The sequence below is a fragment of the Nelumbo lutea genome, chromosome 6 (assembly GCF_056320005.1).
Source record: "Nelumbo lutea isolate HS-2025 chromosome 6, American lotus-T2T, whole genome shotgun sequence".
In the NCBI taxonomy this organism is placed as follows: domain Eukaryota; kingdom Viridiplantae; phylum Streptophyta; class Magnoliopsida; order Proteales; family Nelumbonaceae; genus Nelumbo; species Nelumbo lutea.
The window spans coordinates 61,068,119-61,140,207 of NC_142689.1; the positions used below are offsets into that span (position 1 = coordinate 61,068,119).

The 72,089-nt window shown below is 39.2% G+C and overlaps 2 protein-coding genes across 4 annotated transcripts; both read left to right on the plus strand.

Moving 5' to 3' along the window:
- Positions 1–324: 324 nt before the first annotated feature.
- Positions 325–7,339, plus strand: LOC148849152 (protein SHORT INTERNODES-like). 2 transcript variants are annotated; one of them, XM_088948442.1, is made up of 3 exons: positions 325–1,565; positions 1,983–2,333; positions 7,040–7,339. In XM_088948442.1, exons 1-3 carry the CDS (start codon positions 1,007–1,009, stop codon positions 7,078–7,080), a joined length of 951 nt encoding a protein of 316 aa, XP_088804568.1. In that variant the 5' UTR covers positions 325–1,006; the 3' UTR covers positions 7,081–7,339. The 2 variants fall into 2 exon arrangements, with proteins under 2 accessions (XP_088804568.1, XP_088804569.1); XM_088948443.1 differs by lacking the exon at positions 7,040–7,339 and adding an exon at positions 6,203–6,251 and having other exon boundaries at positions 326–1,565.
- Positions 7,340–37,211: 29,872 nt separating this feature from the next.
- Positions 37,212–45,267, plus strand: PDE338 (Nucleic acid-binding proteins superfamily). 2 transcript variants are annotated; one of them, XM_088952087.1, is made up of 8 exons: positions 37,212–38,292; positions 38,546–38,620; positions 38,703–38,774; positions 39,971–40,051; positions 40,176–40,273; positions 41,464–41,589; positions 44,631–44,679; positions 44,794–45,267. In XM_088952087.1, the coding sequence occupies exons 1-8, from the start codon at positions 37,369–37,371 to the stop codon at positions 44,956–44,958; spliced, it is 1,590 nt and encodes a 529-aa protein (XP_088808213.1). In that variant the 5' UTR covers positions 37,212–37,368; the 3' UTR covers positions 44,959–45,267. The 2 variants fall into 2 exon arrangements, with proteins under 2 accessions (XP_088808213.1, XP_088808212.1); XM_088952086.1 differs by lacking the exon at positions 41,464–41,589 and having other exon boundaries at positions 37,240–38,292.
- Positions 45,268–72,089: the final 26,822 nt, after the last annotated feature.

Here is a 72,089-nt window from a genome sequence, read left to right on the forward strand (position 1 = left end):
CATGAATCCCCCGCCATTAGATACTCATACCAGCTACCGCGCGTGGCTTCACTCAAGTTGTCACGTGTTAGACAACTATTGAAAAGGACCGTCCAGAAGAAGAGTGTTTTTTTTTTTCTAATTTTTGAGAGAATAATTGGCAAATTAATTAATTTCGAGTAAGAAAAATAAATAAAAAAAAACAAGGGTTTATTGAAAGAGGGGCACAAAAAAGTAGCGGGTTTTCCGCTGCAAGGACAAACGAGTAAGAGCCAGAGCTTTTGACACGTGGGTTTACAGTGACCGTGAGATGCGCATGATACAGGCGAGATGTAAATTTGGGAACCAGAATAGCAGAAGAGGTAGGAAGTGAGAGATTGATTTCCACATAAACACAACCCACAGAGAACCGGGTCCTCCATCGTCGTCAGAAACTATCAACCAGAGAGAGAGAGAGAGGGAAAATAGACTAGAGAGAGAGAAATAAGGGGAGGGAGTGTGGTTGAGTTTTTCTCAGTTTGTCTTAAATTGAGGTTGCAGAAGGAGTCTGTTGCCATGGCGGCGTTGCAGAGCTGTAATTCCGTGTCTTTAATGCTTCCAACACAGAAAAGGAATTGAAGGAGCGATCAGCGCTGCCAAAAAATCCGACGTGTGTCCGGAAAAGCTGCACCGCCCAACGACAACAACTCTGAGAAAAATTCAGAAAAAAAGGAAAGGAAGAGAAAAAAAAGGAAAAATCAAGGAACACTCCCAAACGCAAGCAAAAACCCCACCTTCGTCCCCAAAACAAAAATCAAATCAAACCCATAAACCCTTTTTTTTTTTTTTTTTTTTTTTTGTCTCGCCCTCATCTTCTCTCCTCTCTAGCTTGTTCGCTTTCTCGCGGGAGAGGAGGCACTATCGTCTTCACTGGCTCTCGCAATTTCCTCCGAACGCCTGTTTTTCCATTCCCATCAACCCCGACTTAGCTATCTGCTATGGATTTTCTCTCCCAATTGAGGTTTGGGTCAGCTTTTAGGTCCAAACAATGGCTGGGTTCTCACTGAGTGGAGGAGGAGGAGGAGGAGCAGCAGCAAATCAGCGGCAGCACCACCACCAGAATAACGAATTTCCTCCAGAGAGTCTATTCCTATATAGAAACGAAGAGATCTCGTACAACAAGGGTTTCGAGCTATGGCAACAACATCTCCACCAACGGCAAACGCATCAGGAAATCTATCCCTCCTCCTTGGCGGTGGGTCCTAGTCGGGAAACTAACATCGCCGATGAGTTGTCGTCGAGAGCAGCAATTGTGACGATGAGGCAAGGAGGAAGCGGAGGCATGAGTTGCCAAGATTGTGGCAACCAAGCAAAGAAGGACTGTTCTCATATGCGGTGCAGAACTTGCTGTAAGAGCCGAGGGTTTCAGTGCCCAACCCATGTTAAGAGCACTTGGGTCCCTGCTTCTAGAAGGCGGGAGAGGCAGCAACAGCTCGCCGCTCTTCAACAACAGCAGCAGCAGCTCCGAGGAGAGAATCCCAAAAGGCAGAGAGAGAATCCCAGTGCTCCCTCTCTCGCCTGCACTCGTTTACCCACCACCACGTCAGGTACAGTTGCTGTTCTTCAATAATACAAACACACAGAACACACAAACGCACACGCTTATCACTGCTCACACTCACTCTTTAAGTTTCATAGATTGGATATAAATCCATATAGATATATTCCCACAAACAATTATATTGATTATTCCATTCTTTAAGGGATGATTGATTTGGATAAACAAAACCATACCGTTTGCTTGCAACGAGGTCGACCTCCATGACCATCTGGTTTTTGCTTTCTTTTTCTTCTCTTTTTATACTGTTAGCAGGCACTATTGACGAGAATACATTTGATATGGATTTACGGAGTCCATCTTTTTCTATGCATTTCTGTCGGGGTTGCTGGTTTTTATTGTGTTCTTGTTATTCTGCATTTAAATTCCGCTCATGTAATTGTTGCTTGTTGGAGTTGTATATTAGGGTTGGAAGTAGGCAACTTTCCCGCCGAGGTGAATTCTCCGGCGGTCTTTCGTTGCGTTCGTGTGAGCGCCTTCGACGAAGCAGACGATCAGTATGCTTATCAGACGGCTGTGAACATCGGAGGCCACGTCTTTAAGGGCATTCTCTATGATCAAGGTCCCGAAGGTCATTACGTTCCCGGTGAAAGCTCCTCCGGTGGTGGAGGAGTTCCCCTTAATCTCATCACCGCTGGTACCGCCACCACCACAACCACAACCAATGTTACTACTACTACCGCAGCTGCCTCGGCCGCTGCCGCGTTGCTTGATCCTACCTCTCTATACCCGACTCCCATCAACGCTTTCATGGCGGGTACGCAATTCTTCCCACACCCAAGATCTTAAAACATCAGTCGTTTGTTTTTCCTTTTTCTTTTTTTATCCTTCCAATCTTTCTCCTGCCTCTCTAACCAACCTTCTCTTTTATCTTCTTCATTGTTGTTCATCATGTCGTTGTTGTTCTTGGTATTTTAACACTTATTGATCTCGACGAAGAGAAAAGAAAAGACCTATTAGAGAGTAGTGAGAAATGCGGATGTCTGTTCGAATTTCAACCTAGATCTTCATAGTTCCATTATCTTGTCTGCATTATTCTTCATTTATTTGTTTGTTTCTTGTTAGCATTGTGTGTGGCGTACCGAATGGGTTACTGGGTTAGAGCTCTCTCTCTCTCTCTCTCTCTCTCTCTCTCTCTCTCACGCACACATCTGTTTTGTTTCTTATGATCACTTCCGGACTTACCTAACAGTTCTTCTATTATGTGATGAATTTGAGTTTGATTTCTTGCTGATTTAAACTTTGAAGCTGCTTTCTTTCCCGTTTACCCGTTTGTTTGCCGGTTTGAACCAATGATGAAATCGATTTCGTGTGTGATTGGATAAAATGGATTAAAATCCTTTTCTTTTAACTTTGTCAACCCTATTTTTAGTTACTATTGTTATTCCTTTTTCTTTTAATATTGGGATGAGATGGAGAGGAGTTGGATTATGAGCAGTCCAGCGCTACCTGCAGATTATTTCATGCATGGACATCAAGTCTAAAAAGTGAAAGAATTAGAAAACATCACGCCACCCCTCCAGCTTTTACACACATTATTTAATTATTCATTTATTGTGGAAGCTCCTCCTTTAAATACGAATTTATAACTTTATCCACGTACATGGATAAAAAAGAAAGCTTATTCTTCGTAATCAGCTTCCAGAAAAGAGATGCATAACATCTTAGTTTTTCTTATTTGAATCAAGCTTTATTTTTAAGTTGTGGAAATGATGCTTTACTCTTGTTTAGTCCACTTGTTATTATTGCTGTTATAATGGTAAAAAGTCTTTTCATGCATGCCACAGAAAGATTGAGAATGTTTCTCTAATTTGCAAACAGGCTGATCCATGGCATGTTCATCTTCTCTTTGGTTCAGTAAGACACTAGCTATCACCCTTAAGAGAACCCAGAACTATCGTTCATTATTTACTGTGCTCTCTTTGTTCTTCTTATCTGTTTGGCATGTTTAGATAGAGCTCCATTCATTTCTTTGTCAATGCTAACCCATCATGATATAAGAGAGGAAAATGCATAACAACAGCCTCTACGACATTTTATAGTACGGAGTGTTCATCTGCAACTGGGTTCTCTCTAATTTTTGTTTCTTGCACTGCTGAAAAGAACAACTTAATTTTTTAACATTTTAAGCCAGAGCCAAAACTGAGTAGACGGGAATCAGTCATGTATGATATGGAGTAAAAGCTACTCTTCCAAGAAGAATATTTAATGAGACAGAAAGAAAAGGTTAGGTGGGCATTTAATGGGTATGTAGGAGATTTAGAGGTCTTTAGTGATAGATCCCCATATACGCCCCTTGTTTACTTGCTTTTGCAAAAGTGACATTTACACTAAGCAAAGAAAAGGATCTATATGTTACCTCAGTGTCATGTGTCAGGACACTGATATATTTCCTTTAGGAAGAAAGAAAACAAACTAGAGCAAAAGAATAGCAAAACTCAAAGGCATCCAAATGATGCGTTCAAGAAATGGACCCAAGATATTACTTAAACTGGTGTAGATCCTAGTTTTCTGAACAGTTCCAAAAGAGAATTACATGAATCATAACTCGATGACAATTCTAAAATGCTAGTTATCATAGTATCAATCTCAAGTTCCTAGCAAACAAGAACTTGATTAGAATAAATATTGCACACAACAATACAAGGAAAAGGATTATGGTATTGAGTCCATTGCTCATTAGCATTTAGGCAATATTGCCATCCAAAGAAACCTAGGGGTAGCTCCAGTTGGTGATAGAATGAGAGAAAGTATTAAGATGGTTTGGTCAAATAATGAAGGCGACCATCCGCGGCGCCTATGAGATGGATCTGTTACAACTTACAAGTCGAAGGGATTAGAAGGGTTAGGTAAAGATCAAAAAGGACATGGATTGAAGTAGTAAGAAATTATTTAAGCACTGATAATTTAATTGTAGATGTTGCACTGAACGGCGAAACTGGATCCAATATAGTTGAGATAAAGACATTTAGATGATGATGACGAAGAATTAGGAAGTCCCATTTGCACCATGTTCAATATGACTCAATATCAACATGCAGGTGTACCATAATTTTAGTAAACACTGTTAAATCAACCAGAATGTTAAAAGGCACACTCACAGGCGGGGCTCATTTAGTGAGATGCATCTTACTTTTACTTATCTTCTTTCTCTCTTCTCAAGGCTGCTTTGTTTAAGGTTTTTTTTGTTTGTTCTTTTTTTTTTACTAGGAAATTTATTTTAATCTATATAAATATAAATAAGAAGGATTTCAATTGAACTTATCTGGTAAATTATGAGGCTTTTGACAATAGCATATATATATATATATATAAGCACAATATATTTTCTACAGATATTTGAAGTATAATGTAAGCGATATGATTAAATTTATTTTATCTATAAAAGTAAAAAAAAAAGGGTTTCAATTGAGTTTGTCTGGCAAGTTGTTTGAGGCTTTTATTGACAATAAACATATGTAAAAACAATATATATATGTATGTATATATCCTCTATAAATGTTTTCCACTGATAAATGCAGTCATATATTATGGTACCAGGTAATATCAAGAAAAGGTGAATTTATAAAACATCAAGACAATGGTGATCTGCAAATGTTGAAATTACACAATTTGTCATCCAGTTTATTTTGACGAATACAAACATGTACAGTGCAAATACATACAAAATAAGGTTTTGCACTGTACATATTTGTATTTGTACTCCTTCCAAATTGAGCATAAGCTACATTAATTTCCACCCCTTCCATGACGGAAACATTTTTTTCCTAACCATTTATATCAAAGCAAATTGGAAGGGGTGGAACATAAAGTGTTTTGGTGTGAAAGGGACAAATATAGTAGTTGAAAGATTTCTAGATTTTATTTGTTGTTTTGATTTGAAGGGTTGTGTCAACCCCGATCTTGTGTAGCATTTTTTCCTGGAATTATCAAAAAAAAAAAGGAAAAGAACGATTTCAATTTGAAAAAATTTACGTGCATTTTATAGGGAGGGTGTCTGGAAGTTCAATAATGTATCCAATTTATAGATAGAGAGGCCTGTGGGGGAAGGCTGTGTTTGGTTTGAAGGAAAAGGTAGGGAAAGGAAGGGAAAGGCAGGGAAACTTCTACAAGGTTTGTACATGTTTTTCTTCCTTTCCTTTCCTTTCTCTACCTTTTCCTTCAAACTAAACGTATCCCAAATAACGCTGAATAGTTGCCAAATATACACGATTTGTCGTGGACCATAAAATATTGTTTGATGACAACTTTTCCAGTTACAACTTAATGTGACCAAATAATGATTTACTTAAGTCATCAAGTATCATGCATGTTAGGAGCTTGGAAAGAGTTCAAAGAGAAAGTAAAAAAGAAAACCTTTTAGGCAGAGAAACAATGTAATAACATTTTCTGCAATTGTTATAACAAACATGAACTAATCATCGCTCATGGTTGCCTCGGCACAACAATGAAATTACATGTTTAAACATTATCATGTGAGTATTGAGGGTAATCATCTTTGTTTTCTTTTAATATAGCCATGAATTTACCCTTTTGGATAATTCCAATAGTGAAGCAAATTAGTAATAATTATATATCATCTTGATATTATGTCATGGAAGCATCAATTTTTTGTGTCTGTTGCAGTTGCATATTTTTGGTGAATATTAGAAGGATGAGATGAGGTAAAAGAAATACAATCCATACATTCTGATCTTTGTTTTTAAAGGCTTTTGAATTCATTTAGGCTGCTTTTGGTATGAAATTAAGAAAATATAAAAAAAAGGAAAGGAAAAGTAGGAAAACCTATACAAGTTTTATTTGGGTTTTCTTACCTTTTCTTTCAAATCAAACACTTCTTTATGGGTTTTTAATCATGAAGGCAAATTAAATAAAACTATTTTATTACATTGGGTTTTGTTTGAGGCTTGATATTGACACTTGCTGAAATTGGCTACTTCAAGCTCTTTGAAATGATATCCGATGTTAAAAGTTAGACTATTTACAAAGTGGGAAAGGCTTTGAGAATTAATAGAATTCCAGAAAAAACTTCAACTCCGTTTTGAGAGTATAGCAAAGGCTCCTTTAGGTTGTGGATTGAAGGGATCAAGGCAATCTTATCCCTTCCTTCCCCATGATAATAGGGATGACATAGCTTTGGGTTCCCTCGTTAAAGCAGCCTCTGCTCCTTCGGAACCCAAGGATATGCAATTGCACAACCAAGAATATTTGTCATTTTATGGAAGGGTTTCATCCTGATTATGCCGAATTCGACCTGTGTAGTTGGGAGAAGGTGTTGTTTGGTTGGGTTGTACCCACGATTCCTATAATCTGTTTAATGCAAACATATTTATTTACCGGCACTGCCATACATTTCATTTTGGAATAACTAGTAACTTCGATTTATTTTCTTTCTGCTGCTAAATTCCCTAAAATAGCTCAAACCACCCAAATCTCATTATTTATGTCCCATTTTGTTTGCAGGAATAAGGGTCCAGAATCGGAATTGGAATGGGTTATTCTGATTCTAACTGTTTGGTTGGGCGGAATCAAACAGACTACGGAAATGGCCATTCCTTGCTCCTTGTTGATTTCCATTCTCATTGCCATTCCTGTCTGAATCAAACAGACTATGGGAATAGATCATTCCCATTCCGATTCTAAAGGATATTGAGTTGGATTCCAACTGCGAACCAAAAGGGCTTTTAGTGTTTTGATCATCCATAGATACGATATGTATCAGCCAATATGTGACGCTTAAATTCATCCAACCCTTCTTTTTCCTGTACTGATATAGGAATTCAGTCAGTGCCTTTGGCCTTGTCTATTCAAGTAAGAGATAAATCGTATCTAGTCCTCTATTGCTCTAAACATAAACACTGCTTTCACGATTGAGATGAAAATGTGGATGTCATCAAAACTCTTTTTAAGTCATAATAGTCATGAATAAGTACGTATGCAATGGGAAAGGGATCGGTTCATGGAGATTTGCAGCCATATTTCTAGGTTTGGAGGGCAAAATCCTGGAATATGGGGATTCGAGTATCTAAAGTTGTGTTCAGTTGCCACATTTCTAGGGTTGGAGCTGTGGTTTGGGCCCATAGGGCTATTTGAGTTGTACGTAGAATAAGCCCACCGTCTTTTTTGTTACGTGTGTTTTTCTGTGTTTGTCGAGTATATTGCTGAGGTAGCTGCTCATAGCCACCAGCTGCATGCATTTAAGGTTATGTTTGGGAGTGCTTAAAAATAAGTATTTATTTGAAATAAGTGTTTATTTGAGCAATTAAGGACTTATTGATATTTGGGAAATAAGCTCAGAATAGGCACATATTTTAAAATAATCCTTAATTGAATTTTAAAGTGCCACTTATAAAATTATCCTAGTTGAATTTTATATATAAAATTACTTTCATGAAATATGCTTTCATAAAATTATTTTTATATAAGTACTTTCATAAAAGTGCTTTAATTAAAGTACTTTCATAAAAGTACTTTTATGTTTTATGAAAGTATTTTTATAAAAGTGATTTTATAAAAGTACTTTTGCAAAAGTGCTTCCATAAAAGTATTTTTTATAAAAGTGGGTTCATATAAGTACTTTCGTAAAACTATTTTCACAAAAGTGTTTTTATAAAAGTAATTTAATAAAGGTACTTTCATAAGGGTATATTTTGAAAAATCGAAAGAAAATGAAGGATAGAATAGTCGTAAATGCTTATTTAAGTGCCTATCAGAGAAAAAGACTACTAAATGCCCAATATGAAATAAGTGCTTATTTTTTATTTGAAAAAGTTGGGTGCCAAATGCAATTAATTGCTTATTCGAATAAGCACTTGTGTTTAAGCACTTATTTTTAACTTAAGCACTCCCAAACATGGCCTAAATGCTGCATAAAAGCTCCTGTATTGGCTAAATGATCACATCTCACAAGCCTATGCAGCCAGGGCGTGATTGCCTTAGATCACCTTCTTCACTTGGATGAACATGAATCATATGTTTAAGCTTGGTGTGCTTGTGGGATATATAATGTCCCAGGTGCACTTGTGCACTTAATTGGGAGGGATAGTCCAGTTGGTGCGTTGGATGAATTGTTCAGGCAGTGGTATGGATTCGAATCATGCTATTATCAAAGAAAAGAGCTGTTGATTTGATGTTGTAATGTTCACTTAAAAGAGTAAGGAGTATCATGCAGTGATTAATATAAAAAAACAAAAGATTTGTTTGTGCGCTCCAGCTTTTATCATGTTTTTTTTTCAAGGCTCAAATTGGAAAGAGTGCAAATACTATATATATATATATATATATATATATGTATTTGTGATGAAATAGCATCTTCTTTATCCAGAAAGCCAATGAAGATAACTCTTAATTTGTTAATTAGCCTCTTCCCTAATTATGATATAGAATTATCAAGGTTTTAAAACTGAACTAGACAACAAACCATTCAGGGTCTGGTTCCTGGGTCGAACAGCTTAACTATTCGAACCAAATGGATGATCCATTTTGACAAAAATAAATAAAAAACAGCCAAAAACTATTGGACGATTTGAATCATTCGACTACCCGGGTCAACGGTTTGCTGACCAAATCAATGATTTTTGGTCAAAAGATGATTCCCGGTAAAATGGAACTGATCAGGTGACTGATTCCCGGTTTTTCTGGTCCAGTCCAGTTTTTAAAACTATGGTAATTATAAATTCTTAGGTTCCATTAGCAAACTGTGACTAATTGAACCTAGAACTTAACTATGATATATCAAATGAATCGATTTGTTTTTCAGCAAGGATGGATTTGCGTTTGGGTTTGGTTTGTAAGGCGAGTGTAAATGCAAATTTGTTCAATACACCAAAGCAGATGATAGATGTTAACTATATTGAACAGTGATTCTTCTTGTGGGTGCATTTGTACGGGACCGGGTTTAGTAAACACAATATAGTAAGCACCTTCAATAAGCACTTGATAAACATTTTGACATATATCGAAAGTGGTTTTTAATCTTTTTTAAGGATAGGCTGGGGACTGGGGTAATTCAAGGGATAGATGTCATAAAAGTTTTTAAGTGCTCATTTAATGTGCTAACAATATTGTACTTGCCTAATTCGAACTGCATTTGTACTGAACAAATTTGTGCTTGCATTTTTGCCAAACACAGCTTAAAGCGCGTGCCGTGTGTTGAAAAAGGGAAAACAAGAAAGAATGTTAATTGGATGTGAATAATTCTCCATTTGTTTCTAGCCTCAGGACATATCTATTATCGGACCTGCCTCTTCAATGAGTAGCTCTAATTGTGTTTTCTCATAAGAGCTGTCGTAGGAGCTTGATTACCTTTGGCAAAACCACTAACAACCTAGCTCTGGAGTTGATACCGTAGATTAACAAAGCATTTTTGCTAAAACCATGGAATCAAAAGCTTTCAATGTAATGTTGCGACCCTACTTTAGGGGTGTTCCTAGAACCGTAATCTATTTTTTAAATTCAGTTCTTTGATTTTTGGACGTGACGGACTGATGGGGTCACAGCATTCAGCAATACAACGGAAAGAAGCATGTTTACATAATTGCTTCTAGAGTTCCAAATGCCATACAACCGAAAGAAGCTACCTTTGCCCAAGTGCAATTAATGAGAGCAGGTTGTTTATCCTATTTACTATATATATATATATGTGAAAGATTTTGACAGCATTGTTCAATGAGGAAGCCCTAACTTTGTTTCATACGTAGACATGGATATTATTGAGAGGGCCCATCACCATGTGGACATGTCTGTAGGTAAAAAATCTTGTACCTCAAGATCATATTGTGAGAAATAGTAATATAGATTCTAATTATATGTAGCTTGTGTGATTAGACTTTGTTGATAGTGGAGGCAGATTATTAAGGTACTGTTTGGCAAGTTTTTTTTGAAAGATCTTTCGGTGGATTTGACATTTGACAGTTTTTGCATTAAGATCTTAGCGGCCTAAAGACTGTTTGGTTGAGACACATATTTCCTTGCAAAGATGTGATGAAAAAGGTCAAAAGTTCTATTTGGAGCTTTCCGAAAATTGCCCAAAATAGGCATTGCACGTCTTTACAAAGTGGCATATTTTGGTTGTTAAATCTTTTACTAACCAAACGGGAAAAAATCAAAACATGGGCTGTCAGGATTCTAAACAACTGACAGTCCACGTGGAAAGACACACCAAATGAGGCCTAAATCTACACCCCTTTGTATATAATCCTTATTTAAGGTAATTAGAAAAAAAACATTAAAAAGAAAAGAGGCCCTATTGATATGGACCAATGACCATATCTCTAGAAGTAGAAAAAGAAATATAAAAAGAAATAAGAGAGGGTTTTTTTTATTATTATTTTGTCTTATAATTGATTAATTGTAATATTTGTTGTTTGATAGGTATTTGATAGTATTAAAATGAGAAAATGCCATTCCACTAAGAATAAAAATGAGATTTCCATTTCATCCAACCAAACACACACAGTACTCTGTTGGTATGTAGAAGCATGAGTGCATCAACAGGACGCCATATTTGTCATACTGGGCTCTCTACTGCAAGACCAGGATAATTTACTCTGATATATGGTTGAGTTTCAGTCCTTGACCATATATGTACTTTGGAGTTTCAAAAATAACACCATTAATTAAAGTAGAAAAAACAAAAACAAGAAAACAAACAAAAGTTAGTTTGCTATGTTGCGTAATGTTAGGTAGGGTCAATCATCTTTATTTCTTATTTCATCAACATGACGCTACCAACACGTAGTACCCCAGCTACAATCAGACATATAGACACTGGGCTCCCACAATTGCTATGCTCTTCTGCACGAGAGAGATTGTGATAGGACCAATGCTGCAACCCTACTCATATAATAATTAAGGTAAATTCATTTTTGGCTAGTACATGCACCTAAATCGCTGTGTTTGGTTTGAAGGAAAAAATAAGAAAAGAAATAAAAACTTTTACAAACCTTCTGCAGGTTTCTCTTTCTTTTCCTTTCTTTCTCTATAATGGACCAAGTTTGGATTATAATTGATATAAATTAAAATCAATTTGGTTCATACATTAAATTAGGTCGGTTTAAAATCATCAAAATATGAATTGACCTCACCCATTTGTAATATATTCATATTGGGTCAGATTGAATTGAACCAAATCCAGTCCAATTGATACCATCCTAACAGCTCCTGCATTATGTCATTACGTCATGATCATCACCAATTTGTAGAGTAATAGTGTTCAACTGTGTGGCATAGGTACCTAGAATGAGGGGTGGGACCCATGTGCGTGGCGACACCATGTCTCTGACGTGTAAGACCTATGCTAACACGTGTGCTTGTTTTCATGTCAGAGAGAGGGAGAGAAGGTTTCTTACTTTTTCATGGGAAAAAAGGGGTTGGGACATAACGACCACCCCCTCGTGACTGTTTTTAAAACTGGACTGGACTGGATGGTCGGACCGGAAAAATTGGGAATCGGTTATCTGAATGGTTTCGCTTTTCTCCAAAACCACTTTTTTCCCCCAAAATTATTGATTTTGGTCAGCAAACCATTGAACTGATCGCTTAATCATTCGAACAGTTTTGACCATTTTTCAAATTTTTATTATTTTTTTTAATTTTTTATTTTTTCATCAGAACGGATCGACCATTTAAATTGAATAATCAAACCGTTCAAACCAATAACCGAACCCCTAACCAATTCAGTCACCGGTTCGTTTTTAAAAACCATGCTCGTGACCTCGTCTTTGTCCATCTCGTAGAGACATCGACGATTTTCTCAATCGCAGCAACCCCATACCATCCCTACCATGAATTATGAATTGATTGATTAAGGGACCGTTTGATAAATTATGATGTCTTTAATTTACTAAGTAGCAAGTCATTAAATAGATTATGAGCTCAAAAAGTAGTCTCCTGGCTGAATCGCTACTCGCTACTGTATAAACTTTTGAATCTCTTATTACATTGTTATTTCTCCACTAAAAGACCGTAAAGAAAAATATGGCCCCGATTTGTGCGTTTTTCTGTGCGGTCTTTTCGGCTTTTTACAAGATTGACAAACTATTTTGTGTCTTTCTCATTTTATTTTCATGTGAAAAGATATGGATAGACGAGCCAAATTAGCTTTGGGCTGTTCAGATCTTCATGTAAAAGCTCAATGTGTCTTTTGATTGTAAGAGCTACTAGAAAATCTTTCCTTTGCAATACAAAAGCCTTAGGCTCAGTTTGGAAGAAATTCAAATATGTAGAGCGCAAAACCTTGTATTTTATACCATTTTATATCAATTAGTACTATACATATTTGTATTTGTACTCTTTCCAAACTGAGCCTTAGGCTGTGTTTGGTTGTAGTGCAATTTTATTTGCATTAGTACAAATGCATAGGAGTGAAAATGTAAAAAATGTAAAAATTCATGTTTAATTTTGTTTTGGATTTTACTTTATTCTACTTCATGTCTTAATTTATTTCATTTGCACTGCAATCAAATAAAATAAGTTAAAAATTGAAACAAAAATACATCAGAAATTACACTCAAATCATTTGCATTGCCATGATTTTGCAATAGTACAAATTTATTTGCATTGCAACCAAACACAACCTTACGTTCAAGACATGACAATTTAGGAGAGGAGATGGGAAAAAGAGCAGCCATGCTTTATAATGATGATAAGAATGGTAATTTTTCTTATTTCTCTCATTCCCACAAAGATCCGCCTAAAACAGGGTGGGGATGGGGATAATATTCCTAGTGTGGATAGGGATAGGGGAATTTTAATTCTCATTGGTGAAAATGGGAAGGGGAAGAGCCAATGGGGAGAGCACTTCCCATTTGTGGTGATCTTGTTGTATATATAATTTCAAACTGTAGATATTTAGGCTTTCAATAAATGGATTTAAGGCCTTAGGTCCAATACTTGGGATTTATGATTTATATTTATGCTTTTCATTTATGAATTAACTATTTAATTTATACTGATTTTTTTTAAATATGGTTGAATGTTTGAATATACTTAGATCAGTTTTGATAGGATTATAAATAGTAATTATTTTATTTTTAAAAATTTAAAAATCTATACTCTATACTATATTATATAGCAACATAGGCCACGTCAATAGCCCTCTCCTTGCTCCATTACCCCAATCCTAGCTTCTCCTTAACTCTCTGTCCTTCTTCCTTTATCCTTTCCATGTAGCCATGTGTTAGCCCTATCCTCTTCACCAAAGTCCCAATCCAACTCCCTCTCTCTCATGTCTTTGATCAATTAGCCAATCCCCCTCCTAAAATTTCTCCTAAACTATCTCTCGCACCTAAAATTCATCTAAAAATACCTCTTAATCTATCTTACATGCCCAATCTAGCTAGTGGCATCACTATCCTCTATTTTTCTCCTAGATTATCTCTGATTATCTCTAATTCCTATTTATCCTCTCCCCCACTTTCATCTATATCTATCTAAAGAAAGTTTGAATTAAAAGTTTTAATAATATAAAAAATTATGTAATAACTTTAAAATATTTATTAAAAACACAAAAACTAATTATAATAGGTTTAAAAATGCTCACATTATTAATAATTTTATATTTTTAAGAAATTCATGATGAAATTATGTAACAATAATATAAATTATAATTTTATGGATTAAAAATTTCAATAATAAAATTATTTAAATTTTAATTAAATAATAAAAAAAATAAATTATTATTTAAATATTTCAATAACTAAATATTTTAAATAGCAAAATGTTAAGAGCAGCTAAATAATTATATAATACAATATTTAATATTATGTAATAACTAAATAATATTTTAAAATTTTCAATAACATAATTATTTAAATTTGATTTAAATAAAAACATTTAAAGTATTATTTGAATATTTTAATAACTATATATTTTAATTAAAATATTAAAAATAGATTAATAATTATATAACAAAATATTTAATATTATGTAATAACTTTCAAATAAATAAAATTTAAATATTTTATTGTATTTACTTTCTAATTATTGTATTTTTATTAATTATTTATTATATTTTTGTTATAAATTTATTTTTAATAATTGTGTATTTTTTCTATAAATTATCAATAACTATTGGAGATTAAACTATTACCATTTATTGAAGATTAAACTATTAATTTAGCTAAAATTAGGAGTGTCCATGGGTTGGTTTGGTTCGGTTGCAGATCGTTTGGCCAACCAAACCAATCTGGTTCAATTGGAGAGTTGGTCACCCAAAGTTGACTGACCATTAGTGAAAAGTTGTCAACTTGGGTTGTATCGGTTTGGGTCAGTTTTTAATTTGGTCGATCAGTTCAAAAGATTTAAAACTAAAAAGTAAATTTAAAAAATTACAATGGTATTATTAAAAAATAAATTAAAATTTTAGATTTATAATATAAAATATTTTATACTAAAAAATATAGGAATTTCTCACATTCCTATATTAAAAAATTGTATTTAATATATATATATATATATAATGTATAGGAGACATATGCTTGGAGGAATGCCTCTAGGTGAGACACAATCAAAACGTACGCCCTGAGGTGTATGCCAGAAGCGTTGATGCCTCTAGGCGAGACACTATCAAAACGAACGCCCTGAGGTGTATGCCAGAAGCGTTGATGCCTCTAGGCGAGACACTATCAAAACGAACGCCCTGAGGTGTATGCCAGAAGCGTTGATGCCTCATGCACACCTCATATAAATTAAAAAGATAGAAAAAAAGAAAGGAAATTAAATGAAAGGAAAAGAAAAAGAAAGAAAGAGAAAAAAAAGAAAGAAATGAAAAGAAAAAAAAAAGGAAAGATCCCCCTTTCATGTTTTGCATTTTCAATCTTCTTAATATAAAAGATTTTTATTAAAAAAATGAGATCTTTCTTTTTCCTCTTCTTCATCTCCCTCATCTTTTATATTCTAAACCACACCTCATGCCTCTATGTGGGTGGCAATTTTTCACCCAACCCGCTCATTTACTTGGCGGGTTGTGTGATCAACCCATCACCCAACCCACCCATTTGGGTTGGGTTGTGGATAACCATTGGGTTAACCATTATAGACATAAGTATTAATTCCTTAGCCTTTTTTTTAAATTTCTTCATTTGAATTAAATAATTTATAATCAATGTATTAATTTTCTATTAATTATTAACTAAATTTAGTTTTGTGTTGAATCAACACACTTCACCCAACATAAATCCAAATCAATTTGACCCGAGTTCAGACCAGTTCAATGCGGTCTGACTCGATCCAACATATACCAATCCGGGTCGGCCTGAATCTGTAATAGACCTCGAGCAGGATGGTTCGGAAGTGCTTGCTCTGCACGGTTTGGGTCATCCGGTCCAACCAATATTCACACAACCCGACCCGACCTAGTATAAGCCGATCTAGGTCGGCCCAAATCTGAAATAGTTTTCGGGCAGGATGATTCGGTGTCAGCGTGCTTTGCATGGTCTGGACCGTTAGTCCAACCAATATCCACGCAACTTGACCCAATTCACTTACACTGACCCACTTCGGGTCAGTCGGTTTGGTCCCAAACCTGTGCACAAGCCTGATATGATCCGGTCCAAGTCAATCCACCATTGATTAAACGGTTCTACCACCCTTGATGTGATTAGCTCGAAGATAATCCAATTAGATAATTCAAGTTGGTCTGATCGGTTTGAACCTAAGTGGTTCGTGTTAAACCCAAAATCCGAACATAATCAAATGGCTTCACTGCTTGTGTAAAAAAAATATGCATATAATGTGATGTGAACCTTCACCAATTGAATAAATAATAACTACAATTACCACAAATCTATGACCAATTTATTTGTTAAGAGAGAGTTAATTTGTTTTATAAGTCCATAAATATAAGATTGATGGGTTTGGGCAGGTTGAATTGCCACGGCTACTTCTAGGCAGTAAAACGCTTTACATAATGAGTCCATATTTTAAAACATTGTTCCTCTATATATTTTTCACACGGAAGATGTTGTTGGATGTATACGTTACAGAATGCCCAGATTTCTTTAAAGACATGTTGATTTTCACTAAAACCTTTCTATCTATGTATCTTCCTCCTTTCCCGAGGAAACTAGATCATGAAATCTCTGTAAAACCCATGTTCCCCAATCCCCATGAGTTTTTGAGTATAGAGAACCCTACGTCCCTACCAATTCCATTACCCTTGACAGCTTTGTTAACCGTGTCGAAGACTTAGTTGGAAGTCCATATTCTGCAGGTGATCACAGAAGTATTTACAAATCTATGAATCAAAACCAAAGACCCTAACTTTTGGAAATTAAATTGGAAGAACAATCCCACCATACTCATCAAGGATGTTTCGATTTATAAAATAAACAAAAATAAATAAATAAATAAAAGCAACGTGGCCAAATCAACCCCACCATGTGTTGTTGGTTTCAAAATGGGAAAGTGGACATACTTCCTCACATAGGTGTGACCAGTCACATTTATGACTTAACTACTCGACCTAGGAACACGAGGAATGGAATGGAGAAGTCGACTTGATATGATATTTGCTGTTTTTATGCTTTTGAAGGGGAGATTTCTCTAGGAATAAGAATTATGGAGAATGATTGATCAGTTCAGATCAGAATTTTTTAGCCCCACCTTACGTATACGGGATGAATCTTAATTGTGAATTGATGCCATAGACTATAATTCGGAATTCTTATGCTCAGTTTATATTAATTTCGCTTGTGGATCAGAGAGGATTGTGATCAATTTCCGTTTCATTCTCTTTCCATTTTCCCCAATTTTGATTTGTGTTAATTACATGACTATTAAAGCATATTTTATCATCTAATGTCATATGACAAGTAAAAAGAAAAATACCCTTAATAATAGAAAATGATTTATATTATACCAAATTATTTAGAATTGGAAAAGAATATCCAATTTTGTATTAAACTAGAATTTTAGAAGATCATAGTTTTTTTTTTTTTTTTTTCTACTTCATGGCTTCATTCCCATATATGCATTTGTTTCATAATAAATTATGGGGGCCACATTCTCTGTTCAGACAAGACAACTCGGATGAGATTGAACGAAACAAGTGTAGCAAGAATAGGTAAAGCGTGAACATTTATTTTTCCAAGTCATCACTTTTAGTTGTGACAAGTCTAATCAAACAATTTATGCTAGGGTTGCAAATGGCATCATCCATTGTCTGAATTCAAAATTCGATCCTATCAAAAGGTGAACCAAGTTCATCCATATTTATTTTACGTAAAATTGATTTGAATGTTGTGTTTGTTTTCAAATTTTCGTATGTTCAAGTTTCAAAATGAGTAATTTCAATTAATTTTGTTCATGAAGTATAATATCAAGTCATTACTTTTTAATTCATTTTATTAATAATATATAATACTTTGATCATTTGGAGTTTAATTTATTTATACTATTCAATATTCTATTGAATGGATAAGATCTTGTGTGAATTCAAATATAAGCGAATCAAGTTCAGATCTATCTATATCCATGTACCTATATCCCATCTGAGTCAATTTGTTTGCAGCCCTAATTTAAGCTTGTATACTGAATAACATAAAAAAGAAAAATAAGTGTGTTTGGAAACGATGTAAATATTAAGTGTAAAGCAGTTTATATAAATTATAAAATTGGATTAGTTTTGCACTGATAAATTTATCTTCTTATCATACAGACTTTTAGCTGTAATGGATGCAGACATGAATTTCAATAAGGCATATGCTTTTTTTTTTTTTTTTTTCTATCAAACGGTTTTGGTGATGAAAGTTTTTTAATAGCTGCAGCTAAATCTTATAATTTTTTTTCACCTGTTCCAAATAACCTAAAATATAGAGCCAAATTTAGGATCCCTAGAACCAACTATGTAAATTAACCAAAAGCTTTGAATATACAATTTGAAACTAGTTTTCTACCCTCATTCAAAAGGGTTCGGTAATACGCCCACCTTAAAACAGAAAATGTTTAAAATGGGTAACCAAATGCTTCTAAATGAGCATAGCAGCCAATCGAGAACTAATCACAAAAGCCATATAAAGGATGCAAATAAAATATTAAATGCAAAGGGAAGACAATGATCATAATTTCTCTCATAATACTAAAAAATAATAATGTCATTGCAACTTGCTGCAGTCAATACATGCTGAACTCCAACAATCTACACTGCTGGAATTTCTCCTACTCTCTCTCTCCACAATGAATTTATAAACACAACCAAGCCCATTTCTAAAAATGATTAAATCTGCTTTCAATGGTGGATTTGAAAAAGATATCCATCCTACCACCCATTGAGGTGGTGGATTATGTTCAGCCTTCTCCTTCTGTAATTCATCATGCCCCAGAGCAATAACCATAACCTGATTAAACACAACAAAAGTGGCATAATGTTAAGTGAACGAGGCCAGAAGAGAGAAAATCTACTGTGTCACGGTCCGAAAACAAGAAGTTTAATTTATTTATAGAAAACAAGAAGTCCAAGGACAGATGGATTAGGTAACAAACTCGATTTTGTTATGCTGACTCTCCAAACATTAACACTTAAATATCATGGTCCCAACCCAACTTGCACAAAAAATTAACAAATCTGATCTACTTGTGTCACGGTCCGAAAGATACCTTTGTTACATTAAGAGCATCTTTTGTTCCCAATTTTTTCTCCTTGGGTCCTGTTTCTATTTGTGCTCCAACCTATCCATGTTCATCACAAACATTAATAAACACAGATATTTAAATTTTCACATGACCAACAAAATGCTCAATAGTCTTTGACCTAGGTCTGGTGCTTCAGGTGTTCCATGCTCTTTGCTTCGGTAAGGCATCTTCCTCCCCGTTCTCATCTTCCTTTTTTTTTTCCCGTTCTATTAGTTCCACTAAGATTAGTGAGTCCAAGCTGAGGTCTCAACTAGAGGTTCCTGGGGTCGTTGTCCCGGAGACTGATGCCAATGTGGCCAAGGTTGAGGAGTCCGAAGGTGGAGGAGAGGCCAAGGGCCCCAAGGTGGCCAAAGTCAGGGATACGAGGCCAAGGTAGAAATCATGTCCAAGGAGGAGTTGAATGCTCCTTTGAGGTTTGGGGGGACTGCTTCACCACTGCTTCATGTAAATTGACAATTGGAGATATGTCGCAGATCAGGGAAGCATATGGCATCCCCCGAGGATTTTGAGTTGAGGTGTCCCAAGATCGGTGAGAAGACGATCTCTTCAGTCTAGTAAGCTCTACGTTTACAAGCATAGCCTTATTGCTGGTTTGAGGTTCTCATTAGATTGAGATATTGTGACCATGCGAAGGTAGCACTTGTCCAGCCTGTCCAGCTGATGCCAAACTCCTTTTTGTTTCTGGTTAGGCTCCTTTGCTACTGCAATATTCATGGCATAGACATCACCATTCCCATGTTTAAGCATATCCTCTGCTTGAAGAAGCACCACCAGGGCTATTACTATTTCTCAGCTTGGCTGAATGCCAAGGTGGTTTTCGTAGCCCCATCTTTGGTTAAGCAGTGGAAGGATGGCTTCTCTGGAGCCATTGGTTGTTCCCTTCTGAGTGGTTTGTCCTAAAGACTAAGGAAAAGGAGCCAACTGAGGTCAAGTTGTCCAAAGAAGAGGTGGAAGCCTTGAGGCAGGTTGTAAGGGTGGACATGCAGTAGTGCACCTCGCCCGGGATGTTGATCCAAGCTGGGTTGATGCAACCCCTAACTAGTCTGTTTTGACTTAGAGTAAGCATCATTTTTTTCTTAAGCTTCTGGCTATTGATTTCTTCATATGTTTGTGCAAATATAGAGATGGTTGGTGCTGAGGCAGAGAGAATGAGGCATTTGTAGAGAAGAAGAGTGTGACTCAGTCCTCTAGTGTGCCCCCCTACAGTGACGCTTCACAAAGACTACTCCTTGACTGTTGAAGAGGTCAAGGTCCTCAGAGGGTGAGGTAGTGGAGATTGACTCAAAGGAGGCACCTTCACAGCATAGTCTCCTGTAGCTAATTCCTTGGAGGAGTCTCAAGGGCCAATTCTAGTTGTCAAGGTGGGAGAAGAGGCCATGGTCTATCAACTAAATTGGAACATCCACCCCGAGAACACTTTGGAGAAGAGGGCATGGCTGAGTAACTGACTCGGGGTATTTTGCTACTAGAGATCTAAAGGGAGGCTTTCAGTTACACAAGTGATGTTCTAGAGAGCTTGGCTTTCCAAGAGATTGTGGTAGTAAGGCTTTTCATTTTATTTTTTTGGGTGACTTCTTGCTTGTCATGCATGCTATCTACGATGTCATGATCTTGGTCGACTGCATGCACAAACTAGGCAAGATGGTTGAGGCAAGGGAGATAGAGAACACACAGTTGAAGGCTGAGCTTGCCAAGGTGAAGAAGGCTATGATGGATAAGAATGATGGCTTGAAGAAGTTGAAGAGCTACTTGCATGATGTAAAGGAGGCTAGGGACAAGGGGAAGAAGTTGAAGACCTAACGGGTTGAGGTCTAGGACTTAACTTATGCTTGATTGATTAGGAACCAACTACGGTCTTCAAGTGGCCAAAGCTTTGGACTTCAGTACTGCTCGACTAATTGGGAATCGGCTTCGTCATTGGTCAGCTTTGATTTGTTTGGATCGACAAAGTGGTCTCAACATTCTACTAGCCAAGGACTTGGACTTGATGGCTAGGTGGCTGAGGTCTAGGACTTGGTGGCTCAGGCAACCCCCAAGCCTAGCTAGCCGAGGCACTTCTAAGCTCTTAGGTTGCTTAGGGAGCTCGATGGTGCATGGTCATCTTGAAGCTAGTCAGCTCCTTAACGGGTTAGTCGTGGTGTTCCGCTAACCCTTTCCTCAATGTAACTAGGCCAAGGGACTATCCATGGGCCCTTGTCTCCTTAAGGCCGTTATGACACCATGGAGCTGTTTTTTCTACTCATCCTCAGGCCATGAGTGGCAGGGATGCCATTCCCGCTTCATCTAGTCTAAGCTAGGAAACTTAAGTGTTTGTGCTTGTCTATTAGGGTTTGGTCAGGTCACCGTGGAGAGTGATTGGTTTGTGTAGTATGATGAACACATTTTAGTATGGTAGACACATATCGTCAAGGGTAATTTTTATTGCTTGAATATCAGTTACAAGGATTTCAACTAGTTTTGGCAGTAGTTGCTCTGCCCGAGATGGAAACGATGACTCTAACTGAAGGTAGGCCCTAATCATCAATGCGTCAGTGCAGCTTGAGTTGTCTCTATTGGGAGCTCAATGGTCATCCATGAAGCACCTGAGGTACCCCCTTCGGATGAGGTCCTCTTATGTGGTTGTGAAGGTCCCAGTAGCCTTCGTTGTCATGGCCATGGTATCGATGAAACTCATAGTACTTGTCCCTGGTCCTCCTATTGCTTTGAGACTTCAACTTACCTAACCATCATACGAACTGATGGTCATGAATTTGCATAAGCAATTCGGTCCGCGTCGTGTTAAGGGGTGTGAAATTCCTAAAGGTTGGGTGTGGAGTCCTCGGCCTATGGTCTCTACGGTGGTCCAATCTCTTCTGGTTGTGATTGGCCCTGCCATCATTTTTGTTCCTATGTTTTCGATCAGTCCGGAGGGGGCTTCTTCTATAGCAAAAAGTTGAACTTGGATGTCCACAACCCATTCATTAGGGTAGCCACGACCATGAACTAGTTCAAAATTTGAACTTGGATGGACTCAGTGTTGAATCTTGCCAAGTATTTCTATAAGAACTCATCTTCCATTTGTTAAATCTGCAGGAGGTTGGCTGAGGTCTTCTAGTGCTGACGACTGCTTGTGAACTACACTAGAAATTTCTCCTCGAATTGGTCCCAAGTGGGTATTGACCGCAACTGGAATGCAGTGTACCATTTTTGAGTCACACCCTAGAGAGTGGATGTGAAAGGTGAAAGCCTTGCACATCAATGCTTCAAAAGTGCAATGGAGGAGCATGATGGCTTGAACCCTTCAGGTGATTGGCGGGGTCTAATGTTCTATCATACTTTTTGAACTGAGGGGGCTGCCATCCTATAGGGGTAGTTTGTCCATGATTTCTCGTGTAAAGACCAACGTGTTCGAAGGATGTGGTTCTTTTGAATGATGAGCACCCATGGTGGGTGCATTTCAGTCAATATGGCTTCACTCCAACTAGTTTAGTCGTTCTTTCATATCCCTGATCTCAGTGCCAAGGTCCGCATGTTTGGTCATCTTTAGTGGTCCACATCGGTCTTTGACAGAGTTGGACTCGGCATGGGAAAGTTATGGCTATTGGTGTTGTACTTATGGGTCGAAGTATTCTTTGATGGGGGCACGGGAACTAGAATGGGGGACCAAGAGTGACGAGCTCCCATGGTGGGTGCACTTTAGTCAATATGACTTCACTCCAACATGTTTAGTCATTCTTTCATATCCCTGATCTCAGTGCCAAGGTCCGCATGTTTAGTCATCTTTAGTGGTGCATGCCGGTCTTTGACAGAGTTGGACTCGACATGGGAAAGTTATGGTTGTTGGTGTTGTACTTATGGGTCGAAGTGTTCTTTGATGGGGGCACAGGAACTAGAATAGGGGACCAAGAGTGAGCATCATAGGCTTGGATCTGAGCTTAGGAGTTGGATTTCTGAGATGACTGAGGTCGCTCACTCGGCTTTAATCTTCAGAGGATCCGCTGGATTCATTTTAGGGTCCTTTGTATGAAGATTGGCCATAGTAGGCACCTGAAGGGGCTGGTTGTACTATTGTTTTGGTGCACCCTTGCTGCCCCAACGCTTTCATCATTACGTTGAGGTGGTTAGTCTTCTTTTGTAAGGTGTTGAACTCTCCAAGGTTCACTTGGTTCTGCGGTCGAGCCTCACAAGGGGGAAAGATGCATCAAGAATGAGATCCTTGAGATAGGGATTGAGTGCTAGAGCGGTCAAAGTTGTTTTTGGGATACATCATTTTTTTTAGTGCACGAGGAGTGAGAAGATAGGAAACTGAAAGCTTTTTGTGTCGGTTCCCATAGACAATGCCAATCTGATGTTATCTGATCCAAGGAGAACAATAAGAGAGTAAGAGGGCTAGAGAGTCTAGAGAGTTGAAGATCGTATACCGTAAGGGCATATGCCTTTGTTAGACAGTTTTGTATGCCCTTAGCTCCAATCAGAATGATGTACATTATGAATTTATTGTAAGTGAAAAGTACATATTTTATTCATGTTCCTGTGGTGTGTTTCTGTGTAATACCCTTAAACTGGACACTTATAAGACTTGTGTTGGTTTAGAACGTTCATAGCCAGTGGGTCAGTCTGGGGAGACTTATCCTAATAAGGCTAACACTGATGTGCCGCCAAGTCAGTTGGAGTGGCCTGTCTTTGCCACCAGGGTGAGACCCGAGGTACATGTAGTGTAGGATTAATTGAATCTTTGAATTGGACTAGATTTTCAGTATTGCCCTGGACCTTGGAGATTGATGGGCAAAGCTGGAAAGTTACACCTGACCCCTAGACTCGATTATGATACTGCACTAGGTGTCAGATTGCGCTATCTTTGATATGTCAATCAGTGAGATCCTTAGCTGGGGTCAATACCTGGGTATGTTGGGATAGTCTAAGAATTTATCTGAGTGGGTGATCATAGTGACAGGATTAGCCATTTTGTTGTACAAAGGTAATGATCGGGAATGCACTCTCTCTGATGGAAACCAAGATTGCCGGAAGCCAATTTCAATCATTGAGATTTGTTTTGCAAAATATATTTTATATGAGATATAAAAGTATATATATTACGGTTTCTAAACATTTATAAAAGGTTTTAATTCCCGAGATCCATGTGAGTAGAGAGTGCAACACTGTTCCTTGTAGCCGAGGGAGAGGTCCTCTCTTGTCGGGTAGTGTTTGATCATTATAGTCTGAGAGGTTAAGTGTAAGGCCATTGAGGGTAATACCTGATGGGCTAATCTTGCATCTGCCCACAGTCCCTAGGTGTTACAAGGTAGCTTAGCCCAATGACCACTTAGGGTAAATGTTGGGCCCATAGAGTCCATGTGATGGATTTCAAGGGGTGCACTGTCCATAATAGTGTATTCGGCCAGGCCTTGTAACAAAAGCTAGACTGAACCCATGTGGCTGATGTGTAGATCAATGTTTGGGTCCCACGCCATACAAGGAAACCCAATTGGGCAGCAGTTTGAAAGGCTAAGTGAGCACATAACCTTATTGGGCTTAAAGCCCATTTCGAACTGGGCTGATTTGATCAGTTAAATAAGGGACGGATTCTGAGATTAGATTAGTAGATAGGATTGGGTCTTAACCCTATCCACTTAGAGAGTCCAGATCTGAATGTGATTCAGATCTGGAAACCTCCTAATAGGATTAGGAGGGAGTTGATCTAATCTATAGATAAGATAAGGGTTTACCCTTATCACATAAAGGGAATTCTGATCCAAATATGATTTGGATCATCAACTCCTAATGGGATTAGGAGCTGATCCCTTTAAGCTTATAAAAGGAGGGGGGCGGCAACCTTAAGAAGATATTCATATTCACATCCTCTTTAGAGTTGAAATCATAGAAGAGAGAATTCAGCATCACTGTGCTAAATTCTTTCTTGCCACCTCCTTCTTGTCGCCACCATATCTACCAGTTCGATCTCCTATTCTTAGTGGGTGTGATCAAGATTGAATCTTGATATTAGTCCTTTGTGAAAGGACTGATTGGAAGTAGTGCTCACATGTCGTCCAGCTGATTCTTGCGAATGATCTGGTTCTTTTGAAGAACGTTGCTGATTCTGCTCCATCCTGCACTACGCAATTTTCAATGGGAGCAGTTTTTGGTTCCTTCCCTGGGCATGAACACCTCCATTGGGAGATACTATTTCTCCATATTAGGTATATCCCTCTCCTACTGCTTTTGTTCAGATCTGGTTCGGTTCTTGGTTCAAGATTGATCCTTGAAAAATATGATTTTACTAAAATAGGGAATACGATCCCCAATAGGATGGAGAGAATTTTTTTGAAATTCGCCTATTCTATTCCGCAAGATTCAGGCGTCCATACGATGGATATCTCATCCCTTCAGCCTTTAAATAGGTGAGTGTCTGTGTTGTAATATCAAATACAGGATTAACGAGAATAAACCACCTGTCAAGTTTTCAGGAGGCTCCGCCTTCCCCGGCGAAGGTGCTTATCTTTAGGGAGGTGGTTCTTATCCTTGTCCATGCGAGACTCTGCTTCTCTATGAGGTCTTCAGTGACTTAGTTATCCACACTTGTAGGTGAGCAACATGCTGACATGGTCCGAATGCATAGGCCACAGAGGCACCCACATGGCAGCTTCGGCCAGCTAGGGCATCACCCAAATAGGTTGGTAAGTTTACACAAAGGTATTAAGGTTCATTGAAATGGTGAAGGATGAATACGCTAACCATTTCTTTTTAGTGCAACTTGATATTTGTGATTCATTATCCATTTCCTAAACTGAACTCCTTAATAACAATTAAAACATCACCAGCAAGTTCTCTATTTTGGAGTTCAGTTGTTCATCCAAATATTAATGACTATCTTGACCAAAACGGACAAGGGTTATTCTTGATGATGATTTGTTGTGGTTCATTTCAAGAAGAAGGCTTAAGCTTGGTCCTACATATCGTGGGCCATCAAAGAGTTCCTACATTTCTATTAAAACAATGAGAGGTTAGTATTATATATCCTTCAAAATGTGTATTTGGGTCCATATTTTGGATGTTGTTGTGGAGAGAAGAATAGGGTTTGGGGTTGCATATTTGCTAGGGAAATAGGAGCATTGGTGGAAGGTAGCTCAAAGTTCAAATGACGTTGCCTCTAGTTCAATTATTAGGAGGAAGAAGGCTAATTATACTTTTCCCATATTCTTGAGCTCTAACTCTAACAGAGGATATTTATAGGGATAGTATGGTAAATTTGATATTACCATTTATTTTTTAATGATAAATCATGGATAGGGGCTTTCTGGAGATTTTGAAAAGTCATAATGGGTTTAAGAGAAATGCAAAAAACTTAGGGAGAATGACGATTCAGCCTAGGGTCAGAATTTGTAGGTTCAAAGTACATTTGGGGTAGGTGCCAGCTCGAAATTGATGCCAATTCACAGGCGGGTATGGGTGCATAGAGTGTGGGTTTTTGACATTTTGAATGTTTATAGATTTGTAGTAGAATTCAGAAATCTGCATTAGGCTTGTCCGTACTTTTCCGAAAAGCTTATGGTTGAGTTTTAGATAATATCTCCCAAGTTTTTAAATTGAGTGTGCAATTCCTCTTATTGGAACTGGCTAGTTAGTAAGGGTTCTCAACTCGGGAGACGAGAGAGCAGTTGCTTGCTTGAGAAAGCATTAGTGAGTCTCTAAGAGAGTGTTTTCTTGCTCGAGAGAGGGTCAGAAGATTTATCTAGAGGGGAGATCTCTTCTCGCATGACAAAAAGGTTTGCGTGAAATTGGAGCGACGGGAGACTAACGATCAGGAAGAGAGTAGGATGGAGAAGCGACTAAAAGCACTCCAGAGCAAATGTAGGAAAGTTTTGTATGGAAAAGTGGTGGCAGATAGAAGGATGGGTGCACATGGAATCATTCAGAAAGTTAGGAATTTCTGGTCAAATGGTAGGTACGAGGTGAAATGGTTGGAGGGAGAGCTACTATTGATATGCTTCAAAAAGGAAAGGGAGATGAAGAGATTCCTACTCTAGGAACCATGGCTCATAGATGGTTTTCCACTCTTATTGAGACAATGGAGTCCAAATGTTCTGTTGGACCAAGTAAGCTTCACAGAACTGTGTATCACAGTTCAAATGTTGAAGGCTCCAGTGGACAAGAGGTGCTGGGAATGGGTGGTGATGATGGTTTCAGTAATTGGGGAACCATTGAAGGAGGAGGATGGAAATGAAATCTCAGAGGATGAAATCTTAGACAGTGTTGAGCCATTGTGGGATAGGTTTCTGAGAATCCGAGTTAAGATAGATGTTAATAAACTATTAGTGACGAGGAACTTTGATGAGGATGAGGATGGGAATAAGAAGTGGTATAGTTTCCAATATGAGAAATTGCCAAAGTTTTGCTACCGATGCGGGATTATTGGCCATGACGAATAGAGCTATTCAAATATGTCCAACGTGTAGATGATGGAGGAACTGGCAGAAAGATTAGCAGAGCAAAACCTGAGTAATCAAAGAATCCCTGTAGGGTATGGGCCATCGCTCCGAGCATTGCTAGAAAAGAAAGAATTCAAGTTTATAAACCAAGTAAACAAACTATCGGAACAAGGCAATGCGGGCATGTTGGTTGAAGGTCCATTTTCTGGTGGACAAATGCATTTCTAATGAGTAGAAATAGATAGGGTTTGGTCAAACCTGGGAATCACTGTGGTTGGGGAAGCTTCTCTCAAACATGTTAAAAAACCATAGTGAAAGATCCAATGTGAGCGAGTCTTATCAGAAGAGTCTATTCTAGGAGGAAGCTGGTACCAAGCCAAGGAGCTATAACATCTTCCCGACGGAGAGAATCATTACTGTAATTGTTTCTCTAGGGAAGCCTCACTGGCAACTGGCGACGGAGAAGAGAGAAGGCAATGATGAAGATGGGATAGCTGACAGGGGGAGCTCGAGAGGCGGAGTACTGCAGATTGGGACGCATCATTCACAGAACAAATGGCTCCGAGCCCACAGCGAACAAGAAAGGAGAGATGATGTGGCAAATTTCTTTGATGAAAAAGAATTGTGGCAAGAATGAATCAAATGGGACAAGTAAGGGAAGGGTAAAGAAATGAAAAGGAAAGGCCTTAATGAGGACCCCAGAAAACAAAAGGGTGTTTATCTACTCGAGGAAAAGAGTATCGGAAGAAGTGGTGACCAGAGAGATAGAAGACTCCAGTTCTGGTTTGGACCTACAACCATCAAGAGTAATGAAGAAATTGAAGCTCTCTAGAAAAGGAGATTGGGACAGGATGGTGCAGAATGGGGAAGTCAACATGTTTCTAAGGAATGGGAGGAAGAAGGCAACTGCATTTTGATGATTTATTGGTTGATAATATAGAGGAGCAAGGATATAAAGAAGAGAAACAATGCGAGAAGGAGCTGCAACAACAAATACAGACTTGGATGCTATGAGCTACGCCAAAAGGAGAATGGGATAGGGAGATATGCAGGGTGAAGTGGTAAGTCCTAGTTCCCTCAAATTTTCTGTTGTACAAGATGATATGCTTGCAGTAGTTCCTTCTGAATACATAATTAAATTAGGATTGAATTTCTATCAAAATTTTGTAATTGAAAAGGTCAGGGAAATCTGGGGTAGATTAAAGAACAGTAAAATTAAAAATATGATTATGGCCTCTAATAACAGGAGAAGATTAAGAACAGTTTGAGAAAGTTTAGAGGCAAGCTAATAGGTACTAGTGACAGATGGGTATTAGCAGACACTCTTAGGGTGAGAGAGTCTAACATCAAAAAATGTAGAACTCATATCTTGAACAGGAAAAATTAGAGAACAACATTAGAGCTTAGGGAACACAAGATTAAACTGGAAATAAAAAACTGGGTTCACTAGATCCTTAATTCAAGGGGGGAGCCCATAATGGTCTAACAGCAGGAGTGATGACAAAAAAATATAATAAGTGGGCTTGTGGACCTATCCTACAGTAGGCCCCAAGTGGAAAATGAAAAATTTAAGTTGGAATTGTTAGGGCGTGGGGTCGGCCCTGACAATTCGAGCTCTTAAAGAGATATGCAAAAATTATGGAGTAGATGTGATTTTCTTAATGGAAAGAAAAAATACTTATCTTAATTGTAAAAACTCAATTAAATGGGTAAAAAATTGGAGTGGTTGGGGGTGGACTCTGTAAGTCTCAGTAGAGGCCTGACTCTTTTTTGGAAAAAAGAAATTGCAGGAAAGGTTCTATATGCTGGTAAAAACTTCATACACGTTGAATTTATCACCCAGAGGGGTCTGATATGGCACTGTACTTTCATCTATGGGGAACCAAAAAAAGCACTTAGGAAATCTTTTTTAATAAGTGGAGTAACGTAGCACATCTTGTTGTAGGCCCATGGGCATGTATTAGTGGTCTTAATTTCATCTTGCATAGCTCTGAAAAAGAGGGGGGAAGAATCTATAGTGAATCCCAACTCCTGAAATTTAGAAGTTTCCTAGAAGAGTGTGGGCTTTAGGAGGTTCAAAGTGAGGGTCCAGCCTTCACCTAGTCTAATAAAAGGTAAGTTAATAGGCTCATTAGAGCTAAACTCGATAGAGTGGTCTGTAACTCACAATGGCAAAACCAATTTGCAAATTGCAGAGTTAAAAATTTAATTACATTAGGATCAGATCATCTCCCTATCTTGTTAGAGACGGATTCCATGAACAACACAAGGAGATGAATTTTTAGGTTTGAGGAGATGTGAACAGACCATGAGGAATTCCAAGGTTTACTGGAGAAGACTTGGGGAAGTAATAGTAGGGGATCCAGCCAAATGAATTTGGGGAATAAGTGTAGAGCTCTTAAGGGCAAAATCAAAGTATGGAATAGGGTAACTTTTGGCAATGTGAGAAAGAAAATTCAGGAATTCAAGGACCTGCTTAGTGAGGAGGTGAAAAAAGTGGGGAAAGAGTTTAACAAAAGAAAGTGAACTTCCTAGAAATAAATCTGAATTCCTGGCTGAGGAGAGAGGAGATGTTGTAGTTGCAGAAATCTAGGGTGACATGGCTGCCAACTAGAGATAAAAATACTAAATTCTTTCACTCAATAGCAAAAGGGAGGATCATTAGAAATAGAATAACATCTCTTAAAGGTACAAATTGGGAGTGGTTATTATTTGAAGAGGAAATATCTAAAGAGTTGAAAAACCATTTTAAGTACATTTTTAACTCTTCGAAGCTAAGATCAGCAAGAAGATTTTCTAAGTTGTGTCACAACCAAATTGAGTGAGCAGGAGAGAGATCTGTAAGAAAGAGAAGTCATAAATGAGGAAATAAAGGAAGCACTATTTTAGATGGCTCCCAAGAAAGCTCTAGGGCCTAATGAATTGATGGTGCACAATCCGGCCGGTCCTAGCTATCAACGATCTTGTCTCTGGTTGGAGCAGAAGGTGCCTGAAATGGGAAAGAAAGCGAATCTCTGGGGAGGGACCCAGTGAGTGCTCTGAAGCTCAAGTTAGTATCCTCAAAGGCAAGATGATAAACCAGAGGGCACAAAGTTCACATACCTCGCTCTTGGGGGGTAGAGAGCCTTTTATAACCACTTCGCGCACTCACTCCTAAGCTTATGTCAGGTCGGGTATGATTACCTATGCGCTTCTGCCAGTTTGGGTGTCTTCACCTCTGTTGGGGCAGAATCACCACTGCTCTCTTTGTCGGAGCCATCTCTGTAATTGGAGATGGCGGTGGCAGGTGGCAGTGGTAGGTGGTCGTTGAAGTGCGACTGTCAAGCGTCAGGTCCCAAGTTAGTCAGGTGCGCCGCCTCTAGATACGGACTCCTTCGGTGTCAGGTACGGTGCGGTTGTTCAGTTCGGCATCCCAGAGGCAAAGTGCTGGAGTGGTGTGCGAGGTGAAGTCTTGAGTTCGGATAGAGGTGTGGCCCAAACTACCATGAGGCAAGCCAGTTCGGGTTGTTGCCTTTTGTGCTTGTAAGGCTCGGGGTCCAAGGGAGAGCTCGGGCTCCTTGTGGGGAGTTCAGACCGCGGGTTCCTCTTTTCGGAGCTCGCGCCTTGGGCGTACTGTTGTGCCGAGCTGCTGCCTTTCCACGTGTTGAGTGGTTACGAGGTTGGGCCAAATCTTCCTTCATCAGTTTCCCAAACTTCTTTTTTTAGAAGTTTTGGGGAATTGTTGGAGCTGATGTGATTAAGGCTGCTAAAGCTTTTTTTGAGTCAGGATCTTTACTTAGGGAATTTAATGAGACCTTTATAGCCTTGATCCCAAAAATCAAAAACTTAGAGGAAGCTGCTCATTTTAGACCTATCAACCATTGCAACTCCATCTATAAAATCATAGCTAAGGTCCTAGCTAATAGGATCAAGCTTCTTTTAGGAGGTTTTAATCAATGTAAATCAAAGTGCTTTTACTCTAGGCAAATATATATAGGACAACATCCTAATAGCTCATGAAATTATACATTTTATGAAAAATGCCAGAGGGAGGACTCATTGGATGGCATTGAAACTTGATATGAGCAAAGCCTATGATCGGGTGGAGTGGAATTTCTTGGAGAGAACCATGATAAAGATGAGATTTGGAGCAAAGTGGGTTAATTGGGTCATGGAATGCGTGTCTACTATATCTTATAGGATCTTAGTCAATGAAAACCCTGGTCAAAAGTTTGTCCCAGAAAGGGGGTTAAGGCAGAGAGACCCTTTGTCACCATACTTATTTTTACTTTGCTTCGAAACTCTGTCTGCAAAGCTCATAGAGCTTGCTTCCCAAAAGAAAATAAATGGCATTTCAATTTCCAAGAACTGTCCAACTGTCTCTCATTTGTTTTTTGCAGGTGACAGTTACATATTTTCTAAAGCAGAGATGGGGGAAGGGCAAAGTATTCTAGATGCTCTCAAATCTTATGAAGAGGTCTCAGGGCAGCAAGTAAATTTCTCCAAATCAGAGGGTTTTCTTAGTAAGAATCTACATCATAGACTGCAAAAGCTTTTGGCTAATTTTTTTAAGAACGAAAAGAGTAGAATCTCTTTCCATATATTTAGAACTTCTCACAAAGATTGGTAAAGTAAAGAAAGCCCTTTTCAATTTCTTAATTGAAAGAGTGGAGAAATTGTTGCAAAAATGGCATGAATCTCTCCTATCTCAAGCTGGGAAAAGAAGTCCTGATAAAATCAGTAGCCAGTGCAATCCCTAACTACACAATGTCTTGTTTTCTTTCTTCCAAAGGAAGTGTGTAACGAATTTAAGAAAATCCAAACTAGATTTTGGTGGGGGGAACAAAGGATTAGAGGAAAACACACTAGATTAGCTGGGAGGTTCTCAGCAAAAATAAATGTTCTAGAGGGTTAGGGTTTAGGGATCCTTATAGTTTTAACTTGGCTTTGCTAGCAAAGCAAGCCAAGAGACAATGTAATGAAGAAACTAATCTTTGGGTAAAGATCATCAAAACCAAATCAAGGGGAGAAATTTCCTGACTGACAATCTGCCTATTAGGGGTTCATGGGGATGGCAAAGTTGGTAGCAGCTGGAGAGGTCCTTCAAAAAGGGGTCTGCTGGGCTATTAATTCTGGTACAAAAGTTAGAATATGGGATGGCCCTTGGTTAAAAAAGGTTGAGTCGTTTAAAATTATAGGGCCTAGGACAAATAACCCAGAGTTGACTTGGGCAAAGGATCTCACGGTGGAAGATGGTAGAAAATGGAATACAAGATTGGTGGAGGATAATTTCGGGGAGGAAATTGCTAAAAACATTATGAGAATAAATTTAGCTAGGGGAGGTTGGGAGGATAAACTAAACTGGACCGTTCATCCAAAATGGTTTTACACATTAAAAACTGGGAATTATGCCTTAACATCTCAAAATAGTAAGCCAACCATTGGGACCTCGGACCCTCTCAATGCAGTAAATATGGGGAAAAAGAAGTGGGCTGAAATCTAGAAAGTAAAAATTGACCCCCCCCCCCAAAAAAAAAAAAAAAACTTTATTTGGAAATGTTCTCAAAATGCCCTAACAATGAGAGAAAACCTTTATAAAAGAAAACTCTCGAATGACAACATCTATCCAACAAACAGAAACCATTATACACTATCTCTTTGAATGTGAACATGCAAAAGCTACCTGGTTTGGTTCTCACTTGAATTATATGGGTATAAGAGGTGGATCAATTATGTCCTTCAACCTTTGGTTTTCAACTTGGTTGGATTTGTGCTTAACAGACAAAGATAGAAAAAGATGAACTACTTGCTTTCTCATTTATGTTATTATGGAATATCTATAAAGCTAGGAATGGTAAAATTTTTGAGAATGCTGACTCGATTCCCAAAGTTACACTTGCAATTTCGTACAGGATGTGGAGGGAGAAAGTGATGACTTCCCAAGTAGGATGATATTCTTCTCCACAACATCAAAGTCTGAGTGAGAGAAAATCTTCTTTTTCGAAAGCTCCAAAAGCAGGGAAGCTCAAGATGAATGTTGATGGGAGCTTTTTGTGTCTTGGTAGTTCAGGTTTTGGTGCAGTTCTAAGAAATGATGTTGGATCAGTTATAGCTGTAGTTTTTAGCAAATCAATAGCTTCATCTCCCATTCAAGCTGAAGCGATGGCGATCCTCAATAGTCTATACAAGGAGGAAGATATAGAACTGGAATCAGACTATCAGCTTCTGGTGCAGGCTTTAAAGACAGGAAACTTGGACTTGGTCTCGGATGCAAATTTTCTATGCATAGACATTAAGTTACTAACTGAAGATCTAGCAATTTCTTTTAATCATGTAAACAGATCTTGTAATGCTGTTGCTCATATGCTAGTCAAGAGAGGTCTAAAAGAGTCTGGATTGTTTGTCCAAGATCCTGGGTGGATCCAAGAATTGGCCAACTAAGACTTAATTAGACCTTAACTGTAATTACTTTTTTGTACTCTGTGTTTTATTCTATTTTAATGAACTCTTTTTGCTAGTCTTTACCAAAAAAAAAAAAAAATTGAGCGTGCACAGTCCTGCAGCTCCTTGCTGGAGTGCACTTGTGGTGCCTAACGACTTCTTATCTTGGCCAAATAAGAAAGAGAAAAGCTCCAACAATTTCTCATGGGCCTCAACTCACTGATATCTTCAACGACGTGAGATCAAGTATTATCGATCGGTATAAATAGATCATTTACCAAGTCTCAATAGACCCTGTGCTTTATGAGGAAATGCTGGCCTTGAAGGTAGATGTGAATACTACAAAGCCATACCAACTACAAATGTTATGAGTTAATAGGCTATATTCTTACCATTGGGATGGAGAAAAAGCGACCCACTTGCATCTATATATACAAATTAAACCTTTTTAGGGCCCTTTTGGTTCAATCGAAATTGGAATGGATAATTTCAATTCCAACTGTTTGGTTGGCGGATTTGGAATGGCCATTCCCTCCCCTTTCTTGGGAATGAAATCCTATTCCAACTTATTTTAATTCTGATTTCAAGTCCTGTTTGAACCATACTTTGGTCCCATTTCAATTCCAAAAAATTTAGATCCCGATTCCTGCCAAAGCAAACGGACCATTAGTTTGATATATATTGTTGTCCGTAGCATAGAGACTTGCTTTTGGGATTGTAATCTTGTCTATATATTAGTATCATTATATATAAAACAGAGAAAAACAAGTGTTTGGATGTGCTGTAGTTGGAATTGGAATCCAAATGGTCTATTACCATAGTCTGTTTGGTTCAGACAGGAATTGTAATGAAAATTAGAATCAACTGGAATGGAATTTCATTCCCAAGGGAGGGAGAGAGAATGCCCATTCTCTCAAATGGAAGAGTGCCATTCCACAGAAAAGGGAATGACCCATTCTGATTCCAATTCCAGACCCCTATTCCTGCGAGCCCAACGGGACCTTATATGTTTCTATATATATGTTAAGTTGGGCAGAAGCCAAGACTTGAGCCCAAAATCGACCCTGGCCCAATATATATGGGCCTGATCAGTCCCAAGTGGGAATGCATGAATTGGTTCGAGCCAGCCCAACCCAAGTTAAAGCCCTATACAGTGGCAACAAAGTGGGCTCCATATAATGAATGAACACTAGGGTTTATGGGCAAGCTTGCATCTGCCAAAGAGGTAGAACAAGAGAGGTCTATTCTAAGATAAGGCAGAGATGTTATGCTTTTACCCAGAGCAGAAATAAAGACAAAGAAAACTTGGCCTGAGAAGACAAAAACTTTATTTCTCCATGACCAACAAAAGCACAAATCTTCTTCTTTTTCATCTTATTATTCTTCTTCTTCTTCTTCTATACATAAAGTTACTCTCTGAGAACTGAGATAGGATTAAGAACTTGTGGGGGGTGTGGGGTGCGAAAGGCAGTAACTCCTAAGTGCAAGGATATTTCTAAGAGGAGGGTTGTGAGACCTATTGGGCTTAATGTAGAACATGTTAGGCCAGCAGATAGAGGGTAGGTTGTTAAGGCCCTGACAAGTGTTCCAATGAGGCGTAGTGTTCCCATAGAAGAGGAAAGTAGTGATGTTGCTAACAACTTGAGGCTCCCCAACATAGTGCCAACATTTCAGCACGGAATTGAGGTCCACAGGTTGTGATGAGGGCGATCCAATTGCTACTCTGGCTGTCACCGCTGTCAATGTCGTCGCCGGCACGGTCACCAGCACGAGAATTAGCAACAGAATGGGTTTCATCTTGTAGACAATTGCTCGAGCAGTTGGAATGCCAAGAGGGAAGACTAGCTTGAGAGATCAGAGATTTGCTTTCCGTTTCTTCAAAGACACTGGAAAGATGCAAAGGAGATGAAGTTATACATAGAGACTAGAGAGAGAAGATTTAGAGCACTTGAGCAGTTACAGTTCCTCAATAAAGAGCTTGAATTTAATAGAATTTAGATTAGTTAACAACTGTTCGATAAATAGTCTTTGTTTCGATTTAAGGACAATTAGCCATTGTAGTTAGTATTAGACCAGGTAACTGTAACACCCTTTTATTATCTCAATTAGTATTGATTAATGCTTTAAGGCTATGTTCGGTTTGAAGGAAAAGGTTGGGAAAGAAAGGGAAACATAAGAAAATCTATACAAAATTTGTAAAGATTTTCCTACATTTCTCTTCTTTCTCCTACATTTTCCTTCAAATCAAACACAGCCTAAGTATACAGAGCTCATGGGCGTCTATTGTGCACAAAAGATTGATATAAACCACGGACCAAGGGTCCATGCCCAACTAATTAATAGGTTGGGGTTGGTTTTCTAGATGATATGGTCAACCCCCAGACCAAAGAATTTGTAGGTTTTGTCATTCCAACTTTTGGGCCGTCTTTTTCTGGCCCAAAAATCAAAGCCCGAATAGCTTGGGCATGTAATAGTAGCCCAAGCCTGAGGCCTGGCCAAATGGCAGGATGGGTTGAGTGATTCTGGAATTAGCAAGGCCCAATTAAATTATCTGCTTGATAGACAAAAGAATTCTGCGATCTACACCAAAATAACGAGTGAATTGGTGAAACCTCCCTTGAATTTTTTAACCGTTTTTTAAACTTTTGTTCAAGTTTGGTAATTGCAATTATTTTTGTTGAATTTTCTGATATAGTTTCAAGTAGATTCTCTTTAACAAAATGCCTGAAAATGCCTAAATATTCGAATCCTTTAACAAGAGGCATGAAAATTTTTAAAATACCCATACAATTACTATTAAGACTGCTTTTACAAAAAAACAATACAAACATCTTTACCTTATTGATATAAAAGATTAATTTGGAAAAAAGGGTTTGAAGTGATACAAAGACATAAAGGGAAAATTTAGAAAATAAACATTTTAACCAAAAATAATTATATGCATATTTTAGATATTTTCACGCTCTTATTGGAGGATTTTAATGAGACCACATCTCCGACCCACAACGTCCCGCTCCACAATGCCCGACAGAACATCCCCGCAGAACGTCCCGATGCTCTCAATATACGGCGGGGATGTGCTGTGGGGCGGGACGTTGTGGGGCAGAAATGTGAACTCGATTTTAATAGATGAGGTCTAATTGCAAGTTGAAACTGAAAGTTATGAGATGATTGAAAGTATAAAATTTCAGGAGAAGTTTTAAACTGGAAGGGAGGTTTTGGCCATTTATCCAAAAAGAAGCCGTATAAGAGAGCGGGAGGCCACGGGTAAAGATAGAAAAGATTTCAATTCAGCATCGAGGCAAAGCTCATGACCTGCGCATTACGCAGGATAAGATGCCAGGCCCTCATCAGCCCTGTAAGTGCCTCAACTTCTTGAGCTCTTCCGTCCCGCTAAACTTCAGCGCTGCTCGAAAAATCATTCAGAATAGAGAAAATTCAAGTACCCCCAAATTTGTGGTTTCAAGGACCCCAACGTTCTTCTCCGTATCCGTCACAGGGTCTCCCAAAAATCTAGTTTTCCTTCCGAAATCTCCATTTTGTAGAAAAACCCATGTCTTCCTTTGCTCTTCCAATGATGAATTAGAAACTTCCCGGGGTACCCAGGTCTCGAATAAGCCCGAAAGTGAGAGACTTGAAGAAATGGAAGAGCTTGAATTGCTCGGAAAGCCTGCTCTGATAACCGTAAGAAATGCTTCTGTCGAAGAAGAAAAAGTTGCTGAACCTCGTAAGCCTGAGGAAGATGAGGCTTTAGCTCCCTTTTTGAAGTTTTTCAAGGCTAGAGATTCGTTAGAGCAAGGGGAAGTGAGTGAATTAGAAGTAACTGATGAAGAGGTTAGCGAAGAGGAGTGGGAGGAGAAAGAGGAAAACTTCAAGGTCAGTGTCGAGTATTACGAGCCAAAACCGGGTGATTTTGTCGTCGGTGTAGTTGTGTCGGGCAATGAGAATAAGCTCGATGTGAACGTAGGAGCAGACCTTTTGGGTACAATGCTGACTAAAGAAGTGCTCCCTCTCTATGACCAAGAGCTACCATATCTATTATGTGACATGGAAAAGGATTCCGAGGAGTTTATGGTTCGTGGGAAGATGGGAATTGTCCAGGATGAGGATGCAATGAGTGGGGAACCAGTACCAGGGAGACCTGTAGTCGAGACAGGGACTGTTCTCTTTGCTGAGGTACTCGGACGAACACTTAGTGGACGGCCTTTGCTGTCCACAAGACGACTCTTTCGGCGGGTGGCATGGCATCGAGTGAGGCAGGTTCTCTTCTCACTTTTTTTGTTTCCTTCATTGTATTTCTATCTTCTTCCTGGGTTTTGCTTACAATCGGATTCCTCTTACTTATATTTTCAATTGAAGAATTTGGGAAATAGAAACTGAGGAAGTATTAGTATGATTCATGAGAACCAAGTCAGTTCTTTGATATTAGCTAAAGCTCACTACTGGAATACGTATACAATGCCTATTGGATGTATGTAGTTAACCATGATATTGCTATTTTTTTTTTCTTCAGATAGAACAGCTAAATGAGCCCATAGAAGTTAAAATCACAGAGTGGAACACAGGTGGTCTCCTTACAAGAATTGAGGTTTGCTTTCACTTAATGCTCTCCATCTGTTTTAATGTACTTCCTTGCAATTGGCTGCATTTCTAACGGTTGGGTTTGTCAGGGTTTGCGAGCATTTCTTCCTAAAGCTGAGCTGATGGGTAGAGTTAACAACTTTACAGAGTTGAAAGAAAATGTAAATTAATTAACTCTCTTTGGTCATTACCCTTTCCATGGTTATGTCATTCTCTCTTATGTCACAATTTAGATCACAGTGTTCTTTCTCCCGATAAGCTCGCTTGTTTCATTCATGCATCAGCATGGAGAATTATCTGATGGACTAAGCCTTCCTTTGCTGTAACATGTAAGTATTTGATATAGATAATGCATAGTTTTCAAGGCGCCAAGGCGAGGCTGGGCATCAGGGGTGCATCTTGTCGCCCAGTCGCCTAGGCAATGGATTTTTTTATATAGAAAATATAGATCCTAGGGTAGTTTCGTAGGTACAATAGCCATATTTCCTTAATAATTATTCATAATTTTCATAAGAAAAGTATAGAGTTCATGTTAAAGTATAGAAAGTCAACATATTCATGAGAAGAAAAAAATGAAGGAAAAGAAAATTCAAAAAATATAGGGGCTGAACCCTTATTTTTGTTATAGGAAATGAAGAAAAGAAAAAGTAGTAGTTTGTATTGATTAAATCCTAGCAAATAAGAAAATAATAAAAGCAAATTAGTATATAAATACACAAAATGAATATTTTAGTTTAATATTGCCTATTTTATAATTATAATGTCAAAAAATAAAGAATAAAAAAATATTTTACAATACATGGTACACAACTGCTTGGCGATTAGGCGAGGCGAGCCTCAAAGGGCGCCTTGTCGCCTTGACAACTTTGAGATAATGTATTATAAAACACAGGTTTTTATAAGACCATAATCTTAAGGCTTTTTTGGTTTGAAAGAAAAGAAGGGTAGGGAAAGAAAGAGGAATATTAAAGTTTTCCCTTCCTTTGATCCTTTCTTTTCCCTTGCCTTCTTTTCTTTCAAACCAAACACAGTCTAAATAACTTAAGTAGAACATTATAAGTTCTACTTGCAAGATTTATTTTTTTCAGCATTCTCTATTCATCTTTCCTTCACTAAGTATCTATAACCCAGAGCTTGTTGGGAGATGGAAGCACACACTATAAAAGCAGTTTTTTGGCACAGATGAAAATAATTCCCCCTTTTTTGTGATACTTTGCCTTTGTATACTACCTATGACAGCATTCTGTCCATGCAGTTTTTGAAGTACTTTTCTTGTCTTTTCCTACAGATTAGTTTGGCTTTTTCTTGTTCACTATATTGATCATTGATGATGGGACATTGTTTGTTGGTGGAATAGGTGGGTCGCCGGATATTTGTACGGATTACTAGAATAGATGAAGCTAATAATGACTTAATAATCAGCGAAAGAGAAGCTTGGGTCAGCTCCTATCTTGTAGCCCTTTGTCATTGTCAGCTCATTTTATTTCCTAATCTGTGCTCTAAAATCTTGTTTAGTTCGGTTTTTTCTTCTTTAAAATTCAGTGCTGTGTCTAACATTGCAGGAAATGCTATACCTCCGAGAGGGAACACTGCTAGAAGGGACGGTGAGGAAAATTTTTCCTTATGGAGCACAAATAAGAATAGGCGAGACTAATAGAAGGTGAGAGAGATAAATTAGATTACTTGCTAAATGGAGAGATATAGATTCATTGAGTTTCTAAAGAAACTAATATATACCTTTCTGTTTTCTGATAAGTACTTATACATGAAATCACAAAGGAACGAGATCTATATTCATATATACAACAATCACAAGATGACATCCATGTACAGTAAGCACAGATCTAACAAAATTATAAAACCATACCTTAGTCTCTATTAAATGTACAAATTTTATTCTCTAAACTCTTCTATGCAGGATTCCCATCCAAATAGTTGCCTTTCAATCTTTCCACAAACTTGAGATGCCAAACAGCTTTTCTTGTCAAAAGTCCTGTAGTTTGTCTCCATCCAAAAAGTCCCGTATTTTCTCGTCTCCAATCTAGTTAATGATGCATGAAGTATGGTTCATAGTCATAACAACAAAATGGCATCTTATATTAAACAACTACTTGATTACAAGTCACAACAAATGCAAAGTATATATGCTTCTCCATTGTAATTAATAACTTTTAGCTTCTACCCTTCACTGTTTACATGTTTCGATTGTTTCGTTTCATGTTTATTTTCCTATGTGAAACCAACACTCTAATGATTTATTGGTCCTAACTTGTAGCTCACATTCCCATTTTTACTAGTGATGTATGAATAGTTCTTTTTTTTAATTGACAAATGGCAAGAATGTCATGTATTAATATAAGGTTAAGAAGGTTGACCCTAGATATACAAAAAGATTTACATGGTCATAACAATGGAACCATGGATAAGATAACCCTCTATAAATCAAAAGTAAAATTATAACAAATGGTAAAAATGTGCATTTATTAATATAGTTTTTGGTTGCTGGTTTTCAGAGGCCCATTTTCATCCTTTTCTTTTCTAGATTGACATACTTCATTTTCATTTTCTAAATCAATAAACTTCATTTATAAATTTTACAGTGCAACTCTTGGCCTTTAAGCATTTTAGATCAAGTATGCGCAGCTAACTTGAATATGAGAATCAATAGACTCCAAATCTGAGTTGCTAAACTAAAACTGGCATAGATCTTTCTTACCAATAGTACTTTTTGGTGTTTATTAGAGGTTGGCTTTAATTGAACATTACTTGATTGTCTCTTTTTTACTTCTCCGCAATTTTTCAACAAAATTATGTTTACATTGTAATCTTACACCTTATCTATGCTTGCAGTGGATTGCTGCATATCTCAAACATTACTCGTGAACGAATTACTTCCGTAGATGACTTGTTAACAGTGAATGAAAAAGTTAAAGTTCTAGTGGTGAAATCAATGTTTCCTGATAAAATATCATTGAGGTAAACAAGGATTAATTTTGCTACACCTTCCTGTTTGAGTTGATGTATTATTTATGACACCACATAGTTTTGCTTAAATGGAGGAGTGGGCCTTGGCTTAATGGTTGGGTTCCTCCATTGCGATCTGAGCGATCAAAGTTCAAATCTTGGAAACAGCCTCTCTGTATGTGCAGGGATAAGGCTGCATACATCTGTCTCTCCCCAGATCCTGCATTGGTGGGAGGCTCGTGCACTGGTCTACCCTTTATAATTTTGCTTAGATGATTGTCACACCAACAACTAGATAAATTTAGGTATTTCAGATTAGTCATAAAACATCACTCTTAGATTCATGGTTGCAAGAAATATGAGTGAATGAATTAATCTACGGATAACACTAAACTAAAGAAATTATGTATAATAAACTCAAAAGAAAGCCTGTGAACACCCTTGGGAGCTCTAGTAAGGAGTTTAATGGATCTTAATCTGAATTTTACTTCCAAAGAATTGGAAACATTGAACAATCTTGCAACTGCATTTAGTTGGTGATTTATTAATCATCGATACTGATTTTACAGCCCCCCCCCCCTCCCAAAAAAAAAACCTACAGCACCACTGAGAATAAGTGATCTGTTACAAGTTGGAAAGGTCTAGAAGAAGGGGCAGACTAAAAGGGGTATTGATTGAAGTAGTAAGAAAGAATTCAAGGGCTCATAATTGGATATAGGGGTCATTACTAGGTTTAATGGCAAAATCCCAGTCTGGCAAGCACGAGAATACTGGTTCGATTCTGAGAACAGCCACTTTTTGCAAAAATATACCAAAGGTTAGGACCGGATTCATGTAGCTGAGACTGACATTGGGTAATGACCTTTTCAATACTGTGTTCACCTATATAATATCATCTCTTGTTATATCTATCAGTTGCTGTTCTCATCAATCATGAATACCAGCAGAGCTTCTAAGAAACTTAAGATTTTTGGGGTGTCACTTATGTTTTATTTTATATGCCAAAATTTTAACTCCCTCTTGATTTTGTGAGAACTCATTTCAATTTTATTCTGTCTTTTTAAAACTCCTGTGAATGTAAATATCTTTCATGATTTCATTCAACATTGCCATGATTAAATTGCTACTGAAGACTTTTCTTCTTACATTATTTTCAAAGCTAATAATAGAGGCCGAAGATGAGAATCTTTATGAAAGATTTTCACTTTAATTAGGATGGCAATTTCTACCCTACTCGGTGGGTGGACCTGTTCATGGGCCAGGCTCGGGCTTGGCTTTCGACAAAATTTGAATGGGCCCAGCCTGAAGCTTGAGTCCGACATAGTGTAAAGTCAGGTTCAAAGCCAGAAATTAAAAAAAAAAGTCAGGTTCAAAGCCCAGCCCATGAACAGGTCTACCGGTGGGTACCCGCCTCTACCCAGTACCCACTTTGCTTGATGGACAGATTTTGGGGCGGGGATGGATTTCGGGATTTTACCTGTATGGGTATGGGTATGATATGGTATTAGGCTATACCCAACCCTTGCCGACCTCTATATTGTCAAAAAGCATGTGAACTTTATGAATTAGGTGTTGATTTTAATAACATTTTGAAATTTAGTGAAGGGTAATTGATAGTTTATGTGTTATTTACTTAATCAAATAATTGGAAATTTTGATGTGTTATCATGTCATTTTACTTATTTATTGTTTATATATAACAGGAAATAATAGGAAATTAGATGCAGGTTCTAAACTCAACCTGCCCTACCCTTAAATGCGGGAAGGGTAGGGTCGGGGGAATCGGGATTTGCTCCTCACTGAGTGCACCTCATACTGACCTCACAGCCCCACCCCACCGTGTATTGGGAACATCTCCCACAAATAACAATACAAAATGTGGGAGATATTCCTGACATGCGGCTGAGACGTGTTGTGAGGTTGGTGTGAGGAGCGATCTGTGAGGAGCAGATCCGGACTCGGATCAGGGAGGGTTTTGCATTTTCATGTGCAAGGAGGGTTTGGATTCTAAAAATCCAACCTGTTATGGGTTTTAGGATGGGTACAGGTTGGGAGGTTTAGAGGGGTGGGTAGGGTCTAGAATTTACAAAACCCTCCCCAAACCCACCCGTTGCCATCCCTATCTTTAATGAACATAGAACTTGAATGACTAACTTCAAGATAATACCCATGCTTCTTGGGAGAAGTAAAACTATTTGATGTTGTAAATGTCCGTACTTCATTCTTCTATGCGATTTTACAATGGATAAAATTGACTATTCTTTTCATCTTTCTATGAATAGCTCAACCATGCAATATGAAATTGTCACTATGGCTACTATATATATATATATATTTTTTTTTGTGCAACTTGTTTCTGCAAAATAAAGTTGCTAGTATGGGTAAGATGACATGGGACAACCAAGTAGTTCTACAAATGTTGACTACTATGGTTGCTTTTAACCACTAGGGCTATAGACCGCAATTCAACTACAGTAGGTTTAGAATTGATTATGATGCGTCATCCCTAAAGTGCATCAGCAGAGAAACTCAATTTGCTTTTCCAGAGTTTATCAATGTCAGTACTTTAAATGCTTCCTTCTACTTATATGATCAAGGATATGCTATTAATTCGGAAGGGCATGAACTTGTGCAATTACCATATGTTGTATTACCAAAAAAAAAAAAAAAGTATTGCCATATGTTGCTGGTCCAGATTTCCAAATACACTTTACTGCATATAATAGACACATAACCTTCAAGGATTGATGAGGCAACAATTTTCTTTTTTTTTTTTTAATTTTGGCATATGACGCTCTTCCTTTTTATCTGCATGCCCTTTGTTTTATGTAATTTCTTTATATCACATGCATAGTATTGGACATACAGCCACTATCATTGTCTCAAGTGATTTTCCTTCTTGCAAGCCCTGTTGTCCAATTCTTCCATGACCCTTGAACCATGTCAAAGAGTTTCATTGAGGAATTCAAAACATAGTTATTACAAGCTTTATTTGTATGAAGACATTTTTTAATGCTAGGGTTTCTAAAGATAATTTTTGTTGTTGCTTGCAGTATAGCGGACCTTGAAAGTGAGCCTGGTTTGTTTGTATCAAATAAAGAGGTGAGTACTTACTCCTCTTGCTTATCATCCCTATCTTGTTATGACATTATTTTTCCTTGCAAACTTTTGACTTCCATGTTGATATTATTATCTAATTTCACATATGACTGGCAGAAAGTATTCTCTGAGGCTGAAGAGATGGCAAAGATGTACAGGAAAAAGCTACCAGCTGTTTCTGCAACTCGTAAGTTAGATCCCCTTCCAACTGATGTTCTTCCTTTTGATGATGAAGCAAGATTGTATGCCAACTGGAAGTGGTTCAAATTTGAAAGATGTTAATGAAGCAAACTGACCCACAAGTTGGTTTGGCTGTGAAACGTTTAAGGCTTGCATGCTTGAAATGACTAAAAATGGCCTTCTTCAAGTGAAGATTGTAGAGGAGTATGCCTGTAGTCCCTGAATTTAGTGGGCAAGCGTAAATGAAACGAATAGAAGCAGAGTATGAGTTGCGGTGATTACACCCTAAACATGAGTTCTCTTGACTGGACTGATCTCTTACGACATACATTATTAAAAGGTTGAAAATTCTTTTGTACGTAATGCGCATTACATCTCTCTTAGTTACCAAAAAAATGCCCATCACAGAAATTGTTGCCTTCTACATTCTACTACCTATTATTGCATCCGTCTTCTTTTCTATCTCATGCTTCTTTCTTCGGTCTTTACTCGGTCCCGTCTTTGTTTCCTTTTATGATTGTGGCTTCAAACTTTCAATGTTCATATAATTTGGCAATAATATGGTGCCAGAAAGGCATGATACCGAGAAACTTACAACCAACAACTAGCACAATAAAAGTAGTAACCAAGTGAATTTTCATAAAAAATTAACAGAGGTTGTGATTGTTCAAAGCCTTTCTGGTATCATGTCTTTCTGGCATCATAGATTTTCCCTTTATAATAATATGATAGTGGACAATATTTAAAAACCAACTTGGTGGTTGAACCGTTTTTTGCTTCTGGGTTGTGGGTTACCAGTTCGACTATCTGATTTGAATAGGTCGAAAATAAAGTTCAAAATATCGAGCTGAATCGAACTTCATTGGGCTCAAGCTCAACTTGAAGTTCGGTTTAGACCTAGCTGAATCGTACTTTTCACTAGCCAAGCTTGAATACCCCACGGAAAATTCGATTCATATCTACCCCAACCACCCCCCAAGTACAAGGTGGCTCAAGGATCAAAATATTGATACACCCGATACATCGGTAGGGGCATATCGGGCGGTATCGATAGTGTTTTTTTATTGCCTTTTTTTATTTTTCAAAATTTGATTCAGGGAGGGCAGTTTAAGGCTCCACCCCCTGAACGGTCAGAACCCCGATATCAATTGATACGGGCCGATACGCATCGATAATTTGAACCTTGAGGTGGCTATCTTTAACTTACTCCATCTTTTTCTAGGAAAAAATATGTACTACCAGAAAGACATGATATTGGAAGAGTTTGGACCAATCAAACCCGTTGTGATTTTTTATAAATACCATTTGTTGGGAGTGTTTTGATACATTTTAACTCCTATAAAATAGTTTGCTTGTATAAGTTCAAACAAATTCGAGTCCCAAAACTGCCACTAAAGAGGGAAGAGAGAGCAATCACAAATAAGGATTTCTTCTTGCATCCATCGCCTGGAAGTGTTTTTTCTTCAAAGATTATGCCCATTTCAAAAACTCAATCTGGGTGTACCTCATGCCTTCCTGTCTTGCTTTAATCAAGAATGTGAATGATTGAAATAGGGATGTAAATGATTAAAGTAGGGTATGAAGAGAGAAGGAAAATGGGTATTATTTTCTCAAAACTTACATTCATGGTAGATAGCACCCCTCTCTTTCTGTACATTACCTCTGTATATAGTCTGAACCAACATATTGATCTGTGAAGCCCAATTGTCTTGATTTCCCATGACTTGGCAATGGTCAGGTATTTAATTGGTTATTCCAACTGCAAAGAAACTGACTCTATCAATATTATTTCCCATGGAGCAACTAATTGATAAATCGGTACTATAGTCTTGGGAAATTAGAATTCTGTAGAAAGGGATATACCTGAGTTGGGAAAGAGAGGTTCGTATTACAATCTCAGTTAGAAGAGATTAGAAATTAGTAGAAGGGACATACTTGGGTTGGGAAAGATATGGGTTTTCTTGTAAAAGGTAGAATCTTGGTTAGACAGAGGCGACACCATTGACAATGGGGAGTTCACTCTTGGTAGCCTTTTTATTACCGTGTCCATATCAAGTAGCTAGATTTGGAGTTCATAAAGATTAGAGAGACACACAAAAATTATCTATAATGGATAAAATAGTCTTTTTCATGTTGACAATAGGATGGTTTAGTAAATTACAACTTAAAGGTACTTTAAAACAATTTCTAAATAGTAAGGGGTGCTATGTTAATTTCCTAAAACTTAAGGTAATTTAATATATTTGCCCTTGTTTTATTTGCATGGGACACCCATGCATGTAAGACTGCAACTTGGGCCGGGTTAGCCCGAACCCAACCTGAAATTTATGAAGTTAGGTTGGGTTGATGCCCGGGTTAGGGTTAGGGTTGAAATTTAGGAATCCGACTTTATTTTGGGCTGGGTTAGGGTTGACCCCTTGGGCAACCTGAACCCGACTATATATATATATATATATCTTACATTGATTTGTTTAGATGCACGATAATTGTATAGCCACCACCACAAACTATCATTTATTTCACTTAGATAATCACTCCACTTAATCCTAATTAGAAATAGTAAAACCTTGATAACATATTTTATTCTTTATCTCCTCTCTTGCTACCTATAAAAGATTTATTATAAGTCATCATAATAAACTGTAGTCATTTCAAACACTTTTTTTTTCTGAAATTTGTACTTAAGGCTGAATTTGGAAGGAGTACAAATACAAATATGTACAGTACAAATCCATACTAAATAATACAAATATAAGGTTTTGCGCTCTACATATTTGTATTTGTACTCCTTCCAAATGGAGACTTTGGAAGGTTGGGTTGGATTAGGGTTGAAAGAATTTAGTTAGGGTTAGGGTTAAGATTAGGATTGGATAGGTCAGGTTGAAGGTCAGATTGGGCTAGGAATAGGATTGGGGGGTTTAGAACTTAGGATTGAATTAGAGTTGGCCTCAACCCGGCCTGACTTGCAGCTCTACATGCATCTAAGTTCTTCAACAAACACGGAATAGTAGGCAATCCTCATAAGAAGCCTAATGAAGCTTAAGGAAATGGAAATAACATCAGTCTCTCCTTTACAAATCTATGACTCACTATTACGTTACAAATGAAACTAGATGTGGGAGCTGTTTATTATTCTCATATGTATCTAAACACTACCTTGTTTCCTGGATAGTTTGTGGTAGCTCCTTTTCTATATTTTTTTTCTGGTTTTTCTAAGAAATAACTTTCTAAAAAAAATCAGAAGGCTCTGAAAATAATCCGTAGAATCGCTAAAATGAGGTGGTTAAAGAAAATGATGACTAAAATTTTGGATACCGACTTTTAATAAAATTGACAGTTTGGCCGAGTTGTCTAAGGCGCCGGATTTAGGCTCTGGTCCAAAAGGGCGTTGGTTCAAATCCCACAGCTGTCAAGATTGTGTTACAATCTTGGCTGTTTGTAACAATCCCATACAGGCCCAGAATAGTTCAACATGGGCCTTTTTATAAAATTTTCAAATTTATGACTGCATGAGTCTCGATTATTTTTCATACTTAAGGTTTTGCTTTTTTTTTTTTTTTTTGAAAATCTTCATATGCAGGTTAACTTAGTTTTTTGTGCAACAAGATCAATTTTCATTCTAAAAATAATAAAGCTCATGGCAAGAACATTGTAAAGAAACATTTTCATGTTATTCATTCATGCTCGGAATGAATAACAATTGAAATTGAAGCATTAAACCAAACATGGCCATGATATTTTCTAGAAAAAAGTACGGAGACACACGATGCAGAATTCTGAATTCCAGCCCTGTCCCCTATAAACCACATCCTGCCCGTGAATTTGACATCAATTCACGGTCAGGATGCATTCCCCTTGTACTTTGGGCCTAGTAAATTCTGAGCTGGGCTGATTTGTATTTCTCCCTATTTTCTAACAATTTGTAAGAGAAAGCTTTTATTACCTAAACTATACAGTAAAATAAATTTGACTGCTGAACTATTATGGAGCCAATTTAGTAATCAAATTGAGTTGTGATCACAATTTGTTTTTTTTTTTTTTTTATTGTAGAATTTAGAGAGAGAGAGAGAGAGAGAGAGAGAGAGAGAGAACACAATAAGAATAACACTCTCCATTTCTGATTTATACTAGTCCTAATAAGCCACTTGAATTTCTTTTTGTTATCTTTTTAAGAAAAAACAAAAAAAAGAAAATATTGGTTTTTTTAATGTTTCAATTATTTTTGTTTTGAAGAAACAAAATCATACAATTTGCAAATAACCTCTAAGTATGTGTTTGGTTCCACTTACGTTTTTTCATTCAACATTTATACTTTATTTGTTTGCAAAACCGAGAAAGATAATAATTACAACCGTTTATGACAACTAGGCGCCACTACGCTCTATATCAGCATAACAGTGAAAAATGCCTAACTGTTTGGGGAAGCTTTAAAAAATAACTTTCTCAAGTGGTAGGTGTGCACAAAAACCGAAGTCCACTTTTGCCATTCTTGATGAGTACGGAAGAGAAAAAGAGGGGAACTGCTGAAGTAGCACCTATGTGACAGCGTTTATTGAATAAATGCCCATGGAACCAAACACCCTCTAAATCCCACCTATTCTAGCCACTAATTTTACATCCATTTTTGGGTTTTGGGTAGGGAAGGAGGAAGAAGATTGATTAGTGCCAATTAAATTTTTCACAAGTAGAATAATAACAACTGAAGATGACAAAAGAAAATTTAGAATTTCTTTTTTATAAAATTGGTTATGTCTCATTATAATTAAATATCAAAAGAAGATTTTTTTTTACTTAAGAAAATAAATATATTTTTACTCAAATATCAAAAGATGATTTTTTTTTACTTAGAAAATAAATGTATTTTTACTCAAATATGAAAAGATGATTTTTTTTACTTAGAAAATAAATATATTTTTACTCAAATATCAAAAGATGAATTTTGTGTGGTTGCATATATGCCTTGAGAAGAAGTTCTCGCCGTGTCACCAAAATCGCAGCTCTTGACTGTTACATAACAATCACTCATGATAGAGAAAAGCCAAAGGGTAAGGCAGTGAGGGGAGAGCCAATCTAGCCAAAGCTTGTTCACCATGAAATGAAAATACCCCCATGCTAGAAGTTAAGCACCTGACTCCAGATGAGGTTCGTAATTGATGGGAGAAAGGACTTTGTTACAATTGTGATAAGCACTACTTACCTTAACACAGTTGTAAGGTCTAGAAACCTTTTTAGATAGTGATTGTGGTTGATGAGGAAAGCGGACTGAAAAAGAAAGAACCCCGCCCCCCCCAAAGTAAAACAGACGAGATATTTTGGACCATTCCAATTCAATGTCTAAACCATCTAATATATTCAAATTCATTTTAATTTAGATTGGTTTCAATCCAAACCCAGTCCACTGACACTTATATTCTTATCTTATATCAATGGATCGGATATTGGATTGATCCAACTGAATCCAATACAAATTTATTACAGATTGACCAAATCCAGTCCAATCTAATAAATATTTTGGATGGGATTGGTCCAATCCAATATATCTTGTTGATCTGTCTAATCTGTCAAAATTGATTTTGGAGTGAAGCGGGGTCCAGTCCATAAAACTACGGAGTACTCTCATTCAACACCCCTAGAAGTAATGATTGCCAATGGAGACAAACTCAGGTGTAAAGGGAAAGGTAGGAATGTCCCAGTACGTGATCAGGGTACCACACTCATTGCAGATTTCTATCTTTTACCATTATCTAATTATGATACCATTCTTAGCACCCACTATTTAGTCAGGTATTTTGTACTCTAATTGAAAGTAATTTCAAATTTCAATAATTCTCTTCAGAGCAACCCCACTATTTAGTCAGTATTAGATCAATTTGAGACGGTGTTTGATTAGCCCATTGGCATCCCCCCTCCATGAGACCATGATCATGATATACTACTTCAGGATGGGACACCACTAGTAAGTGTGAGACCCTATCTCGGTACCCACACTTACAAAAGAAGGAAATTGAAGAAATCATCAAAGAATGTTGAAGGAAGGAGTGATCCAACCTATTAACAATCCATTTCTACCCTTGTTTTTTAGCCTGAAAGTCCAAATACAAAGACACCAAAATTACTTAAATCCGATACAATTTATCCCTTTATCTTGAGATCCGAAGTTGGAACCAATTCTAATTGTTTCATCAGAGTCATTTTGAGCTTGAACCTCATTTTATGTCAAATCAGAAATCTGAAATCATTAGTACATAGAGCCCAAAAATCCAAATCCGATGACACCAAAATCACCTGAATCTGATACCATTTACCCATTCATCCTAAGACCCCAAGCCAAAACCAATTCCAATCGTTCGATTGGAGTCATTTGATCCTAAACCTCATTTCATGTCAATTTATAAATCCAAAACCATAGGTACATAGATCTCAAAAATCTAAATCCAACGACACCAAGGTCACCCAAATCTGATACCGTTTACCCCTTCATCTTAAGACTTAAAGCCAAAACCAATTTCGACCATCCGATCAGAGTCATTTTGATCATGAACCTCATTTCATGTAAAATCATAAATCCAACACAATAGGTACATATATCCCATAAATCCAAATCCAATGACACTAAGATCACCCAAATCCGACATCGTTTACCCCTTCATCTCAAGACCTGAAGCCGAAATCTATTCTAATTGTCCAATCGGGACCATTTGTGATCCTGAACCTTATCCCACATGAAATATGAAATCCAACCTAGTATATGGATAGAGACTTGAATTCTGAGTCCAACGGTGCCAAGATAATCCAATTCCGACATCGTTAACCCCTCCATCTTGAGACCCGAAACTAGACTCGATTCAGACTCTCTATTTGGAATCATCTTCACTATAACTTCGAAGCTAGGGACTCTCACGACCAAATCTTTCTCCCAGCCTCTAAAACCAGCATGAAATTTGAATTTTAACCAGCTAAAGAGCCTCCAATATTCAATCAAACCAATCACCTAAAATTGAAATGTTCAATTTAAATAAATTGGTGAAGTTTTCCATTTATTTCCTTGATTGATTGAGAGGACCTCTCCCAAAGTTGTTTTGACAGCCCCTTCCCTCAATCAATCTTCCTCCAAAAATTCTTTAAACCTCAGCTTTTGATTTCCCTTAGCTCCCTTTCTCACACTCAGGATACACAATCTAACCTAGGGAGAGAACTCCACCCCTAATAGCCTATAGAATACCCCCTCCCCTTCACGTCCCAAGTAGCTCAAAACTTCCATATCCTACCTCTAAACTCATGAAGAAACCTGTATCATGTCAAAAGAAACCCCAAGTCATGCTTACGACGGAGATCACATCTCCTCCTCACAAGGGGCCACCCCATAGCATATCTCCGCCATGTATTGGGAACATCTCCCAATGATAGTACTAGAATTGATGATGCCATTATTGGGAGATGTTCTCAATACACGGCGGGGATGTGCCGTGGGGCATTATGGGGTGGCCCCTCGTGGGGAGGAGATGTGAACTCCTTATGATCATGGTATGTGAAGTAAAAGCATTCTTAAAGCAACGACACTTCAGCAGAAATCATAATCGTCCAACAATGCTATACTACTTGGGTCACATTCCAACACTCTAACAAGACCCTACATCCTTCCAAGAATAATCCAAAAATCTGATACTGGTCATGTATTCAATCAAATTGGGGAAAGCTTGGAGCTTACATTAGAAAACTAGTTATCCCTATGTCATTTGGATGAGCTCACATCTCCTCCCCATGAGGGGCCGCCCTACAATGCACCACAGCACATCCCCGCCATGTATTGAGAACATCTCCCAATGATGACATCATCGGTTCTGCTATTATCATTGGGAGATGTTCTCAATACACAGTGGGGATGTGATGTGGGGCAGCCCCTTGTGGGGAGAAGATATGATCTCCATTTGGATCACACAATACATGTATTTGGCATTTCAAATAATCCCCGGATGCAAAGGTTGTTCATGGGTTGAGTACTCAAGGTTGCAATCAAATTAAGGGAGGGGATATTGGTTAGAAGTTCAAAAACTATAGAGACATATCAGAGGAACAAGCCAATTTTAGTTACTCTTAGGGTCTGTTTGGCTTGTAGTTGGAATTGGAACAGAAATCGGAATGACCTATTCCCATAATCTGTTTGGTTCAAACAAGAATGAGAATGGGAATTGGAATCAACAGGAATGGGATTTCATCCCCAAGGGAGGGGTAGGAAATGGCCATTCCCTCAAATGGGGGAATGCCATTCTAGCATGAATGGGAATGAGATTCTGATTCTGCCCAACCAAATAGTTGGAATTGGAATAGCCCATTCTGATTCCGATTCCAGACCCCTATTCCTACAAACCAAATGGGGCCTTAATTCTCATGATACATGATTATTCCATTTTGAGCAACCCTTTATTAATTGAATTCATTCTCGAGAATTAACACATTTATGTTTTGTGTAGCCTTCATATTATAACTTGTGATGGAGGGTGATTTGGCCCGACCTCGTAGTATGGGGACACGTGGACATGACCTGGCATAGGTGACAACTCGGTGTGACAACTTGGCCATAACTCGGCATAACGAACTCACTGAGGCCCGGCCGACAACTTGGTGGATGTGGCGACTTGCCGGAAAGCAAGACCCATCTTACCCCGAATTCTCTCCAAGGGTGGAGCGCCCTGAGCTCCCTCCATGCGAGGAGTCTCGAGCTCCTCTTGAGACCCGAGCTCCTCCTAATGAACCTCGAGCTCTTCCTTCCTGAGAAGGGAACACCTCGACCTTTGGCTAAGTATCCCGAGGTAGAAACACTTCGATCAGCACTGTTAACACTCCCATCCATACTTGCCTAAGGCCCGCCCCAAGTGTAAGCACCTCAGCGTACCCCAGCACCTAAGTGTAAGGTAGTTCGACCCAAGGTAGCTCGGTGCAAAGTAGCTCAACAACCTACAGGAAAGATCGGCCTGATAGCCATACCTACCAAATCTAGAGGTTGAGCCCACATCCCTCGTCAGGCGGCATCGTGCCTACCATTTCTGAAAGGTGTGGCACGCCTGACGAGTCCGTACCCTGCAATGGCTTCCTGCACCCGCCACCTCAGCTCTAGCAGTAACGACAGCGGCAGAGGCGCTTACGCCTGATTTGATAGAGCTCCAATGTAAAAGAACCCCGATCCCCAAGGAACAGAGGTACTGAACTTGCACCATCTACACTCTTAGCTCTCTCTCTCTCGCTCTCTCTCTCTCTCTCTCTCTCTCTCTCTCTCTCTTTGTATTCTCTTTAATCCTCTGAGTTCTAACTTAAGCATCAGAGTGTTCCCGCTGAGCGAGCTCCCTAGGAATTCTTCACCTTCCTCTTCGTCTCAGGTACCGCCTGTCAGAGCTAGGAGCCAGGTTTCTGCCAGCTGGAGGACCTGATGCAATGCATGCGAGTCATGCAAGCTCAAATGCAACAGTTCCAGCAGCTTCAACTTCATCAGCAGCAAGTGTTGCAGCAAGTTTCCCAGTATCAATATCAGTAGCAATTTCCTCCACTGCCTCAGGTACAGCAGCCACTCCCCCCTCGGCATCCGGCCACGCAGCAAGCCAAGCCCCATCGCCGGAACAAACTTCCTTCTCGCTGGGGAGAGACCTCGGTATCGTCTCACGACAGAAAAGAGAGACTAGCTACCCCCGCCTCGCAGCCTGCAGTCAGGTCGGGGGCTTCCCAGCTAGTTAGGCCTGCGTCGCCTCAGCACTTGCAGTTCGAGCTCCCACTTGCCGAAAACCAGTTCGAGGTGCTGGCCCGTAGACTTGAGACAAGGCCCCTCAGTTCGCAGCTACCAATAGCAATCCGAGCCTTTCCCTGGTCCCATCGAACTCGGTAATACCGAAGCCAACAACAGTAATGCCAAGCCAATTAAGAAGTAGTGGAGGCGCCACCGAGCTCATCGAGCTGCCACTCATGATCTGCTCGAGCTTAGGGGCAAGGAAGAGGTAAGCTCGGGCGAGGTAAAAGCTACCCCACTTCTTTCAGTTCCTTCCCCTCTGTCGCCAGAACTTCTTGTTGTTCCTATGCCAAAGGACTTCAAGCTTCCCCCACTGGATAAGTATGACGGATCCTTCAACCCGAACGACCATGTTGATGCCTTCCAATCCCATATGCACCTGGCAAGGGCCAATGAATCCTGTATGTGCGTGGCTTTCTCCACCACCTTCAAAGGGGTAGCCCGCACATGGTACCGAAACCTTGCGCCCGGATCGATAGGAATCTGGGCGCAGTTCATGCAGGTCTTCGTTTCCCATTTTGTCACCAACAAGAGATACCCAAAAACTCAAGAGAGCCTCCTTGGCATAGTTCAGAAGGAAGGGGAGTCCATCCAAAGCTATATCAAGTGGTTCAATGACGCTTGTTTGCAAATACCCGACCTGGACCCTACAATTCGGCTCGCCGAGGCCAAGCGAGGCATCATCCATAAAGAATTCAAATGGCATGTGGTTGTTAATCAGCCCAAGATTGTGACCGAGTTCCTCAAGCTCGCGGATCGGTTTATAAGGATATCAACCAGAAAGGCGAACAGGCCCTTGAGAAAAGACAAAGGGAGACAAAGCCCTCAACTCAAGCGATAATAAGAAGAAGAAGGACCAAGCTCGAGGGTAAATCCAGGATAGCCTTTTCGAGCTCCAGTAGCAGAAAGGATGGAATACACGCCCCTCAACGCGAAGCGGGCCGAGATCCTCATGGCAAATAGCGGGCTGCACCTTAGCTGCAGCTCGGACATCAACTCACGAAGCCGCCATGGAAGAATAGAATCCCCGAAGCGGCCAAGGATGGAAGGCCCAATCTTCTTCACAGAGGACAACGCGCACGGGGTCCACTACCCCCATGATGGTGCGCTCGTCACAAAGGTAAAGATCAATGACTTTGAAGTCAGGTGTGTCCTCGTCGACTCGGGCTACTCAGCAGATATCCTCTTCAAAGCAGCCTTCGACCAACTTCAGCTCCAAGAAAGCGACCTAAAGCCCACAAATACTCCCTTGGTAGGATTCAGCGGAGAGGAGGTCAGGCCTTGGGGAGAGTCACTGTACCTGTGGAGGTCGGCACCTGGCCTAGCATGGTAAGGCTTAACCATGATTTCTTGGTGGTCGTGACTCCCTCCCTGTACAATGCAATAGTAGGTCGACCCATCACCCATGCCTTACGAGCAGTGGTATCTACCTACTATCTGGCAATGAAGTTCCTTACAGATTTCGGAGTCTAAGTGGCACGAGGCGATCAACTTGAGTCCTGCAAGTGCTATGTTGCCACCCTCAAAGGAAAATCCAAGGTAGTAGACGACCTCGAGCTGGAGCAACCTGTGGAGCAATGTGCGGAGCGAGCCGCACCCACCGAAGAGACTATCTCCATCCCATCTTCAATAGAGGACCCGACTTGGGCACTTTAGATCGGCGCTTCTATTAAGGAGCCTCTGCGATCCCAACTGGCAAGTTTCTTACTTGAGAATTTAGATGTTTTTGCATGGTCCGTGGTAGAAATGCCCGGCATTGACCCTAGCATTATAACTCATAAGCTTAATACTGATCCTGTAGTTAGGCCCGTTAGATAGAAGAAACACAACCTAGCCCCAGAGCGATGAAGGGCAGTTGACAAGGAGGTCGGGAAGCTCCTTGCAGCCGATTTTATCAAGGAATCCCATTACCCTAGCTGGGTGGCCAACTCCGTTCTGGTAAAAAAGGATAACGGTAAATGTCGCATGTGCGTCAACTACACCAACATGAACCAAGCTTGCCTAAAGGACTGCTTCCCACTCCCCAGGATCGACCATCTGGTCGACGCAACCTTAGGGCATGAGTTGTTGAGTTTTCTAGATGCCTATTCGGGCTACAACCAAATCAGGATGGACCCAGTTGATTAAGAAAAGACTGCCTTCATAACCGAGCTCGGCCTGTACTATTACAAGGTCATGCCCTTTGGGTTGAAAAATGCTGGGGCAACTTTTCAGAGACTTGTAAATAAATTATTTGAACCATTAATTGGCAGGAAGATAGAATGTTATGTAGACGACATGGTCATCAAAACCCAATTTTCACATGATTTAATACAAGATTTGCATTCAGTTTTTGAAATTCTGCGTAAGTTTAACATGAAATTGAAGCTGAATAAGTGTATCTTCGGTGTCACCTCGGGTAAATTCATAGGGTACATCATTAACCGGTGCAACATTGAGGCTAACCCGGACAAAATTAAGGCTATCCTAGAAATGAGACCACCCTAAAAATTGAAGGAGGTTCAGAAATTGAACAGCCGGTTAGTCGCTCTGAGCCGCTTCATGTCCAAGTTGGCAGATCGCTACCTGCCTTTCTTTAAGGCCATAAAAAGCAAAGGCTTTGAATGGACCGAAGAGTGCCAACTCGCGTTCGACGAGCACAAAAAGTACCTCGCCAGCATCTCAGTCTTAACTCGACCCGAAGAGGGTGATGTTTTAGAGCTATACCTCTCGACAAGTGACGAGGTGGTCAGCTCGGTACTAATAAGAGAAGTAGATCGGGTCCAATGACCTGTCTACTATGTTAATAAAATGTTGCAGGGAGCAGAGACAAGGTACCCATCTACTAGTAATAGCAACCCAGAAGCTCTGTCCGTACTTCCAAGCTCACACCATCATTGTCCTTACCAACAAACCTCTGAGGCAAGTCTTGCTCAAGCCCAAGGTCTCTAGAAGGTTGACAAAGTAGGCCATCGAGCTTAGCGAGTACGAGCTCCAGTACAAGTCGCAAACTACTATCAAGGCCCAAGCCTTAGCAGATTTTATCACAGAATGCACCTTTAGCTCCGAAGTCCCCAAGTCAATCGAACACAAGGCCCCTAGCTCAGGCGAGCCCGAGGTTCCTAGGCCGGTTGAGCTCAAGCACCGTGAAGTAGCAACCAGCGCGACACCTCTCCTAGTTAGACCAAGCGTGAACCGGGATGAGGAACCCTGGATCCTTCACGTAGATGACTCATCAAACCAACAGGGCAGCGAAGCTGGGATCGTTCTGTACGGGCCAAGCGGTGTGAAACTGGAGTATGCACTGCGCTTTGAGTTCGCGACATCCAACAACAAAGCAAAGTATGAGGTGTTACTAGCCAGGCTGGATCTAGCAAACGAAGTGAAAGCCAAGCACATTGTCGTCTGTAGCGATTCTCAACTAGTGGTCAACTAGGTTACGGGTGAGTATGGAGCTCGCAAGCCAACCATGATAGCTTACTTAGCCAAAGTAAGAGGGGCTCTGCTCAACTTCCAGTCACACTTCATCTAGCAAATCCCAAGATCAGAGAACGTTGAGGCCGATACCCTATCCCGGTTAGCCAGCACTAGTGATAACACCATGAGAATCGTGCATATAGAGAATTTACCTCGTCCTAGCATTCTCGGGGGGATAGAGGTCGCTCCCGTCGTTCAAGCAGAACCGAGCTGGATCGATCAGCTCACGAGCTTCTTGCTACACGAAACCCTCCCTACAGATCATAATGCCGCCAAAAGGGTAGAGCGTCAAGCAGCCAAATACGTCATGATAGACGAACGACTGTACCGAAGATCATACACGCTCCCCTATTTGCACTGCCTGCGACCCTCTGAGGCCAAGCTTGTCCTACGCGATATTCATGAGGGCTTGTGCGGCGGACACTTGGGGGGTAGAGCCCTAGCTTAGAAAGCACTGCGACAGAGGTATTACTGGCCAATGATGAAGGCAGACGCGACCGAGCTCATCAAAAAAATGCGACAAGTGTCAGAAGCACACCAACATCCACCACTAACCTGTCGCCGACCTGAAATACCTTACTAGCCCATGGCCATTTGCACAGTGGGGGATCGACATACTCGGGCCATTCCCACCAGCAACAGGGCAAAGAAGGTTCCTAGTGGTGGGAGTTGACTATTTCACTAAGTGGGTTAAGCCTGAACCTCTCACAACAATCACAGCCCGGAATGTGCAGAACTTCTTATGGAAGAGCATAGTGTGTCGTTTCGGATTACCTCGGTTACCGAGGACATCGAATTCCAGAACTGGTGCCAAGACATGAGAATTCAATAGAACTTCACCTCAATGGAACACCCTCAAGCAAACAGTCAGGCGGAAGTCACGAACAGAGCTATCCTCCGTAGACTAAAGGCACGCCTGGACCGAGCTAAGGGACTATGGGCAGACGAGCTGCCTAGCATATTATGGGCTTATTAGACCATAGTAAAGACCGCAACAGGCGAGGCTCCCTTCAACCTCACTTACGGCACTGAAGTAGTCATCCTAGCCGAGTTCGAGGTCCCCACACAACGACTAGAAGCATATGATGACAAGGAAAATGAAGATGAGCAACGCACCAACTTCGACCTATTTGATGAGGTACGGGACCTCACATACATTAGGACCACGGACCACCAGCAAAGAGTAGCTCGGTACCATAACGCCAAGGTCAAAAAGCGAAACTTCTACGACGGAGACCTAGTTCTTCGTAAAGTTATGGTGCCTAAGCCCGGCATCGGTAAGTTTGGGCCTAATTGGGAAGGACCCTACTGAGTAAAACGGGTGTTCGGAGAAGGTACATATGAGCTTGAAACCCTAGAAGGGAAACAAGTACCTCGGGCATGGAACATTGTCAACTTAAGGCAATATTACCCATGACAGCTGAGCTGAGTGAACTACAAGTCGCTCTCTGAGCCCAAGGGCCAAGATGCTGAGCTAATGATGACCTTGGCACTATAAGATCCAGTCGCCTCTTCGGCATGGGAAAACTCCAGGAGGGAATGGCTAAAGTCACTCCCCCCCCCCAGCCAAAGGGCTAAAACACCGAGCTAACCAAGGGCCTCGGAACTACAGTGCATAGTGTGTCAAGGACGTAAGTAGCTCGGGTATGGACCCTATGGTACTTAGCCCACTTCGGCGTACAATGGATTGGGTCCGCTAGGGACAACCAGCAAGTACTGGAAGACAATTTGAGCATATGCCTTACTATGTCGCTCACCTCGGTGTACGTTATGAAAACCACCCCTACGAGGTACTAGGAGACAGTTCAAGGTGGCGACGGTTAAGAAACTCTACTTTGTGCACTTAACTATGATAGCTCGAATAAAACAATCACTTCGGCAAGTAACAACACTTGGCAAAAAAAAAAAACTAATTTCATTAATGGAGTGTTCTATACAATAAACTCGACAAAAAAGAAGAGAAGAGAAAGAAGAAACTAAAATTGAGCTCACTGGCTCATAGTACAAGGACAACTATTTCGAGGGCTCGTCATTTCTACACAGGACCTCCTCGGGAGATTCAGCCAGGTCGATGACATCTACCTCTTCATCGCCATCCTCCTCCTCAGAATCCAGATCCTCTATAGCTTGACGGGCTATGTCATTCGTGATCCGTGAAGTGGTGGTGGCACTTGTTTTGAGCTCGGGGTACGTATGCCTTATCAACCACCTGCTAAGTTTGAAGACCTTATGATAGGTCTCCCCCAGCACGACATCGAACTTGTCTGATTCGACATAGTCCGTAACGGCCTTGACCTTCATCTCCTCTATGGCCTAGTGAAGATCTCGGTTTTCTCCTCAATATCAGCCTTGAGGAACTCCACTTCGTGCTCTAGGGCTCCCTTATCCTCCTTAAGGCTTTCTACCTCTGCCTTGAGGGCATTCACCTCGCTCCTCAGCATGCCCCTCTCGCGTGCCAACTCTTCTTTCTCCGCCATCAGTGCTTCGATGACGTTCTTCTGAGCTGTAGCATCGCTCTCCAGCCGATGGATTTGGCCGCGAGCTGCCCTTAGATCAGTATGGGCTGCGCAAGCCGAGTCCTCGGTAGCCAGAGCCTGCTTCAGGTGCCTCTCAGACTGAAGGGTTAAGGTGTGCACAGCGGACTACAAAGTACTCCTGCTTCCAGGCTGGGATTTTACTAGGAAACTTGTGCAGTAACTTGAAACCCGGGCGAGGGGACAAGTAGTAGGCCCGCCTGTGATCGGGGAGAACGCTTGAAGCGCTCTTCTTTATTGAGAGGATTGAGCAAAAAATGTTTAAGTTCAAAGGGAGGACGTATTCAAAGCAAAGAGAAATGGTCCCAACCACATTACGAATGGAGTTCGGGTGAAGCTAGTCTATTATGACATTGAAGTGGTTCAGAACCTCTGTGATAAGAGGGTGGAAAGGAAGACAGAGCCCGGCTATGAGCTGCCCCCGGAAGATCACGACCTCATCAGGACTGTGCTCCCATGGGAAGTTACTCGCAGGTGGACTGTAGGTGTACTCCTTAGGCAGATTGTATTGTCAGATGAGGTATCGAAGCCTCTCCAAGGTCATAGTGGAAGGATCGAACCTATCCGGCATCCGACCTCGGTGAGAGGTGGACGCCAGATTACCTGAGGCCTCCCGCACCTCATGAGACTAGACTCCGGTGGGGTCACCCTGAGCCAAGGTACCCACCTTGGGCTCATCCAACTAACTATCGAAACTAGACATGAAATGAAAAATGAAAACAACCTGTAAGGAACAAGGAAGCTAAGGTGACTCACCAAGGAAAGACAACCGAACTAGGGAGAATTGACCCGAGCTGGAGGCTTTAGACGCGAGCTCAAGACAAATGCTGAGAACTTATGGCAAGGGAAAAATGACCAGGACCCCCGCTATTTATAGCCATTGTACGTGGACACCAATGGTCGAGATCAAGACGAACTGACGGCTCTCAAGAAGACCGGCTACGCGACCCCCGAGGCAAAATCGGTTTAGCACATTTTTTGAAGTTTGTGGAGTCCATAGGTTGCATGACGTTCGCGCATAGACTGTACGCGACTCGGGTTGCTTTTGATTGAGATGAGCAGTGAACTGGTCCGACCAATGGGCTGTCTAACAAGAAGGCCTAAGCTCCGAGCCAAATCCACCCGGCACACCATGGACTCCCCGCATTGGGTCAAAACCCCCAGCACGGGGAGTGGGGGGCAATTGATGGAGGGTGATTTGGCCCGACCTCGTAGCATGGGGACACATGGACATGACCTGGCATAGGTGACAACTCAGCGTGACAACCTGGCCATAACTCAACGTAACGAACTCATCGAAGCCCGGCAGGACAACTCGGTGGATGTGGCGACTTGCCGAGAAGCTAGACCCAGCTTACCTCGAATTCTCTCCATGGGTGGAGTGCCCCTAGGTCCCTCCATGCGAGGAGTCCCGAGCTCCTCCTAATGAACCTCAAGCTCTTCTTTCCTGAGAAGGGAACACCCCGACCTTCGGCTAAGTATCCCGAGGTAGAAACACTTCGGTCAACATCGTTAACACTCTCGTCCGTACTTGCCTAAGGCCCGCCCCAAGTGTAAGCACCTCGGCATACCCCAGCACCTCAGCGTAAGGTAGTTTGGCCCAAGGTAGTTCGGTGCAAAGTAGCTCGGCAACCTGCAGGAAAGATCCGCCTGAAAACCGTACCTACCGAATCTAGAGGTTGTGCCCACGTCCCTCGTCAGGTGGCGTCGTGCCTACCATTTTTGAAAGGTGTGGCACACCTGACGAGTCCGTACCCTGCAACGGCTTCCTGCACCCGCCACCTCAGCTCTAGTAGTAACAGTTGCAGCAGAGGCGGTTATGCCTAATTTGACAGAGCTCTGATATAAAAGAACCCCGATCCCCAAGGAACAGAGGTACTGAACTTGCGCCATCTACACTCTTAGCTCTCTCTCTCTCTCTCTCTCTCTCTCTCTCTCTCTCTCTCTCTCTCTCTCTCTCTCTCTCTCTCTCTCTCTCTCTCTCTGTATTCTCTTTAATCCTCTGAGTTCTAACTTAAGCATCGGAGTGTTCCCGCCGGGTGAGCTTCTCGGGAATTCTTCACCTTCCTCTTCGTCTCAGGTACCATCCGTCACAGCTAGGAGCCAGGTTTCTGCCAGCTAGGACTTCCCAGATCGTGTAGCATCAACTTGGTTTGTTGATTTAACTCTCTTGGTTAGATTAGCTAGGATATCAACTCTTAGTTTACCTTTTTAGTTCATGCTATGCATTTTAGTTTTGCTAGATTGATCCTCATCATACGCTTAGGCAATTCATTAGTCTTTCATCAATAGTAGAATTTTATAAATTTTATATTAAGGCCTTGTTCGCGTTTTGGTAAGTTACTTACCCAAGTAAATGCAATTACCTGGGTAAGTTTTTCCTGGGAAACACATACCCGGGTAAGTGCATTTACCCATGTTCTTTTATTTCTCAGGTAAATAAGGTAATGATCATTTTCGTCATAAAAATCCATTATTAAAAGGGGGATTCTTGGTCAATGGAAACCAAAATCATTTACCTACCTAAGAAAATAAACTTTCCATAGTGCCCACATTAATCTAAAAAATGAATATGGGATTCTTGGTCAATGGAAACCAAAATCCCATTGACCAACTTTCCCCCCACTCAAAATCCAAAAAAACGAACGCCCCCTAAGAGTTTTTGTAATGACACAAATTCTTCCCATCCAAATTTCACATGTCTTTTTTAGAATCAACATTTGACCTTCTTAATCGACTTTTTTTCTTCTTTTAGAATATAGGTAATTTCATCATCATCATCCACTTTAGTTTGTCCATTCTAACTAAAGAATTGGCTTTATTAGTCAGCATTCATCTAGATCGATAATTTGATAAGCTTTCCTTTTTCCTTTATCCTTGCACCATTAGAAGAGTAATTACATAGTCCATCTATTTGCATTTACATATTCCATCCACTTTAGTTTGTCCATGATATCAATACATCATCCATCCCTTTGCTATATATTGGCATTAGTAAATCATCATTTGTGGCGTTACATCTTAAGACCCCCTTACATAATACAATTGCTGCATTTTATCTCTTTTTTAACATGTTCTTTGGCCTCACTCTCCAACCTTTACTTATTTACTTTATTGGTTATAGCTTAGATATTCTTGTTAGTCACTCTAATATCTTCCCATTGTTTAAGTGTTTTGCCTCTTCTTATTCTTTACTTGATTAAATAGTTAGTTTTTTTAGTTAACTTGGTGTGATACTTATTTCCTTCACCAAGCCCAAAATTATAAATTTCTCCTTGGAATATTGGTGAAGTAGAGGCCAGTTTAGCCAAACACGTGTGAGGTGCTTAACACCTTCCCACACCATACCTTAATCCATGGACCCTAAGAATCTCATTTCCATTGGACAATGAGTCACCAAGAAAACACAAAATGTATTTCTTGATAAATTCTTGGGTTTTTCTGAATTCCCATTTCCCAAAAATTTAGGTGGTGACTCCACTCCATAATCTTTGTTTTTCTGTCTCCCTTTGAGTCAAGTAGCCACATGGGCTAAAGATGAAGTCACCCTTGCTTAAACATATTTTATGGTGAGTAGTGAAGAGAGTAGGTGGCAAGTATAGTTACAGGGACCACCTTCAAAACACTTTGCACATATTGGAATAAAGTCAAAAGGGTCGACTGAGAAAAATGAAGTGATATGTGAATATTGCAAGAAATCGAAACATACTAAGGACAGTTGTTGGAAACTTCATCCTGATCTCCTGAAAAAGTTTCTAAACAACAATAATAGCAGTTTTAAGAAGAATGGTCAAAAAGGGAAGCCAAAGAATGTGGATGTTGCTATAGTGCTTAAAGGTAGAAATAGGGAAAATGAAGAAAAATCAGCTATAGAGAAGCTTGCAGTAATAAAAGCAGAATCTAAAATGTATTAGAGGTTACTTAATACTTAGAGACCACGGTTGCAACATCCAATCCTTCAAGCAACACCTCGTCATCCACATTTGCTCGCTCAAGTATTTGTGCTTTTGTAAATTATGTTATTGTTTCAGGTAATCATAAAATCCCTTAGATTATTGATTTTGGTGCATCAGACCATATGGCCAACATATCTAACCTCTTTTGCTCATATCAACTGCTCTCTATTAGAGAGAATATATTCCTTGTTGATGGGTTTCTTGCTCCCATCTCTAGCAAACGAAATGTCAAAGTCTCTAATACTCTTGTTTTATCTTCTATTCTTCATGTCACCAAACTTAATACTAAACATTTATCTATTAGTAACTTAACTAAATCCATGATTTATAGCATAACCTTCTTTTCTATTCATTGTGTTTTTCAAGACTTGAAATCTTAGAGAATGATTGGGAGTGGCCATGAGGCAAATGGAATATACTTGCTGACAACCTAATAGAAGTCTTGAACCACCTAATGGAGTAGCTTTGGAGTCTATTTTATCAGTTTGTTAATAGAGCCATGTTATGCCATTTATGTTTTGGTCATTTATCTTTTTCTGCTTTGAGCCATTTGTTTCCCGACATGTTTAAGGGAATATCTCTATCAAGTCTTCTTTGTAAGTAATGTGAATTTGTGAAACATTGTAGACATTCTTATTCAGTAAGTAATAAAAGATTTATTTCTCTTTTCCATATTGTGCATTCTAATCTATGGGTGCCATACCATTTACTTACTGTGGAGGGTTACAAGTATTTTATCCTCTTTATTAAGGATTTTCTCTCACTATACTTGGATTTACCTCATGAGATCCTGATATGTAGTACCAACTATTTTGTAAAATCTTTATGAATTTATTGCCTTTGGGGTTATTCATCAAAGTTCTTGCTCCTACACTCCACAATAGAATAGAGTGGTGGAAGGAAGAACCATCATGTGGTTGAGGTTGCTAGAAGCCTCTTTTTTGCATTTCATGTTCCTATTAAATTTTGGGGGGATGTTGTCCTTACTGTTACATACTTGATTAACTATATGCCTTCCTAGGTTCTACATTCCAAAACCCCTTTTAGCCTTCTCTTTCCGGATGGTCATGTGATTCCCATATCTATACCAAAAGCCTTATTGAAACCAGAATGGAGAGATGCTATAATGATTGAGCAAGATGCTTTGCATAAGAATCATATCTAGGATATTATGGACTTGTTTAAGGGAAAGGAACCAGTGGATTGTAAATGAGAGTTCACTATCAAGTATCATTCTGATGGTACTATTGAGAGGTTTAAGGCTTAATTGGTTGCTAAGGACTATACTCAAATGTATGGTATTGATTACCTTGAGACTTTTGCTCCTATGGTTAAGTGACTTTAGTTCAAGTTTTGTTATCTCTAACAACTACTTTGGATTGGTTCCTTCACCAATTTAATATTAAATATGCCTTCTTGAATGGAAACCTACATGAAGAAATCTATATGTCTTTACCTCCAAGAGTGTATTGAAGGAAATGAAAGAGAATGTGAGTAAATTGAAGAAGTCTCTTTATTGTCTCAAATAATCTCCTAGAGCTTGGTTTGAAAGATTATGATATAACCTTGTTTCTTTTGGTTACACATAGACTCAATCTAGCCATACTTTATTTATGAAGATAAATAATTCCTTGGTAAATTTTTTGATTGTTTATGTTGATAACACTATGGTTACTAGTAATGACACCCAAGAAGTGGTTAACCTCAAAAAGTTTCTTAACTCTGAGTTTGAGATCAAAGCCTTGAGGGATCTTAGATATTTTTTTTTGGGAATTGAAGTTGTTAGATCTGAGGATGGTATCTTCATTTCTCAATGCAAGTATGTTCTTGATCTCCTTATAGAGACTAGCAAAGTTGGTGTTAAACCGGCCTCCTCTCCTATAGACTTAAATGACAAGTTTTTTGCTACTGATGTTGAACTATTGTCTGATAGGGGAGTGTTCCAGAGACTGCATGGGAAGTTGTTATATCTCTGCATGACTTGGCAAGATATTCTCTATGCAGTGAGTGTAATTAGTCAGTTTATGCATTTTCCTAGAGATACACATTTAGCAGTTGTAGAAAGATTTTTGTGTTATTTAAAAGGCACTCTAGGGAAATGTATCACATTTTCCAAACATGGACACATGAAGTTGGAAGCATACACTGATGTTGACTGGGCTAAGTGTATTGATGATAGGAGATCCACCTCAAGATATTGTGCTTTGGTGACAGGAAACATTGTCTCATAGATAAGTAAGAAGCAATCTATAGTAGCCAGATCTTTTGTTGAAGCAAAGTACAGGGCAATGGCACATGGAGTGTTAAAATTATTGTGATTGAGATCACTTTTGGGAGAGTTGGGTATTGACTATGAAAAGCCAATGATGCTCTACTGTGACAATCAGGCAGCTATCAATATTGCACATAATCCTATCCTATATGGCAGAACTAAGCACATAGAGGCTACTAGTCACTTTATAAAGGAAAGATTTGCTTTAGGGGAAGTTTTCTTGCCATTCATTACTTCAGAGTAGTTGGCTGATGTCCTAACCAAAGGTGGTCCAAAAGGATAATTGATACACTGTATAAGCAAGCTGGACATGATTGATACCTATGCTCAACTTGAGGGGGAGTGTAGAAAGACTAGGCCGAACGGGCCCTAGTACTTGTTGTTAATGAAGTAATGTCTTGTTTATGTTTTATTTGTTAATGGACATTTTCATTTAGGGCCTATTAACCTCCTTTTTTTATTTTAAGTGATTGATGAGCTGGCCACCCACTTAAGGGTAAAGATGTAATTAATCTCAATTAAGCAAGATTAAATAAAAAGGTTAGTGAGAGAGGATAGAAGGTCATCAAACTCTCTTCTTCTTTCTCTTCTTCTTTTCCACCTTCTTTTCTATTGTAATCACACTTTTCTTTCTTTTACTATTGTAATCAAAATTTAATAATCAAATTTGAAGGACAAATTTACATCTCTTCTTAATGAAGCAAAGTTAATGACATGCTTGTATTGTTAGAAGACTTTTAAAGGGGGAGGTATTAATAGGATGAAATGGCATCTTGCCCAAAGGAAAGGTGAAATTGCAATTTGTTGAAAATTACCATATGATGTTAAGTATAAAATGAATCAGTTATAAGATGGAATTATTGAAAAGAAAAAATTATAGCTCTAAATTTTGATTAGGTGACCTCAAACGAGTGATGAAATTGATATTAGGGAAATACTTCCATCGAAAATAGATAAAGGGAATTTGAGGAATAGTCAAGGGAAAAAACTAGTACCCTTAGAAAAGGGGAAAGCACCTATACAACTAATAACTAGTCATTTTGCTCAACGAACCACTCGAAGTGCATAACCAATTATTAAGAGTACATTAGCATCTAAGGGAAATGGATGTGTGCTGCATGCATTCTTTTGAATGCTTTTAACTGAAAATACTTTCAACCCATGTTGGATGCAATTGCTAGTGTTGGTCCAAGTTATATAGCTCCTTCATATCATAATTGTATAACTAGTTTATTGAGAGATTTGGTCAAGGAAGTTAAATTGTTTATTAATAATCTTTGTAGTTAGTGGGCTGAATTTGGTTGTATCATAATGGGTGATGGATAGACAAATAAACAAAATCAAACTTTTATTATGCTTGTGGATGCTTTTGAAATAGTTAAGAGTGTAGCAAACTTGTTTCACTTGTTCTAAGAAGTTATGGATTGGGTTCATGTTGAGAATGTTGTTTAAGTTGTCACAAATAATGCAACAAATTATGTAGTCGCAAGAAGATTATTGAAGTACAAATTTTTAGGGATTTTTTTGTCGCCTTGTGTAGTACATTGCTTGAACTTGATGTTGAAGGAAATTGCATAGATATATTATATTGTATATGTGGTTCAATGTGCATTTAAAACAATAAAGTTTGTGTACAATCATATTTTGTACTATCAATGCTAAGGAAGAAACCTGGTTGGGTAAAGATAGTACATCTTGGAGAGTCACCTGCTTTGTAACTTATTTCATTACATTAGATAGTATTTTGAACCACATGCATGATCTGCAATATTTGGTGACTAACAAAAGTTTCAATGAATCTAAATATGCAAAAGATGCAAAGGAAAAAGGAAGTGATAAAGATTATATTGAATCCTATTTTTTGAAAATTATGCAGAACAATAATAGGTTTCACATCACCACTTGTTAGTGCATTGAGACTTGTTGATTCAAAAAAGAGGCCTACAATAGGGTACATGTACCATGCCATGTTAAAGTCCAAGGAAGAAACTAAAAGACATTTTAACCATAAGAGATTTAAATATAGCCCAATTATGCAAATTACTAAAAGAAGATGGAATAGACAAATGGGTCAAAAGCTTTATCTTGCATGTTATTATCTTAATTTAGTCTTTCAATATGATCTAAATTTAAAAGTCAAAGCCCTAACTATTATGCCAGTTGTTCTTAATGTCATTGAGAGGCTTATAGATAAAAATGAAGGTATGTAAATAAAGATCAACAGAGAGCTATCTCTTTTTGAATCTTGTCTTGGTGATTTTGGAAGGGACATTAGTTTATAAATAGTTAAGAAAATGGCAAACAGTCAATTCAATAAACTATTGGACGACAACAAGCTTAAGGGCCAAAATTGTGCTTATTGATTTTGTAACATTATGTTGGTCCTAACATCCGAGAAATTGGACAAAATTGCTAAAAACCCTACTCCGAATCATCTGGGTGATAGGGCTTCTGAGGCCAGACGAAAAGAATATCAAGAATGGGAGGAGAAAAATTCCCTTGCCCAGTGTTATATTACAACCTCTTTGGATAATTCGATACAGCGACAATTCGATAAGATCGAAGTGTCCAAGGACATATTGGATAGTCTAAAAACTATGTATGAGGAGCATAACCGTTCTACTCATCAGAAAGTCTTAAAGTTGTTTATGACCGCACAGATGACTAAGAACCAATAGATTCATGACCATTGTCTAAAGATAATAGGTTATATTAATGAATTGGAAGCTCTCGGGTCAGGGCTAGACCATGACACTAAAATTGATGTTATTCTCAATTCCCTACTTCCCTCCTTCAATCAGTTTATCATGAACTACAACATTAATAAGCTAAGCGTTAAACTTCAGGAACTCAACAATATGTTGCAGAGGGCTGAAGAACTGATTAAGAAGGATAAGTCAATAGCCATTCTTGCTGAAGGTAGCCAATTAGGCAAGAGAAAGCGGAAGGCTAAAGGGAAGGCTCAAAAGAAAAGTAGCAAAGTTAAGAAGAAGAAGAAGGATAAGGCATCGGATGCCTGTCACTTCTGCAAACAGGTTGGCCATTGGAAGAGGAATTGTCCTCAATTTTTGGAGACTAAGAAGAAATGTAATTTTGAATCTTTTATCATAGAGACCAATTTGTTGGTCACTTCTGCTTCCTGGTGTATTGACTCTGGGGCTTTAACTCATGCGTGTAACTCATTGCAGGGGTTTGAAATAAGCAGAAGACTGAGTGATAGAAAAGTGACGCTCTACTTAGGGACTTCTGCAAAGTTGCAGCTACAGCCATAGGAACTATAGAATTAGTTTTCATATAAGGAATTATTGTACTGAAAGATTGTCTTTCATACCAAATTTAAGAAGAAATTTGATTTCTATCTCAAAATTGTTCATGGATGGTTATTTATCTTATTTAGTAATGTGATTACTATTAAACGGAATAGCAAATTCCTCGCATACGGAGAACTTAAGAATGGTCTCTATGTTCTCCATCCTTCTCTGGAAACGAACCTTACCGAAACCACGTTGGAAATAATCCCCAAGAAGATGACCCGTGATACAGTAAATCCCACGTGCCTATGGCATCATCGACTTGGCCACATTAATATAGATCGTATCACAAGGTTGGTAAATGATGGTCCTTTGGATTTTCTAACTATAGAAGATCTTCCAACTTGTGAACCTTGCCTTCAGGGTAAGATGACGAAACAACCATTTAACGGAAAGCCTGAAAGATGTACCGGCACACTTGACCTTATACATACTGATGTATGTGGTCCCCTGAATATTAGGACACGTAACCAGCACGTTTATTTTATAACTTTTACCGATGATTACTCACGATATGGTTACGTGAACCTAATGAGACATAAGTCTGAATCTTTTGAAATGTTCAAAGAATTCAGACAAGAGGTCAAGAAATAGTTAGGGAGAGAAATTAAGACCCTTCGATTAGATCGAGGTGGCAAGTATCTCTCTAACGATTTCAAAGACTACTCAAAAGACAATGGGATAGTATCACAACTAGCTGCTCCTGCTACACCACAACTAAACAGTGTGTCAAAGAGGAGGAACCAGACTTTATTGGATATGGTTCGTTCACTTCTCGTATACTCAGAGTTACCTACATCCTTTTGGGGTTACGCATTAGAGACTGCGATATACGTGCTGAATTGAGTTCCAACCAAATCCGTTCTGAAGACTCCCTATGAGCTTTGGACTGGTAAGAAACCAAGTGTGAGACACTTGAAGATTTGGGGTTGTCCGACACATGTTAAAAGAACAGGTGCTCTATGGGTTACTTATTCTATGATCCAAAAGAGCAAAAGGTGTTTTGCAGTCAAAATGCCCACTTCTTAGAAGAAGATTACATCCTGGATAATCATCATCAGGAAGTTGTTCTTGATGAGGAGAGCCTAGGAGTAGTGGGAGATGTCCCACCAGCTCTAGAAAATAACCAACCTAGGAGATCTACCTGGGTTTCTAGGCCTCCAGTTCGTTTCGGCTATGACCAAGAAAGTTACTTGGTGGAAGCCACAACCAGAGAGGAAGATCCCGTGACTTATACGTAAGCTATGTTGGACATAGATTCCTTGAAGTGGGTAGATGCCATGAGAGCTGAGATGGATTCAATGGAGACCAATGGAGTCTGGACTCTAGTAGATCCACCCCCTGGGGTAAAAGCAATTGGTTGCAAATGGATCTATAAGATGAATAAGGGCTCCGATGGTAAGGTTGAGACCTACAAGGCTCGTCTGTGGCAAAGGGGTACACTCAAAAAGAAGAAATCAATTATGAGGAAACCTTTTCGCCCGTGGCCATGCTTAAATCCATTATGATCCTGCAAACTGTAGCAGTGTACCATGATTACGAGATGTCAAAACTGTGTTCCTGAATGGAGATCTTACTGAATATATCTATATGCAGCTACCACAAGGTTTCATAGTTGCGGGTCAGGAATACATGGTATGCAAACTAAATCGATCCATATATGGACTTAAGCAAGCTTCTAGGAGTTGGAACATCCGGTTTTACTCTACCGTCAAACAGTTTGACTTTGAGCAAAATCCGGATGAACCCTGTGTCTACAGGAAAACCAGTGGTGATAAGGCTATGTTCTTGGTTCTATACATAGATGACATTCTACTCATTAGGAATGATGTAGGAATGTTAACTACGATGAAAATATGGCTTTCACAGCAATTCTCCATGAAAGATCTTGGAGAAGCCTCCTACATACTAGGTCTTTAACTCTATAGA

Excerpts from the sequence above, each read along its gene's own strand:
- LOC148849152 (XM_088948442.1), top strand. The coding sequence starts at position 1,007 with ATGGCTGGGTTCTCACTGAGTGGAGGAGGAGGAGGAGGAGCAGCAGCA. Across the intron at positions 1,566-1,982 it reads TTTACCCACCACCACGTCAG|GGTTGGAAGTAGGCAACTTT; the intron begins GTACAGTTGCTG and ends GTTGTATATTAG. Across the intron at positions 2,334-7,039 it reads CATCAACGCTTTCATGGCGG|GAATAAGGGTCCAGAATCGG; the intron begins GTACGCAATTCT and ends TTTTGTTTGCAG.
- PDE338 (XM_088952087.1), top strand. The coding sequence starts at position 37,369 with ATGCCAGGCCCTCATCAGCCCTGTAAGTGCCTCAACTTCTTGAGCTCT. Across the intron at positions 38,293-38,545 it reads CATGGCATCGAGTGAGGCAG|ATAGAACAGCTAAATGAGCC; the intron begins GTTCTCTTCTCA and ends TTTTTTCTTCAG. Across the intron at positions 38,775-39,970 it reads TTACAGAGTTGAAAGAAAAT|GTGGGTCGCCGGATATTTGT; the intron begins GTAAATTAATTA and ends TTGGTGGAATAG.